Source organism: Malus sylvestris, chromosome 6, assembly GCF_916048215.2.
Source record: "Malus sylvestris chromosome 6, drMalSylv7.2, whole genome shotgun sequence".
Taxonomy (NCBI): Eukaryota; Viridiplantae; Streptophyta; class Magnoliopsida; order Rosales; family Rosaceae; genus Malus; species Malus sylvestris.
Window position 1 is genome coordinate 2,620,853 of NC_062265.1, and position 71,309 is coordinate 2,692,161.

At 36.2% G+C, this 71,309-nt stretch overlaps 6 protein-coding genes, 4 long non-coding RNA genes and 1 pseudogene across 17 annotated transcripts in view; 2 read left to right on the plus strand and 9 right to left on the minus strand.

Annotated features, from left to right (window-relative positions):
* Positions 1-466: 466 nt before the first annotated feature.
* LOC126625257 (SH3 domain-containing protein 2) lies at positions 467-8,718 on the minus strand. The gene is made up of 10 exons (XM_050294346.1): positions 8,513-8,718; positions 6,761-6,874; positions 6,571-6,640; positions 6,346-6,494; positions 5,755-5,856; positions 5,478-5,672; positions 1,811-1,873; positions 1,577-1,702; positions 1,163-1,237; positions 467-802 (listed from the first exon to the last, which is right to left on the minus strand). Exons 1-10 carry the CDS (start codon positions 8,570-8,572, stop codon positions 695-697), a joined length of 1,062 nt encoding a protein of 353 aa, XP_050150303.1. The 5' UTR covers positions 8,573-8,718; the 3' UTR covers positions 467-694.
* Positions 8,719-15,137: 6,419 nt separating this feature from the next.
* LOC126625256 (aspartic proteinase CDR1-like) lies at positions 15,138-16,541 on the minus strand. Its single transcript, XM_050294345.1, has one exon. It carries the CDS (start codon positions 16,539-16,541, stop codon positions 15,147-15,149), a length of 1,395 nt encoding a protein of 464 aa, XP_050150302.1. The 3' UTR covers positions 15,138-15,146.
* A 1,560-nt stretch (positions 16,542-18,101) lies between these two features.
* On the minus strand, positions 18,102-20,578 carry LOC126625259 (uncharacterized; annotated as a pseudogene).
* A 6,707-nt stretch (positions 20,579-27,285) lies between these two features.
* On the minus strand, positions 27,286-29,719 carry LOC126627125 (uncharacterized). Its single transcript, XR_007624912.1, has 2 exons — positions 29,649-29,719; positions 27,286-27,384 (listed from the first exon to the last, which is right to left on the minus strand). It is a non-coding gene; the product is annotated as an uncharacterized LOC126627125 (long non-coding RNA).
* A 7,054-nt stretch (positions 29,720-36,773) lies between these two features.
* On the plus strand, positions 36,774-39,905 carry LOC126625333 (probable serine/threonine-protein kinase PBL15). The gene is made up of 5 exons (XM_050294429.1): positions 36,774-37,339; positions 38,181-38,316; positions 38,410-38,546; positions 38,757-38,880; positions 39,308-39,905. Exons 1-5 carry the CDS (start codon positions 36,908-36,910, stop codon positions 39,757-39,759), a joined length of 1,281 nt encoding a protein of 426 aa, XP_050150386.1. The 5' UTR covers positions 36,774-36,907; the 3' UTR covers positions 39,760-39,905.
* LOC126625334 (uncharacterized) lies at positions 39,646-41,423 on the minus strand. Its single transcript, XR_007624389.1, has 3 exons — positions 40,988-41,423; positions 40,163-40,270; positions 39,646-39,742 (listed from the first exon to the last, which is right to left on the minus strand). It is a non-coding gene; the product is annotated as an uncharacterized LOC126625334 (long non-coding RNA).
* A 4,482-nt stretch (positions 41,424-45,905) lies between these two features.
* Positions 45,906-47,621, minus strand: LOC126625254 (uncharacterized). Its single transcript, XM_050294343.1, has one exon. The coding sequence runs from the start codon at positions 47,475-47,477 to the stop codon at positions 46,002-46,004; it is 1,476 nt and encodes a 491-aa protein (XP_050150300.1). The 5' UTR covers positions 47,478-47,621; the 3' UTR covers positions 45,906-46,001.
* Positions 47,622-48,763: 1,142 nt separating this feature from the next.
* LOC126625025 (uncharacterized) lies at positions 48,764-51,440 on the plus strand. 2 transcript variants are annotated; one of them, XR_007624305.1, is made up of 4 exons: positions 48,764-49,354; positions 49,531-49,668; positions 50,254-50,345; positions 51,228-51,440. It is a non-coding gene; the product is annotated as an uncharacterized LOC126625025 (long non-coding RNA). The 2 variants fall into 2 exon arrangements; XR_007624304.1 differs by having other exon boundaries at positions 48,770-49,354; positions 50,287-50,345; positions 51,228-51,438.
* A 2,013-nt stretch (positions 51,441-53,453) lies between these two features.
* Positions 53,454-59,044, minus strand: LOC126626723 (protein NUCLEAR FUSION DEFECTIVE 4-like). The gene is made up of 3 exons (XM_050296119.1): positions 58,531-59,044; positions 54,407-55,356; positions 53,454-54,162 (listed from the first exon to the last, which is right to left on the minus strand). Exons 1-3 carry the CDS (start codon positions 59,008-59,010, stop codon positions 53,694-53,696), a joined length of 1,899 nt encoding a protein of 632 aa, XP_050152076.1. The 5' UTR covers positions 59,011-59,044; the 3' UTR covers positions 53,454-53,693.
* Positions 59,045-67,744: 8,700 nt separating this feature from the next.
* Positions 67,745-70,295, minus strand: LOC126627086 (uncharacterized). Its single transcript, XR_007624884.1, has 4 exons — positions 69,450-70,295; positions 69,262-69,348; positions 68,930-68,996; positions 67,745-68,098 (listed from the first exon to the last, which is right to left on the minus strand). It is a non-coding gene; the product is annotated as an uncharacterized LOC126627086 (long non-coding RNA).
* A 116-nt stretch (positions 70,296-70,411) lies between these two features.
* LOC126627336 (pentatricopeptide repeat-containing protein At4g19440, chloroplastic-like) overlaps positions 70,412-71,309 on the minus strand; it is a 6,636-nt gene continuing 5,738 nt past the window's right edge. For 2 of the 7 annotated variants that reach the window (XM_050296800.1, XM_050296794.1), the window contains exons 5-7: positions 71,164-71,309; positions 70,969-71,059; positions 70,412-70,720 (exon numbers count right to left, since the gene is read on the minus strand). The exon at positions 71,164-71,309 is cut by the window's right edge. The gene's annotated coding sequence lies outside the window, so the exon portion shown is untranslated. Of the gene's footprint in view, positions 70,721-70,968; positions 71,060-71,158 lie in introns of all 7 variants that reach the window. The other 5 variants (XM_050296798.1, XM_050296797.1, XM_050296796.1 and 2 more) reach the window with 5 other exon arrangements.

Genomic DNA, 71,309 nt, shown 5'->3' on the forward strand with positions numbered 1-71,309 from the left:
AAAGTGAGGAGTTATACATTTCTTTGAGCGAATGACAGTTATGGTTTTACCATCAATAATTCTTTGACGACCCTTTCTCGCCTGGCGGCACCGCCATGTCACAAAACCATACATTCTTTCCCCCTCTCCAAACGTTGCAGCTGATTTTTTATGTATAGTTCAACGTGTTGATATTTAATCTCCCAATTGTGCACGAATTTGGAAATAAGATTATGATTGGATTAGAAATTTGGAAAAATATTATATTTAATATTTATATATACTATTGAAAACTTTGATAAAGATCTCGTGGTTTTGTACGATTGGAAATTTTGTAGTCAATTTTTTGCCTAATCTACCCAACCTTCTTAAGATATATTTAGGAGAAATTCCTCTAGAAATTAACCATGTTTTGTAACATATATTTTGTACTTCTTTTCCAAAACCAAAGGATATAATTCTGAAGTGATCATACAAAAACCAAACATATCCAAGGCCAAACTTGATTGACAAAAGTATGATACATCCAGAATTAGAGCAATATTGCACCAAAATTACTTGAACTACAAATATAATATTTTTCTTCACACCGTGTGTAGATGAAATGGTCGAGCAACCCGTCCAAACGTACGAACTATTATACAGAACGAAAAATTGGTATATACAGTTTATACCAAGTTTATATAGGTGTGGGGAACATGTGAATGAACTTCGCTTACATTAACTTGCCGGATGGCGCTTTCTCCTGCCTCTCTATATATGCAGATGGAAACCATCCGGCCTTGCCGTTGCTTTCTCCTTCAGACCATCCATTAGAGCCGACCTATAACACATTCATATGACGTAAAATTAAAATCGCCACCAAATGATAAACGGAGAAGGATTACGCTTTAATTTCTTTTGTTTGAATGTGTAAGATGCAAACGAAAAAAGAAATGTTTTATACAAGGGCTGTACTATAAGAGAACAAAATAGTTCATTCATTCCTCCTACTAAACATTCAAACAACGTTAGGAAAATGATCCCGCCTAGTTATCCAAAATTTCCTTCCTTTCCTAACTGTTATAGAAAATATAATAACTCAGAGAGAGCAGCAGTGCACACTTTGGTTGTCTGAAAAAATAAAAAGTCTACATTTATGCAGAAGCCATAGCAGAAATCAAATTCGGGGTGGTTCACCTACCTGACGAACTACAACATAATCATCAACGGACAGATTCAACTCTCCATCCGCTTGAGCCTCAAACGGGTGAATAGCCTGGAAAATGATGTGAAAAAGGATTAACACCGAGAAAAGCTCAGAATTTCAGGGTATTTTAGATTGGTTTCAGTGAGCTATAAGGCTATTGTAAATTTGTAATTGGAGTCAATATGACAACAGTCGACGGCCTTTTCTATACAGATGAAAACTCATATACCGTCATTTTTGCTGCTTCCCATAAAAGCACTAGTTTTAGAATCCATGTTGTTTTCAGAAGTGAAGAATATGGGAACCAACTAGGAAAAAATAAATTCAGAAACTGTGATATAAATGAACGAGCGCAGCACTTTCTTTTGGTTGTTGGGAATAGAATTTCAAGGATTTCAAAGGCCTTACTCTTGCAATGAAGAAAGTGCCATCTTGGTTAAGTTGTCCATGATCATCAGATATATTTGAAATAGTATCATGATGCACTTCCACCGATTGCGATGAGAATTCATTTGGTGGCTTCTCCAGAATCATCTGACCATTTAAAATAATACGGTATTCACAAACTTTTATGTATATAAAAAAGATAAGAAACCATCCATAATGATAAAAATATACAGAGCCAGGCTATGTAGAGCAAACCTCAGAATGTAGCTTGTCTAAAATAGCAAGAGCATGTTGATGAAATGATCTCTCCGCATCAACCTGCAAAACATACTTTCATTAGAGTCAAATGCAGAAATGTAAGCTCGGAAGAAAAATACAACATGCTACCAGTTCCTAGCCAAATTTAGTATGATAAACTATTACAGTAATGACAAACCCACCAAGTACTACAGACACCATAACTTTACAGTTATATATTTAGATACACAATAGCAAGAATTTCTGACCCTTGAGCTTTGAAAATTATTATTTACCCTGGAAGTGATGAGCCCTTCTCTCATTTAATCTACTCACCCTCTCCAGCTAAAGCAAAGCATTTAAACTTCAGTTAGAAGCACTTACACTCAAATGCGCATTTGTTGTAAGCACTTTCAATAGAAGCAGATTGAGATTTCTATTAAATGCTTCCTAGAAATGCAACATGGAAGTGCTTCTTGAGAAGCACCTCTCATGACAGCAGAAAAATGTGCATCTATGACTCATAAAGCACCTTTAACAATCTCAGTCAAACAACACCAAAAATGCATTTCAATACCCAAACGTTTTTAACGCTCCCCTACAAGCATTTCCAAAAGGTCCTCTGTTGACAGATGAGCCACTATTATTTCCTTGGTGCTCAATATAAAGGAATCATATATATACCAGTTCTTCAGAATTCTACATATAAAATGATGCTATGGTAGAGAAACTACATACAACATTTCATAATATCAGCAGTACAGAATGATCGAAACTTAAAATTTTGTGGGGTTGAATTAGCAAAAGTGGTAAAAACTAGGAAATATTAAATGAAAAGACATTAAGATGCAAACATGACTTTCATTAGTTACTCAAGTGCTCAAACATTTATAAACCAAAATTCGCCAAATGAAAGTTCTTGGTTCAGGAGGAGTCAAGGGGAATAAAATTAGGGTTTAGGGTTTAGGGTTTAATGCTTTAGGATTTCATTATTACTACTGTTTGTTTGTTCGACAAGGTTATTAGCCTATATAAGTTGACCCTATTTTCACATCTCTTTTGTAGCACTAATTTCATCCCGCACAAAAACATGACACTAGATGGAAAAAGGAAAAAAAAAACAACTTATGATCCAATCTGCTAAACCTTAATGCATTTATTTTAATAATTGTAAGGGGCTGCGGTAACAGATGCTAAATAAGAATACCATTTGATTAAAGGAACTTTGGGTTTAAGAACAATATCACCCATAGGTCACCACCAAGAAAAGAGTAAGCATCCCACTCAAATGCATCACCAGTCCTCTTCTTCTTGTGAGGTCCTATGGTACATAAAAAGAAGGATGTCATATGATTGAAAAAATTAGGTGATCAAAACATGGAATAGGCAATAGAAAGTTTGGATAATGAAGAAAGGCAAGTATTGCGACATAGATGGAAGGAATAACTGGTCTAGTGATCATATGAGAAATTTATTGAAAAGAATTTGAAGTGAAAGAAGAAAGACTAATCAAATGTGGATTCACTTATTTACCAAAAAACAAAGAACGTGGCTTCACTCATAATATACTATGAGAAAAAATCAATCATGTAGGGTTGCTATGAAACGGAAAAACAAGCAGCATCACCTCCACAAGAAACTGCAGGAAACACTTATAAGTTCTAACCAGTTACTACGTCCTTCGATCATGAGAGAAACTGATAACGAGTCACTCAAAAGGATAAATAAGAAGGGTTGCCCATAACTTACAACATATGCTAAACCTTTCGGGATCGTTAAAGATATATGCCTATCCCAAAATTTGTGAAACATTGACTCCACTTATGCAGTTTGGATGACCCTCCGACAGCTTGTATGAAATTAAATCCGGTGTACATCCAAAATACCAGTATACCCCTCCATCCTACAGACTAACCAATTATAAACAAAGTACACATTTCCAACAGATGATATAGACAAGCGAGAATCATTGAGACGATCAGAAAAGATAGATGAAATCATCACTGCCTGCTATGTCGAACCTTTGCTATAAGACAGGTATACAACTTCAAATTTTACAAAATAATGCAAAAAAGTATATGCGCTAAACCAGTAGTTACACAGCCCTGTCACCGGATAATCCTTTAAACAAACCTTCACATTCCCAAAAGCCTTCAGGAAAATCCTGAATTTATCCGCCCCTATTTGTACATTAGTATCCAATGTTAGAAATCTGTACATATTTATAATTCCTATGAGTATGGTCTAAAACTCTCTACCATTGGCCCAGACTGTTTTTAAGGTTTGGACATCCCACCAAACAACTGGCTAAGAGAGCATAACAACCCAGGGAAAAATTTCCATCATTTTGACAACTCGTTGACGACTTCAAGTTATCACATTGAGAAGTAGACTACATAAATCATACAAACATGTGTTGTGTTGAGATATGTACATATAAACTTAATATACGTGCATATATTCCTTGGTTAATTAACCGAACAATTGGACGCGTTACACTCTAGATGCCAACATTGTTCAAACACCCATTAACACCGTTCAAATGCGTGACCAATTTTTACCAAAACAAGCTGTTTAGGACTTGGAATTTAAATTTTAAGTCTTGAGTTTCTGTGGCTTCAAACCAATTTGTTAAAGAAAACTAAAATGCATAACTAATATCTAGTGGGCAATGATTCTGCTGTAATGCAATGATGTTGAGAGAGAGAGAGAGAGAGAGAGAGAGAGAGAGAGAGAGATTCTTTTAATTAAACATTGTTGTTTCTAACACCAAACAAACTTTTATTGACCTGAAAACAGAAGTACATCTTTGTCGCCCTAAATTGCAAGTACATAAAGCTCATAAATGAGACTATAATAACAAAAGCAACACAAGACCAAAGACAAAAGAAGGAACCTATTATCAACAAAACATTGACAGCACCAACAAAATGCAATTAATGAAGATACTGTTCCTCTTTTTGTGTCATTTCCTACTCTAGTGGTGTAACACTACTCTTGACTGAGTGATGTAATGCTAAACTATACAATATGGAAACACAAGGAAGGTTCTTTACAATAAAGCACTAGGTTTAAGTAATTCTCCTATGCATACCCTAGAAGATCATGGCTTGCACATCCTTATTTATGTACATTTCCACATATAACACTTGTATCTTCAATCTTCCATGCATCCACAACATCCTAAAATATGAGAAGATCATGGCTTGCACATCTTCAATTATGTATTGCATTTCCCTTAGGTAAATAAGTTGCAGCTGTTTCCTGGGTGTCCCTGTTCTTTGCGTTCTGGATATTGCAATTTTTCATGAGGTTTTCACAAAAATACGAAGCATAGCTAGTTATGCATCGATTCTTATGGTTGTAAAGATTTTTTTTCCCTTCTATTATAGGGAAACGAAAAATTATACACCTATAATGACATGAACTAATTACTTATGGATTAAACAGGGAAAAACAAACTTCCCATAGGGGTTCGCACAAGAAGCACGAATTCAGTCAATGCATATTAGACTAATCAAACTGAAGGAGCATTGATCACATAAAATCTTCAGGGAACAAACAGAACAGTAACTACTTTAATAAGCCTTTCATATAGACAACAATCAACTTTATATCCATAAATGGCAACCAAGATGTAATAGAATAGCCATGTGCAGTCCTCACAAACAATTAGTAACAATACCATAGTACGAAGCTTATGAAAAGTCATCTGTTGTTGCTGATCCTCAACTGACAACATTGCGGCAGTTGCTTCTTTCCCAAGTGCCACTGTAGAAGATTTAAGCTCTGTCAATCTTGCTTCTGCATTTTGAAGCTTCACAGAACTCTCTACAGATACTGAAGAGAATTTCAATCGACGCCTCAATACATCAGCCACCTAATCAGAAGATAAATATTTACTTCCTATGAGAATGCATGTTCCTGAACCATTAGATACACCAATTGACATTAAGATATACCTGGGCTTCCACCTCCTGTCGCAATTTATCATAACGATGAGTCAAGTGACGAGCATCCTCCAAAGGAGCCCCTGCTATTTGTGCCCGTAAAGGTTCAGCAACCTACAAATTTTAATCCTGTGACATGATTATAAACCAAAAAGAACGGAAAAAAAATGAAAGAAACTCAAAAATTTATTATAGATTTTGGTAAAGTATAGCATTATAAAAGCTCTTTTATGATTCAATTAGCAAAGGCTCTTGTCATTGTGCAAAGGGCCTTGGGATACTACCACCTTCACTAAAGTTAAGTGGGTTAGTGAGATGTGACAGTGCTACCTCCTGACCTGTATCCCATATGCTTAACGCCTCTCAAACAGTAAAACAAACTCATTGCTTATATAGCTAACTGAATTCACCACATTAAAAGAAGTCACAGATCATATTTCCCAACAAAATGGCTTATTGTTTTCAAAAACACACACATGCACACACAAGTTACATGTGTACGTTGCTTTTGGTTCAAAATGTTGATTTCAATCAATGGCCATATCTTGAGATTTCTCCAATGTTTATAAACATTTAAGAAAAAAATTACATTGAAGAAATTACCTGCTCACCAAGGACCTTAAGAAAAGCCTCTCTCTCATCTTCAATTGAATTATATGAAGTGCCAAAGTATTCAGAACCCCTTGCTAGATGAGTGCTAGTGCTTTGATTTTCAGCTCCATATTTGCAGCAATTTTCAGCTAACTTTCTCACTAAATTATCAAGATAAAATTTATCTACTAGACTTGTATAAGGAATCAAATGCAGCAAATTAGAGGGAGCAGTGACCTATTTCCATTTGTTTTGAGCTAGTAGAAATAAAAGCCTCAACCCCCCGAACAACACTCCGCTGAAAATGCTGGGTAACATAATTTATTGTTAGAATTAGAACTTGGTAAGAGTAATTCAATAGTGATGTCTAATAGAATGAACCAGTAGTTAAATGATAGCCAACTTGATGATGGCATGATAAATGTACCTTTGTAGCCCTCGTAGAATTATACAAATCCTGAAGTTTTTGGTGACACATAAGTTCCTCTTCATCAATCATAACAGCTTCATTACCTAAATTTCCCAACCGTTTCAACACAGCCTGCAATGTATTCAAAACAGCAAGTTTAAAACAATGAATTTATTCACAATTCTACATTGTCGATATAATTGAATCAATCACGTCTTCTTTCGTCTTCCACTAAGTCATCACAAGACTAAGAAACTAGTACATAATTTTTTACTACTGAAATGGTAACTAAAGTCCTCCTGAACTAAGCAGGAACCTTAGGTTCTAGCGATAAGTTCACAAGTCCTATTTTATGTAAACTTGAGATCACTTTCCTGGGGGTTTAAATTGTGATTAATTTTTAACACAAACCAGCAAGATACGCACTATGAACGGTTCAATGGACATTGTGAATGAAGTTGGAATTGAATTCAATAACTGTCTTTGTCCATCTTACATTAAATCATCAAAGGAGTAAGAGAAAACAGTACAAATTCATTTTTCATACTGAAAGAGCAACAGTAACTAAAATCCTGAACTCAGCAGGAACTTAGGTTCTAAATTCTAATGAACTTCTATATATCCTAAAGGTCGTACCCAGTGCACAAGGCTCCCGCTTTACGCAGGGTCTGGGAGAGGTGAATGTCGGCTAGCCTTACCCCCATTTTATGGAGAGGCTGCTCCCAAGTCTTGAACCCGAGACCTACCGCTCATGGGCGAAGGCATTTGCCATCGCACCAAGTGCGACCTCTTTGAACTTCTATATATCCTAACTTGTTTTAAAAAGAAAAATGTGTTTTAATATTAGAACTTTAGAAGGCATGATACACACGACATAAGGATCAATCTACAAAATCCAGCATGATATACACAACACAAGGATCAATCTACAACGTGGCCCTCCCAGAGTCCTTAAGCATCATGATGAGTTTCACTGAGGAATTAATCTAAAGACAAACAAACTTTCAAATAGCTCCTGCAGAGCAAATGACTCCTCTATCTTTTTCTGTTCAAATTTCTTCTAAATCTTAAATCCCAATTCCCCAAAACAAAAGGCGTAAGAACAAACCCTGCTACGACCAATTTATGAAATCTGGATAGTCTATCAAGCCACAGAAAAATTGACGCTAAAGGTTAATCTCCAAACTACAGATCCTCCCAACATCTGATCCTTTCCCCATTACACAGTAGCAGGGAAGTACCATACCATTGATCACCTATAAATATATCAGGTGACACATTTCCAAATTCTTAACAAAATTTTTTTATGGACATGGAAACAATTTGAATTTCCTGTAGATTAAGATTGTATCTTTTCTTCAACTTATATCCATTATGATTTACACAAAACAAAAGTATTGTATCTTATCGAAAAGATTAGCACTTTTTTGTTTGCTGAACAAAATGGGTTTTCTTTATGTAATCGAAATGATTAGGACTTTTCGTTAACATTGGTGATATTGTAGTTATATGTAGATATATATACATATATATATATATATATATATATTATATGTAATGAATTCTGAACAAAATTATACAAAGGAGTCCAAAAAATTTCCTAAAAATAACCGGTAAAGCGCAAACACAAACTTCCAAGTAAGAGCAAGATTGGAAAAACTTTGTATGTATGAATAAACAAAAAAAAATCCAAACTTGGAATAACTTAAATCCAATCAACCATTAATAAAAAACAAAGAGAAGCACTTAATCTGGAAGGAGAAAGCAAACCTGCTGTTGCTTTGCGACTTGCTCCCTGAGCTTACTGGCTTGCTTCCGTATGGACTCCATACAGTAAAACCCTAGCTCTAGCGCTAGATATCGATTGATCTTGGCGGTCAGAGACAAAGCTGTTAGTCTTTTACTGGCGAGTGGCGACACAGACAAGAAAGAAAGCGAATCTATAAAGAAGTATGATGGGTGTCACTTTCTGGTTTCGGGAGTCAATAAGTCACTGAATTGAACAATTTCACTTTTATTTAACGCGTATTAAATGAAGGTGTGAACGGTCAATTTAGCCACTAAATTATTATTTGATTAAATTATTTTTTTCAGAAAAAGCAATCGTTGAATTATAAAAATCTACTAATTACATCCCTGTTCAATTTAAGTCATGTTAATTGCATATGATACATATTAGAGGGCAAATTGGTATTTTTCATGGAGAATAATGTATGGAGTTAACTTTGAAAAGTAAATTAAACGTTAAATTCGTAACCTATATGAAATGTCAAAGGGTTTATAGGTAAGAAAATGACGGTATTTTACTCTCAAATGTGACAAGTGACTTAAATTGACGAAAAATTAGATAAAATAGTTTTGAATATAATAATACGATGAAATTAGCAGTTTTTAATAAATTTAGGGACTTATTTTTCTAAAAGAAATCATTCAATGACCTAATTTTCACTAAGGTGATAAGTTAAGGACTAAATTGACAATTCACCCAAAATGAAATACCCTCGAAACTGTCATTTTGTCTCAATTTACTTCTTGAAACTAGTTTTGTCTCACTTTACCTCTTGAAACTAACATTTTCAACTCTTTTGCTCTCATTTCACCACACTCACTTAAAAAACTGTTAAATTCAAGGGTATTTTAGATATTTTATTTTTTACACCCTGCCTACGCACTAAATCAATCTCAATTTCAATTTTAACAACTCTAATTCAAAGACATGATTTTTAGGGCTTTTTAAAAGTAAATTATTCAATCAACAGAAAAATTTCAAGTAACAATGTGAAACTTTGGTTTGCAATGCACATTTGCTTTAAATGATTTTTTTTTGGTTTGGAAAGAATTTTGGACATGATAGCTTAATGGATTTTTTGAGATTATATTTTCTGCAACTGATACGAGATCATGTTTTTTATGGGTGAAACTTACGGTTAGGTCAATTTCGATTAGAAAGATATTTTGAAATAGGTTGATCATGTTTCCTTTTTGTTGTAATAGTATTTTTTAAGTGCAAAGTTTCTAGCCAATACATGGATGCCTTGCAAGTGAAATTACTAAGAACAAAAATGTAACCCTTATTTTGATTGATATAATGTTTTGATGCTTTGAATTTTCTATTGATTGAATAATTTTTTTTTAAATGGCCAAAACTAATGAGCTTGAATTAGAATTGTCAAAAATAGAATTCAGATTGGTCTAGTGCATAGGCTAGAGGTAAATAGATGTGTACAAAATAAAATGTCTAAAATACCCTTGAATTTAATAGTTCTTTAACGAAATGAGGTGAAGTGAGACTAAAAGAGTTGAAAATGATAGTTTCAGTCTTTCAGAGAGCAAAATGAGGCAAAACTAATTTTATGAGGTAAATTGAGACTAAATGGTTGTTCATTGTTTCATGAGGCATTTCAATTAATAAACCTTTATTTAATATAAGACCAATTTTTCCTTAATAAATAGTGCGAAAAATGATTTTTACACCTGTTTTTTTTTTTACATTGTAAGCTGAAAATTTTGAGTCCAATAATTGAATGTAACACATGAGTCTTATGAGTTTGGCTATGAACAAAAGAGTATTAATACACTTACTATTTATTTGTACCATTTCAAGGTTCCACCAACACATGAGAGATGAACAAATAGATGGTAAAGATAACATTTTTGTGAAAAGAATATTGGGTCACAACTATTAAACTCAAACTAAAATAACAATAATGTTGTACGAATCAGACTGAATCAACCTAATTTCTATATATCAGATTCAAACTCTACACAATTACGTTGAAAATGGTCTTTTAATTTTCTTTTGCTTTATTCGATTCATATGCAATATCAAAAATGGATTCGACAGCATCTCCAAAGCTGTAGTGGCAAATGCTAAATATACAGAGCTAAAATTCAGCATCTCAGCTATATATGGAACAAGCAAACAAAGGTGAGGCCCGACATGGAAATTGCATGCTGCTTCGGCCCGATCAATCGGCCCCGCAACATTTAGCGACTCAAAAAACCGTTCGCAAATTTAACACCGTGTAGACGAGCAATTGAATTTTTTGCAATAGAAGGGCTTGGGTTGGGAGAGGATTAAGTTGCCAATTTCTAAAATTTAGATTTTCGCATCTGCCATTGGAGATGGTATGAGTGCGAGAAAAAGGATTTGTGAAAATCATTTCCCACTTTAACTTCGTTCAGGTCGGCCTTTTCATACCAAGTCGGATCTAGGGTCAAGTTACCAAAACGTAGGTGAGCCACCTGAAAATTAGCAACCAAGATCAAGTAGACTTATGAACTCCATGTGGATACAGTTGAGAATAAGTCACACATTAATGAAAGGAGGGATCTTGCATGGGTAAGTTGAGTTACTCCACATATAGCCAATTGGTTTTATGATGGAACCTCAAGTTTCTTCATGGTATCAAGGCGCACGTGTGAAGCCAAACAGCCACACGCACTCCACGTCACCTCGTTGTGTTTTCCACATGTTAGACTTGAAAATTAGCCACACGTGAGGGGGCATGTTGATAATAAATCTCACATTAATGAAAGAAATGATCTTGCATGAGCTTACGAGTAAGTTGAACTACTCCTCATTTAGCCAATTAATTTTATGGTGAAACCTCAACTTTCTTCGGACACATCCAACCTCAACTCGATCCATATTCGATACTACCTATAAGGTAGGTAAGAGTTGAGGTAAACATGAAGTAAGGATCAATAGATGTCATCTCCAAATATTTCTGTTAAATTAATTAGATCATATAATACGACTATATTACAACATCACGACCTCTCCTCTAAGGTACGAGAGCATTTTTTTTTATCAACTTCGCTCTCAAATACTTGACTGATTTAAGAGCAACTCCACCGTTGCAAATGCCCCCTAGGGCAAGTTACTATTGAACAACCTCCAATAAGCTGTAACTACCTTAATGAACAGTAATTACCCTTTGCATCTCCACCCCTACACTAAATAGCAATGTCAGTAAGCAATAAAATATTAGTATTTTTTATTTTATAAAATAATACAAAATCATTTTATTTGTAATTTCGAATAAAGCACTGAGAGCATCACAATAATTCCCAACCATTTCTTCACATCGTGAACTTGGAACTTGTATATTTGGACTCCTGGCAACTTTAGGAGCATAACTGGGTCCTTGCATGCACCATCAGTGCACTGGGAAGTGCAGTGATCCTAGACCTGAGAGCTTCAAGCTTTAGCTTGTAGTTTCAGGTGAGATTTCCTTGTTCCTTTGAATATTTGGGATTTTCTTGTTGGTGTTGTGATTCGGAGTGAAGACTTAATGGCTAAATTTTGTTCTTTTCGCTGTGCATGCTTTTTGTTTCGTTTTTCTAGAATCCAGCAAGAAAATCCGACGAGCTCTGTGACCAAACCCGGCCAATCTCGACCAAGGTTGTTACTCACAGTGGTAAAATCTGTTCCTTTTCATTTTAGCATCATTTTTGTGCTGAAATTACAATTTTTAATGGAGTTTTAAGTTGAGATCGGAATTGGGATGAATTCCTGCCAAATATTCCAATGTTCTCCCTCTAGGGGTCTGGTTACCCATGTTTTAAATTGTGGTTGACGTCACCTTGATGTTAGCCTTGCATCACCTCTACCTCGAGCTCTTGGGCCACCGATTCGAGCTTGGCCTCTCGCTCGGGCCCCCTACTGCGCAATCGCCGCATGGGCTGGAGAGGATTGCTGGGGCTATTGGGTCATCAAAGTCGCTGGTCCATCAGGCTCTAGCTCCCGTTGGAGTTGCTCTAAGCATTGGAGGCCCTTATATCTCTTCCATAATTATGTGCTGTAGAGGACGACCTACCCGGTCACGAAAAGCTGGTTTGGAGGAATTGCATGACTTAATCTCAAGCAATTATAGGCTTACAACCATCACCGAGAGAAAAACATTGTTAACCAAAATAGTCAATATTTTTCAGAGAAACTTTGAACTAGTAAATTTTCAGTAGGCTCCTTAACTGAGCTTTTAGCTAAAAATTTATGTAGAAGTTTCTACAACATGGTAGCAACAATTTTTTTGAACAAACGATATTATCTACATTAAAGGATGAGAGAGTGGGCTAAGCCTCACAATAGGCTAGCAATAATAAGGTTCAAATTTGTCTATCACGAGAATCGAACCTAAAAACTTTTATTTATCAGTGAAGAGGAATATACCACTAGATCATAATAAGTGGCAACATGGTAGCAACAATTTTTTTTTTTGGGGTCAAATGATAGATTTTTTTTAAAGAGTAAATTGTCGATTTACTCCCTGAACTTATCTTCCAATAGAAAAGTTCAAGGAGCAAATTGAAAGGTAGGTGAAAGTTCAGAAGGTAAATCAACAGTTTACTCAACAATAAAATAGGCCCTATACAATAAAATCAACAGTCCAATTGAAAAGGTTTAGATCTGCTGCTAGAATATTAAAAATAAAAGGGTAAATCGCCAAAATGGTCCATGAGATTTGCATAACTCATCACTTTGGTCCCTGAGATTCCAAATCGATAAAAGTAGTCCCTGAGATTGTCCACCATCCATCATTTTTGTCATTCCGTTAAAAACTTCGTTAAGTGTTCTAGAGCTCTTGGCCGGAAGTTTTGGCAATTTTCAAAGCTTCGTAACTCGATCGTTTCTTAATCAAATTTGATCCATAATATATAAAAAAATAAAGATAGGAAAGTGTAGAATAAGATCATTCCTATTTCGAGCCGTTTTCCGGTTAAAATAATGGATGGTGGACAATCTCAGGACTACTTTTATTGATTTGAAATCTCAAAGACCAAAGTGATGAGTTATGCAAATCTCAAGGACCATTTTGGCGATTTTACCAAAATAAAATAGGCCCTATACAATACCATTCCATAGAGTATCCATGATTTTGAAAATAGGCAGCTACAGCTTCCGCAACACGATTCCCACCCCTAGGCACAAATAGGAACTTCATCGAATCCAACTTCCGCGCCAAGCACCAAATATCATGAACAATGCATTCAACAACAACCGCATCACAACATGTTTTAAGATTAATCATATCAATAATAACCTTAGCATCTGATTCAATCTTGATTTTCTACAACCCCTTCTCCACACCACTTCCAGAGCATCCCGTATAGCAGTAGCTTCTGCCACCGCAGCCGACTGAAACCTCCCACCGTGTCCTCCAGCTACTAGAAGCAGCCGAGAAAAATCCTGTGGTGGGCCTTCTACCACTTGGTTTCCATAGTGGACACGTTCTCCTTGGTCATTCCAGCGCCCCTTGGTCATGACCGTCACGAATCCATATGGATGTCGCAATGTTGCAGACTCACGACGAACCCATGGCCTGATCTGTGGCTTGGTGCCTTCCATGGCTAAATTAGTGAGGATTCTCTTTGCTTGGGTCATGATTGTTGCTGATCTATATGCCGATGTTGGAGATGTCATGACTTTCATGACCTTTTTCCTACGATGCATGGACACAGGGAAAAGCCAACGTATCCCGTATCTGACACACAGGGATACGGATACGGACCCGATACATATCGGAATGAATGGATACGTTGTTTATTGATGAGATACGCGTATCATACTTTTTAGATACGTTTCAAACTAAATCAGAGGATAATCAGAGAATAAAAAAATCCAATAAATTGGCACATAATCGTGATTGATTCAAATTAGCTAAACTGAAATGATTGTTTGACTAAAAACCAAAACGATTTCGAACCTCAGAAATCAGACTTGTCACCTGCAACTGTGTTTGTGTGCCTCACTTTTTAAACGATTTGGATTTGTGTGTTCCTTGGTTTCAGATTTGTCACCATTGATTTATCGTGGCAGATACACACCTGTACGTGTTGTGTTCTTGTGTCTTGTTGTGGTGGCCATGTAGGGATTTATTATTGTTCTGTTGTTGTGCTTTATCTCACCAAATCAAGTATTTAGTCACTGGAGAAGATGCACCGAATTGGCACTCATCTTGAAACCGTGTTGTAATTGTGTTCTCGATCCATGAAATATGTCTATCGCTTCGATTAAAAAAAAAAATTATTGGGTAATTAATGTTAACTATGTCGTTAAATTTTAAGTCAAGTTGGAACAAAATTTGTTTCGCTACACTACATTTGGCAATATTGACAATGAAAAGAACATGCATGTAGTCCAATTTTAAGTACAAGGTTCAGTTACCCAGAATACATGGATAACTGAACCTTGTACTTAAAATTAACAATTTAAATTGGAATTCAATTAAATCTTAATTAAGTTGGTAATCATGCTTGTGCAGGGATAACAATTAACCAGAAATATCACTAACAACAAAACTTCCATTAAATCTCCAATTGTAAGCATAAAAAAGTTCATAACATATATTACTTTTTAGATGATGAGAAATTTAAAAGAACCAGACTAAAATTTTGTTCATCAATGCTCGGTGCAATCAGCCGGCTTAAACGACACAGTTCTTTCTTCAAGGTCATATCCCACCAGGAAGTTGATTTGAGCCAAGTTACCAAATATCGCCACGTCACTCGACGGTATCATTGTCAAGCAAACCAAATCGTCCTCGATTCTGGCAAATGTGTTCACTGCCTGCAACTTTACATCCGCACCCTTGAAATGTGCAGTTATGACCGGAACACCAATGTCATCGCTTTCGCTTCGGAAGCAAAGGCTCAGAATCCCCTTCGGATCACTAACCCTCTCTGCGTTAATGGCAACCTCCAACGCCGATTCCAAATCCTCGTAAAATCCAGGTGGAAGGAGGGTCAAAGTAGTCCCCGAGTCGATGATAATGTTGCCCTCATTGGCAGCAACAGCGACGTCATCCTCAAAGTTCGGTGATGATTTGGTTTTGTAGGCCAACCGCTTCTCTCCAACGCTAATGGCCTCGAGCGTGAGGTAATAGAAAGTGTCGGGCTGTTTAGCAACTATAGGTGTTGAAACAGCACCGGCACCTGAAACAATGCCAGCACTGCCAAAACTTATCTTGCTCGCCAAGTTATTGTTTGAATTCTTACTATTCGATGCCAGGGGCACCAGACAGTAGGAAAATTTCCCTCCGTTGGTCGATTTAGTCAGCTGAGAAACGAGGGAAAGAGGGCCTCCACCGAGGCCAATCAAGCCAGAACCGGACTCATCAAATGTGCCACCATTTTGATGTCCACAACCGAAGAGAATTTTCGGGAGTGAAACTGGACGGCCAGAAGTTGATCCAATGGTGAAGGTCTCAACAGCTAGAGTCCCTCTAGTGAAAGAGCGGTCTCCGTAATGATAGCTATAGTCACACGTTTCATGACCTTCGTTGTCTTCGGTGCTGCAGGAGGCTTCTTCGAGATAAGTACATGAATTGGACTGACACGGGATGGAGCGGTAGGTTGACGATTTCTTGGGATCGAAGAGAGGAGGGTTTTGGTTGAAGCATTGCTTGCATGGCTTGCATTGAGTCCAGATGAGATCACTGCCTGTGTCAGCTATTCCGAGAACTTCAACTGGTGGGGTCCCAATTGATACGTTCATTAGGTATTCTCCAGCACTTGATATTATTCTGGACTGGATATTTGCTGATGACGACGACGATAATGAGGTGATTATTGGCTTGACGAAGTGATTGGCACGAGTGACAGAACGGCGAAAGGCATTATGCAAGCGATCGTAACGAGAGACGGATGAATTGTACCAGGGAGAGAGCGGAGAATCACGGTGTATGAGATCGGCAGTGAAACCGTGGCTATTGGCTAGCGTGAGCAAAGTGAAATATGCTAGTACGGCAAGTGGAAAATGAATCATATTGCAAGCAGAAAGGGCGAAGGTCGCCATATCAGTTTGTCTTGGTTTGGTTCGGTGATTCATGAAGGATCGATTGAAGTTGGAATAACGAAAGCGTTGGTGTTGCAACAAGTATTTATAGACATTGTGATGGTTAAAATTCAATTATGGCATTATAATTGGAAGATCAACATGCAGAGCGGTTTTAGAAATGTAAAAAGGCTGAAGGTCGATGAAAAGGTTGTGAAAAAATAAGATTCCAATTATTATATAGTATTGAATGATGTTATTAGTTGACGATACATTTTCTTGATCGGCATGTAACAAAATCAAATAAGGCTAAATCATGTGAGTATTTATTACATAACTGATTTGTTCATTTCGTAGAACCTCGATAATTTAATACTCAATAAATTAATAATTAATCTCGGTTAAATAATATATATTTTTAACTGATGCCGGTGTCGACTCTGAAATAATGTACTAAATTAATAATTTGCTAAATTATAAGATAATATGTTTTGAAAAATTCAGATAAATCCCACATAATATATAAATCAATATATATTAAAAATCCATATAGATCCCACATAATATATAAATTAATAATTTCCTTTTACTATGGTTTTTGTTTTGTTTTGTTAAAAAAAAAAGAGTTTTTCTTGGTTACATATTCATAAAATTAAATAATGTAGTACATTAAATTGAACAAGTATAATTAATTTTGAAAAACGTAAGTAAATTTATGATTTTTACCTTGTTAAATAAATAAATAGAATTGTTAGTTTGTAAAACAAAAAACTAAACACAATATACAATATCGAAGAAAATACGAAATACTTGATAAATTAATAAGTTACTAGCCTCTCTGCACGCACTAACGTGCGTGCGAGAGGCATTTTTGCATCACGGGCGCTACGCGCCCCACAAATGTGTTATTTTAAATATTCTTATATTTCTTAAGTGGTTATTTTATAAATTGTGGGTGTGTGTCCATCACAACAATTTCTCATTATTTTCAATCATCTCCAAAGAATTGCGTAAAAATTATTTAAAAATTAATTGAATGCAAATATGTGATTAAAACTGAAAATGGAGAGAGAATGCAAATTGAAAACATGAATTACTAACCCAATAAAAATTTCGATTTTAGGAAAAGAATTTTTTCTGAAAATAATTTTCACCCTAAAATTCATCACCATCTATTTGTATAAACAATGAAGAAGCAAAACTGAAGAGAACTGGTTGGATTAATTGGGAACACTGCCAATTTCATTGATCCTTCTTCCCATGCGAATAAGAAATCAAATTGAGTATCTAATTATAGCTTTAAATGTAAACAAACAAATTAAAAGGCTAACTAACACTATTAAAGCAAAAAAACAACATTAATTTAAATTTTGAACAACCTGATTTCTGTATTTTTCTTCTTTGGTTCTGCAAAGATATGAAAAGATGAAAATCAACTTATTCCTTTTATCTGTTGCGTAACTTGCATTACCAACATTCACAAATAAAGATTCATGTAGGAAAACTACAATTTTGAAGTTAAATTGGGTTTTAATGAATAAATTTAGACAACGTCTGTCCACAAACACATTGATCTCTAAGACATCAAATGATATGAATTACAAAGAACAGGAATAAAATGGGTTCTATCACAGAAATGAACAACATATAAGGCAATAATTGTGCAAATGGTTCTCTGCAAGTGCAGGCTGTGCAGGCCATGAGATTTAGTTGTGTACAGCAACACCAATGGTTCTTCCATGCTTGAAAATATAGACGGATTACTTCCAAACAGAAATACATTGGCATCAGATACGTGTGAAATCAAAGCCATGCTTGCCACCCATTTGCTTGCACTTGATGCTTTAGATTTTCATGGTTAATCTGCAAGTAATGATGATAAAATAAGAAGTCTAACTATAATGCACAATCCCAAATATAAAGGTTGTAAGCAATTTAACCTAAATACCTTTAACTTTGACAATTTTCTGATGGCAATACTTTTACTCCAGATACTTTTAGAATACTGAAAGATAAATAATTTGTCAAATTTGAGGTAACAAATTGTAATCATGTTTACAAAATTAAATAGTAAGAAATGTTACCTTAATCTTGTACTTCAACCTTTGTACTTTGCGACGGGTGCGATGCTTGTAAAACTGACAAAAAAATGCAATTTTATTTCTATTTGAAAATTGAATGCAATTTGAATTTCCAGTATACTTCCGTATGAAAATAAGAGAATACTTACCGTATTTAGAAAAGTTGTTTGGTCACTATTAATCTTTTTCCTGCACCCATAATTTATTTTTTATAATTCGAGATAATTAATTTGTAGATTTTTTTTAATTTTATAATTTGAGATAATTAATTTGTAGAATGATATAGACAATGCCATTAAAAATAAATAGGTAAGAAATGGTGTTGTACCTAATTTGTTGGACTTTATTCCAAATTCGTATGATGCGAGGAGTTGTTGAAGGTTTTAATTCTTCTACAACATTTTTCATGCGCCACCTATATATTGAAGGTACATATAATGTTAGAATTTTTTGTAACAAATTTAATAAAGAATTTAGAATACATACTGCTCATGCTTCTTTTTTTTTTCCACTCTTTGAGAATAAGTTGGCTTAGATCAGTAGTTTTTACTCCGACAGATATCTCCCACCCAAGTGTAAAAATAGAGACACGTCTGTTTGAGATCTTATCAATAGGTAGTTCCTTCTCCATTTTTTTGTGGGTATTCTTGTAAATATCCTGAGAATGAAAACAAATAATTTTTTTAATTTCCATAGCACATGTATAGGACATCAAGATAATCAAAATTGAAACTCATAATCTGACCAAAATTTAAAAATCGCACAATGAAAATTTCAAAGGAAGAAGTTTAAAAAACTAAAATTGACTTAGAAATACTAAATACAAACTCATATATACATCCTGAAAGCTGCAGTAGACCGCATCAAATTCATCACCTAAAAGATAAACCGTAAAAAAACCTAAAAACTGAAAAGGTAAATTTAGATTGAGATTTACCCAAAATTACTCAGACCTTTGAACTTTGGAGCCTAAAAGAATTGTCTTGACCCTATAACAAAAAGGAGAGAGAAAGAATAAGAAAATTGAAATAAAAAGCACCAAGATTTTAACCACAAAAGCTATAGCACATACGTTTCAAAGGCCCGTGAAGAAAAATAAAAAAAAATGAAAGCCTAACCTATCAATTGATTTATTTGATAAGATAAGGGAAGAAAAACCTGCAGAGAACAAAAACCACAATCAAACCACTACAATTAACGTGCAGAATTTTCAATAATCCTGTGAAAATGCATGAGAAGAATAAGGAATAAGAAGCATTTTGATAGAGAACAAAACACACAAATTTAATAATTGAGAACTACAGAACTACCAGTTCTTATTGGTTTTTCGCCAATTTGATCTTCTCCTTCAGGCTCTAGCATAACATTTTGAATTTGTTATCTTGAGGTTATTTTATTTCGTGTTTTATTTACATGTCCCGCAAAACCGGTTCCTCTCCCACGTTTGCTTTATTTTCATGCACGTTCGCGTTTATCGTTCTTCAAAACTGTTTCCTTCACACACTTCAAGCCTGCAACTGCTGAATAGCAGTTCTATTCTAAACGTATTAGGTCTCTTTTTATTTTCTTTTTTGTTTTATTCCATTAGCAATAACATGAGAGCCTTTAAACTGAAAGCAGTTTGGAAAAAGCAGTCTCTCTCCCACGTTTCTTTCCTCAGTTTCCACTATTTTTTAATTTTATTTTGTTTTTTATTGGTGTTTTTACTGCATCTGTCTCTTTGTGTTTTCAACTTTTTCTTTTAAATCAAGACCAGTTACCAACGTTGCATTAGTCAATTATCAATTACGTGGACTTGTTTTACCAGTATTCGGTTTAATTTCCTTTTTTTTTTTTTTTTTTTTTTTTGTATTTCTTGCTCTCAATTTTTAGTAAAAATTTAGTTTTTTCCTTCGATACAGTTTTATGTTCGGTTATAAGTTTTTTACCAGTTTGTCCTCCTTTTTTGGATTTTTTGGTTTTTGATTGTGAAGGAAACATAGGGATATTCTTGGTATTTTGGAATGTTTCACCAAACTGGGGCTCTCCCTTTATATATATAGATTAATTAGCTGATAAGATAGTAGTTTATTAATTCATTAATATTCCGCAAAATTAATACATATTCTTAGTACAAAACTATTAATTTACAGAGATTTAACTTTATTTTGTTCTGTCTATCCAGATTTCCTTGGCTTTCGTTTGTTACGGCTCTTTCTCTATTTTGTTGTGCCGTTGAGGTTTTCTTCAACGGATGAAATTTAATATTTATAAGAAATTTAAAATTGTAAACCATGGTGTCCTGTGAATTTATTTGGAAAGTTAATGCAAAGTTTCTTGTCGAAATAAAATTTAAATTAAAATGCCGAAATTCCTTTCGAATTTATACTTAACTTCAAATTTGAAAAGTGATAAATTGCCCTAGTGATTCGGGCTTTTTTTTATTTTTTATTTTTTTAATCCATACCTTTGCTTTGTTGAGAATTAGTCACACACATTGATGGAATGAGAGATTTTGCATGGGCTTATAAGTAAGTTGAGTTACTCTCCATATTAGTAATTGGTTTTATGATGGAACATCAACTTTCTTCATGATACCAAAGCAAGTTGTCTCGCTTGTGAAGCCTAACCGCCACATGCGCTCCACGTCACCCCATTGTGTTGTTCACATGTTAGGCTTGAAAATTCGTCACACGTGAGGGGGTGTGTTGAGAATTAGTCCCACATTAATGGAGGAGAAATCTTACATGGGCTTATAAATAGTAAGTTGAGTTACTCTCCATATTGCCAATTGATTTTATGGTAGAATGTGAACTTTCTTCACGCTTCTCCTCTTAGCATAAATTAATGTAAAATATCATTTGTATTTATAAAAAATCCTCTCTCTCCTATGATTTTTCAACCTTTAACCAATTTATCCCTTACCATCCGTCTTCCGGAAATGTAAGTTATACATGAAATCACCATATTAAATCAAAATAAAAAAGCAAGATGAACAACAAGCCAATACAACTTTTTCATTAAGGAAAAGAAAAACAATGTAACGACAAATTAGATTACGAAAATTAAACATGTGTTGTAGTTGTTGTACCTGAAGACACCAACTAAACCATCGAGACAACGAAAAAACAATGGACAACCAGGCGACAGCATCACAAGCCACAATGGGAAGATAAATGAGATGACATGAATAAGAATTTGATACACATTATCAAACATGACTTCGAAGTATTCAATTTAGATTTAATTGAAGCTCTGATCTTCTTAAAACATATTAGAGGAATTAGTATGCATAAAATTAAAAGCTACAACCACTTTCCACTAATTGCCTCTAAGCCATGCTAGCATTAAAAAATCTGCATGGACAAGCAACTTAATTAGTACTACGGTTTAGTGGTATTCATCTTCATTTGTAAGTGAGAGGTCTTAGGTTAACAATATATATATATATATATATATATGCTTTCAGAATATACTAACTGCATTCCTAATTATTAGAATGGTACATTTTTCAACGGCTTCTCATGTTTACTATTTTACACCCCATGATTTTGAGAAAAAAAAAAACATTTTTTTTTTCATTTACCAAACAAAATTTTAATCCCAACATTTTATAAAAAGTTGCTTTTAAAACATTTAAGCAACCTCAAACCAGCACTTGACATATAAATTTGACCGGATAATGGATCCCTTGGTTAAATTTGGGGAGCTAACAAGTTTTTTGGAGTGAGTTACCTTATATATATATATATATATATAAGTCTCATATAAGTATATTAGCTTTTCAAAAAAAATAATTTAGCCAAAAATCAATAAAAACTTAACTATTAAGCCATATAGCAATGACATATTTTTGTTTTGGACTTAATCAATGATATATTTTTACTAAATAGGCATGGGTCAATGATGAATGTCACATAGGCTTTATGTCATTATAAATAGTTAGAATTTGAATATTTTATCATTCTCTCTCTTTCTCTCTCTATGAATGTCATATGGGCTTAAACTATTATAAATAAGGATTTAGATCATCTACGGACCAATTTTGTGGGGACCTTCTAGACTGATGGATCTTATCCATGATACAAATGGAATGGCCAAAAATCTCTTCACCTTTCTCTCTTCTCCTCAACTCTTCTCTTTCTCCATCACTTTGAAGCTCTCAACCTCAAACCACCAGCCCCCCAAATTGAAGATCAAATTTCAACCTTACCTCAAAATTAACACTAACACTGCCACAACCCACCCAGCCCACAACCCCCAATTGCATGTGTCTCACCTTACCCTTTCCAAAATCAGCCTTAGCAGCACCACATCCCTCAATTGTAGGTCCCTCAACCCTAAAATCTCAGTCCATGTTAACGAAAAGAGAGGGGTCGTGCAACCCGATGTCTTCTGGTTGCAGATATCTTTTTCATAACTATGGAAAAATTATAGAAAGAAACAAAGTTACAAGAGAGAGATAAATCTAAAAGATGAAGAAGAAGAAAATAGGACAAATAAAATCTAAAACAGTAAGAGAGAGCCAAAAAATAAATCAGACTTAGAAAACAAATGACTTGCAATTCAATTTGGGGTTTGTTAATAGCTATGAGGTGTAGCAGTGCAAGGGAGAAAAAGAAGCTGAGGGGAAAGAGAGGAATGTGAAGAGGTTTTGGCCATTAGATTTCTATCCCTATGGAATTGATCCGGATATGATTTGAACCCTATAAATAGTTGGAACATGTATATTTATCACTTTCTCTATATCGCCCTTGTTTATATGGAGGGGTTTGCTCAACTAAAAAAAAGGGAACCAGGAAACGAACACTACATTACAGTGTCTGAAGCCAATTGTAAAAAATAGAACCAGGAATAGACACTGTATTACAGTGTCTAAATCCAAATGTAAAAAACAAAGTCAAGAAATCGACACTGCATTACAATGTCTAAATCCAAATGTAAAAAACAGAGCCAAGAAACGGACACTGCACTACAGTGTCTGAATCTAAATGTAAAAAATAAAGCCAAGAAACGGACACTGTATTACAGTGTCTGAACCTATATGTAAAAATTAGGAGTCGCGCGTGGTGTGAAGCGTAAGCGACGTGTGACTGATGGAAAAACCAGAATCAGGAAACGGACTATGCAACATAATGTCTAAATTCAAAAGTAAAAAACAAAATCAGAAAACGGACACTGTATTCCAGTGTCTGAATCCAAATGTAAAAAGAAACATGTAAGAGGCGTGTGAGTGATGGAAAAAACAAAACCAGTAAATGGACACTATAATGTAGTGTGAATTCAAATGTAAAACACAGAATCAGGAAACAGACATTGCGTTGCAGTGCCTGATACGCATTGACTTATTTCAAAATATAAAACTACGAGAAAATGAGTGTTAGTTGAAGTGAGTGCCATTTGTAGTGGCAGATTCTGTAATTTTTATTTATTTTAAATGCATTTAAGTATCACAATACATGATTAACCTATTTATAATTGGGTCAACCACAGTTTCATACCCTATCTTTAAAACATTTCAATGTCATACCTTATCTTACGAATTTATTACAATGTCATACTTTCCGTCAGTTTCTCTGTCAATTCCTCCGTTAAATGATAACCTGACTTGAGGAGGGTTCCACTCTCTATTAAAAAATTAATTAAATATTTAAAAATAAAAAAATAAAAATATTTAATAATTTTTTTAAATGGGGGACCCACCACTACAACCTCTTCTTCGGTTCTTCCCCATCCACCCGTTTCTCCCCCCCAACCTTCCTTCACCACCCCACCGTCGCCCTCTCTTCCTCCATCTCCACCTCCCTCCCAAGGTTCTGCTAAACAAAAACCCTTGGATCAGCTTAGCCTCCTGGCCGTCGTATCGGTGGCAAAACCCTTCGATCAGCTTGGCCTTGTAGAGCAAGTTGGCGACGATCTCCATCTGGCACATCAACGCTATGTCATGGAAGAACGTTATATGCTCATTAGGAGTGGTCTCGAGCATGGGTGATGGCGACTCATAGTTGTCGGAGGTGAAGGGGATGGACGTCTTGATTGTGAGGGTGGTGGAGTCATCGGTGACAGATGAGATGGTACGATAGATAGATGGGGTGAGGCATAAGGTGGAGCTGAAGGGCCTCAGGAGATTGGAGCTGGAGGAGAAGGAGGAGGAGGATGAGGAAGATAGGCGGGATAGAGCCATATCTGACCATTGGATTGTTCCAGCTGTATGGGTCGATGGGAGCTGGGAGACTGGTGAAGAAAAAGAAAAAAGGGTTTGTGGAACGCTAGGGGGAGTTTGGCCGCGAAATGTCCGATTCAGCTTCGCTAATTTGCAAATCTCCAACGGGACCAAATACCCCAGAATGATTGTCACGCAGCTCTCCGGCAAATCGCCAAGACCGGGTTTTGATGGCAAAGATCCGACTGCAATTGGGTTTTCTTATTTGAAGACAGATCCTCAAGGATGAGATTGCCCAATTCAAAATCCCAGAAATTTCATAGTTCGTTTTTAGTTTTTGTTTAGCAGAACCTTGGGAGAGAGGTGGAGATGGAGGAAGAGAGGGCAGCGGTGGGGTGGTGAAGAAAGGTTGGGGGGGGGACCTGGGTGGATGGGGAAGAACTGAAGAAGGGATTGTAGGGGTGGGTCCCCCATTTAAAAAATATTAAAATTTTTTATTTTTTAGTTTTTAATATTTAATTAATTTTTTGATAGAGAGTGGATCTCGTCTCAAGCCACGTCAACATTTAACGGAGGAATTGACAGACAAACTGACATAAGGTATGATATTGCAACAAATTCGTAAGATAAGGTATGATATTGAAATGTTTTAAAGATGGGTATGAAACCGTGGTTGACCCAATAGTTAAGGTAGTTTTGTGTAATTTACCCTTATAATTAACATGAATATTGTTGATATTTTGTTAATATTGTATGTTTTAATTGATCTTACACAAAATCACCCTTTCAAAAATATGATTATGCCAGTGGAGGCTAAACTTCATGAATCGTGTTAGTTTGGACGGTTAAAAACGCCCGCCACTAAGTGCTTCTTGGAGAAGAGCCATAAAATGTGTATTAGCTTCTTGTCACGCGATTACGTGTGTGACAAGGCTTTTGTACATTAAATTAAATTTTTTTTTTATGGTTTTTTACACATAAAAATTAGGAAATTTAAGTAATTTTTGAAATTCTTGATTGCTGAACCGTTACATAATTTTCAGTTTGTCACTACTGAAATCATGAAGTTCTGCTCCCTGGTTAGCTCATTAAAGCTATTAGAATTTTAACAATATTTAATTGTATTTTAATAAGATAAAATGTATGATTTTAATTTTCAAGTTCAAGCATAATGCTGAGGACATGCTCCGCCGGGGAAGTTGCAACATGCAATCTGAATCCATGAGCACTACAAGCTTCCCCCTATACAGACCTGCTGCGCGTTGAATAATTAATTGAGGGTTAGAACTTAGGTTGATAAGAGAGAAGGTGAGATCGACGGAGTAAGGGACTGGGTGATTAAACTGTTGGGGCTTAAAAAGATTTCGCTACTTTGGAGATGTTTATCTCACAAAAAAGAATGCAATGCAGCGGAATTGATAGGCAAGAGAAAGGAAGAACACTCAATGTATTACACAAGATTTTTATTCACTCACAAACTTAGTACAAGAGGAAACACTCAAACACTCTTAGAAGCTTTGTTGCTTCTTCTCACTTCTCACTATTTGCTCTCTTGGTTGTTTCAAATGGTATGGATGCCTTCTCCTTTTATAGGCATGGATGGAACCTTGGAGAAGCATGGAAGCATCATGCTAGAGATATTTAGATAATTCCACTACCTTCCTAAGCTAGAATTATCTACATTAATCTTGTATGTTGGTGGAATCCTCACAATTCTTCTAGACTCTTCCACCAACTTGAACTTTGCTAGAATTCTCTAGCATGTGCATGGATCTTTCTTTATGCATGGGTTAGATCCATTATCTTTGGGCCAAGACACGATTACAATTCAACATAAACTTCCTTCCAAACATCCGTTTGCATGCATGATTAAACTTCCTTCGAAACATTCCTTTTGCATGATTAAACTTCTTTTAATTCGCTCGCTTTCTCTCCATTCCCACTGCACTTTGCTAAACTCTTCACTCCCATTATACTCCAAACTCGTTGCTTCAATTCGCTTCGCTTTCTCAATTATTCCAGAACTTTCTTCTGCTCGATCGATTTTCTTTTACCATCACAAGAAATCAACAACTGCAAGTACGTAGTGCATTTTAACTTGCATTTGGCGTTGGATTTTTCTATTTCAGCTTGTTCTTGCTAATTTATTGTTTCTTTCTTTTCATGATGACCTGTTTACCAAGTTTTTGGGCATTTTCTGGAGAAAATTCCATAATCTCCTAAGAAAATTGCTACGTACTGCATTTTGACTGGCGTCAATTTCAGTTTTTTCTTGCTAATTAATTTTTGTTGAAAGTTTCTCTGCTACGTACTTAGTTTTGACTTGCATGCGTTCGATTTCAGTTTGTTCCTGCTAATTTCTTCTGTTAAGTTCTTTCTTGGATATATTCATTAATTCGTTACGCGTGTGCGTAATTGAGCTTCTCCAATCTATTACGTTATTAATTTATATTCTAATTTGTTGTGCAGAAGCGTCAAATATAAAACCAATAAACTACAACGGCAAAATATGATAAGACCAATAATCCAAATGACACAAGGATTTATACTGGTTCAGCGTAAGCCTACGTCCAGTTCCGAGACGGCGAGGAAATTCCACTAATATCAAAAGGAGATTACAAATAGAGTTCAACACTCAAACCTAAATCCCACATACACCCAATAGCTTTCACTCATACAAAGAACAAATGGAGAAGAAGAAACACATACCAAATCCTTCTCTCCCAAAAGCCACAAAATGTAGCAATATATCCTTGAATGAATGATTGCACAAATGGAGAACAGTAAAACAGCAGCACTCAATTTTCTTCTCTATCGGCTGCTCTCTGTTTTCTGCTATCTGCTGCCTCTGAGTTTCTGCTCTCTTACTGACCAAAAGGCATGAATTGCCTTATATAAGGTTGGTGCCTTTTAATCAAACCATCATCATAAGCACCCAAAATACGAACTAGAGACAACGGAAGCTAAATCAAATTCCACAAGCTCTCGGTACTCATAATGATCTCCACCTCGACTCAAATTGTACCAAAGCCAACAAAAGTAGACCATTTCTCTACCGTCTTCTCCAAATTTGCAAACCATAAGTGCCTTGATCAAAACAAAAGGTGATTCAAACGAAGAACTGAAATTCTTCAATATCACCAACAAAAGATCAAGCACACCATACCAAAGTTGGACACACAACGAACTCCACCTGCTCACGAACACCATGGTCTTAAACTGCACCAATAAACTCATTCACATAGCATGGCACATTCTCCAAATCAAAACTGATTACAAATTTGGCAACAAGGTCTCACATACCACATACAAAAATATGCCCTTCACTTAAGTTTACCATCATCACATGAGCACCAACAGGACAACCAAAATTTCAAATTCAAATAATCAGCAGGAGATCCAAAACCATACCTCAACTAGAGTCTTCAAGAAAACTAATTGCAGATGATGGAGACCAACAGACCAAATAGCAGTGGCAAACAAATCCAACCAAATGTCCATAGACCAAACAAAGTTAGAAAGCATATAACTTGCCTTCTACAAGAGGGTTCCACACAAATGTTCTGCAGTGCATGTGGTGTCTCACTATCCAAACTTGCAGAACTTAACAAATTGGACCTCACTGAATTCAACTTTACCAAAAAAAGCAAAACCATACCAATATCCAAAACAATAAAAACACCGATGAAGAGCAACTGACATAACACAAACATACATAGAGGCTACTAAGCAACTTTCTCAAATCATAACAAAGAATCCTTACAAACTCTTAAATCTCCATATGTAGCAGAGAGATTTAAGAGTACCCACAACACCAGATTCCTCTTTTTTTTTTTAATTTCAAATCTGGTGTAGCCAACTGTCATCATAGAACAAAGTTGAAGTCGTCATCGACGACATTCGCACTCGCACCAGCATTATCTTTCAGTTTTGGGCAATCAACTTTCCAATGCCTTTCCTTGCGACAATAGTTGCATGTGTTGTTTCTGGTCTTAGACTTCGATCTCAAATTTCCTTTATTACTACCTGAACCATATTCCCTATCTCTGCCTCTTGCTATCAAAGCCTCAGAATGAGAATCATTCAAATTTCCAAATACTTTGTTCTTTGACTCTCTTGAATTCAAAGCGGCTTTTACATTCTCCATACAAATAGAATCTCTCCCATATAACAAAGTTTCAACAAAATTCGCATACGAAGGAGGTAAAGAACACAACAAAATCAAAGATTGATCCTCATCATCAATTTTATTATCCATACTTTTCAAATCCATAATAACCTTATTAAACTCATCAAGATGGTTTTGAATAGGTGTACTTTCGGTCATACGGAAAGTGTACAAACGTTGCTTCAAATACAAACGATTGGTGAGGGATTTGGTCATGTATATACTCTCCAACTTAAGCCACAAACCAGCTGCAGTAGTTTCATTTTCCATCTCACGAAGAACTTCATCAGATAGTGATAACATAATTGCACTATGTGCTCTATACAAAGCGTCTTCTTTTTCTTCAGCAGACTAATCTTGTGGCAAGGCTTCCACACCCTGTAGCGCCTTAAGCAACCCTTGTTGAACTAGCACCGCTCGCATCTTAACCCGCCACAGGCTAAAATCAATCCTCCCATTGAATTTTTCAATATCATATTTCACCAACATATTCGAAGGTTTCATAGACATACTAGTACAAAGCCCTAAGTCGAAACCCAGAGCTCTGATACCACTTGTTGTGCGGAAGCGTCAAATATGAAACCAATAAACTACAACGGCAAAATATGATAAGACAAATAATCCAAATGACACAAGGATTTATACTGGTTCGGCGTAAGCCTACGTCCAGTTCCGAGACGGCGAGGAAATTCCACTAATATCAAAAGGAGATTACAAATAGAGTTCAACACTCAAACCCAAATCCCACATACACCCAATAGCTTTCACTCATACAAAGAACAAATGGAGAAGAAGAAACACATACCAAATCCTTCTCTCCCAAAAGCCACAAAATGTAGCAATATATCCTTGGATGAATGATTGCACAAATGGAGAACAGTAAAACAGCAGCACTCAATTTTCTTCTTTATCGGCTGCTCTCTGTTTTCTGCTATCTGCTGCCGCTGAGTTTCTGCTCTCTTACTGACCAAAAGGCATGAATTGCCTTATATAAGGTTGGTGCCTTTTAATCAAACCCTAGCTGCCATGTGGCTTTCAAATGGGTAACAAAAGGCGAAACCTATTTGGGCTTGAGACAAAAAACTAAAGGCCCAAGAAGTATTGAGCCACAAAATCCAACATAATTCTCGTTCATTTCATTCATGATCGTGTGTTTACCAAGTGTTTGTGCATTTTCCTAAGAAAATTGCAGTAGTTTTTTTCTCCATTTCTATAGTTAACTAATTAGAAAATGCATGTCTCTCCGCTGATTTTTCAGTGAAGGCGATCCTTGTGCTGATATTTTTTCACTGCGCAAACGCCATCGCTCACAGCTTCCAGCTGGGATCTCAGCTCCGACATCCAAGCATGGGCTGATCGCACTACTTTTCGTGTGGGCGACTCTCTTGGTATGTAATCTTAATTATGTTAGTCGTGAGTCAATATTAGGGAAAAAAGGGAATGTAAATACTAGGAGTCTTTTATTAGGTAGGTTTGTTTATAAGCTTTATTATTTGTTTCCTTGTTGAACAATGATTGTACATGTATATATTTCAAAAGGAGTAATACCAGAAATTATCTCGTAAAAGTTCTATTTGGTATCAAGAGCCTTGTGTTGTCGTAACCCTAGTTTTTTTTTTCTTCTTCTTCCGCGACACTTGGTTGACTGGTTCTGCAGTTTTTCATGCAGATTTCAGTTGGGCTGGGTGTGTGCAGTATTGCCGTGTGTAGCAGTGTGCAGTGTGTGCAGTATTGCCGTGTGTGTAGCAGTGTGCCAGTACCGTGTCACGTGCAGATTTGTGGAAGGGAGTATGGCATCTACGGAAGGCAATGGTATTTTGAAATTGGAGGACAGTGCTCGTACCTCAAATACAGTAGTGAATCCTGTTGTTATTCAGAATGATGCATCTGATGTACCAAACACCGTGAAACTAAATGGATCGAATTAGATGCACATTGCTGGACACGGTAGGAAGGGCTTTGTGACTGAGAGTACCAAGGAGCCTGCTGAGGGTAGTGCTAAGTATGAGATATGGGAGACAGGGAATGCAATAGTAAAAGGGTGGTTGATCAATTCCATGGAACCTGCTATCAAGGGATTTTTTATTCTCATGCGTACTGCTAAAGAAGTTTGGGAAGAGGTGGCTCAGACCTATTATGATGGTTCGGATATTTCTCAGATTTATGAATTGAAGGTTGAAGGTTAAATCTTTCAGACTCTGTCAAGAGAGTTGGCCAGTTGGTGTGTATTATGCTGATCTGAAGTCCGTTTGGCAGGAGTTAGATCAATGGAGACCAATCAAGATGGAATGTGTTGTGGATCTCAAGACACTTTGAGAAGAAATTCAAATTGATTGTGTGTATGATTTTTTGGCGGGTTTGGATGATGTCTTTGATAAAGTGCGTAGTGATATTTTACATACTCAACCCTTACCATCGGTTGAGGAGGTGTTTTCTGTTGTTCGGCGTGAAGCTCAACGCCATGCTTCTATGATGGGTGGAAGTAACAATCAAGAAGGGCTGCCGTCCATGGCCATGATCTCTCGGCCAGCTGGTGCTCCTCGTCCTAGTAATTTTTTCTAATCAATCTTTAAATTCTCGTCCCTTCAACCGAGAAAATAAAGATGATTTGAAGTGTACTTTCTATGGGCAAACCCATCATACTGAGGATACATGTTTTGCTAAGCATGGGGTGCCTGATTGGTTCCCAGAATTGAAGAAAAAATTGCGTGCAAAGGAGCGTGGGGCAGTAGGGTCCAGTAGAGGCCGTGCCTCCCTTGCTGCGGCTACACCAACAGTACAGGAAACCGTGCCTAGCCCTAGTGACTTTAGTCAAAATTTGTTGACTCGTACTCAGGGTGACTCATCTTCCGACACAGGTGCCTTGGGACATGTTCTCTTAGCCTCCAAAACTCAAGATCATACAGGTTGGATTTTGGACTCTGGGGCAACGGATCATATGACATATGATAAAAATATGTTTCAATACATGACTACATCTCACAGGAAAAACATAACAACTGCCAATGATACTTTAGCACCCGTGTGTGGTGCAGGCACCGTGCATTTCACCCCGTCACTTCCCTTACATCATTGCTTGCTTGTTCCTTCTTTAACTCATCAGTTATTATCCATACCACAGGTTACTGAACAATTAGATTATGTTGTTCTAATGTATTCGTCCTTTTGTCTACTTCAGGATATTCAGACCAAGGAGATAATTGGGCGTGGCACTAAGAGAGATGGGTTGTACTATGTGGACGACGTCGTTCCTGGCAGAGCTAATGTTGTTTGAGTGTCTCGGTCTAGTAATTTATAAGAAGTGTGGTTGCTGCATCGTCGGTTAGGGCATGCATCTTTTGGGTATTTACGACATATGTTGCCTAGTCTATTTAGTGGAACAAATGAATCAGACTTACAGTGTGAAGTATGTATTCTTGCTAAAAGCTATCGTGCTTCGTTTCCTCCTAGTATGAATAAAAGAGCTTTACCATTTGAACTTGTGCACTCTGATGTTTGGGGACCTTCTTCTGTTGTTACTTCTTCTGGGATTAAGTGGTTTGTTACGTTTGTTGATGATTACACTCGTATGACGTGGCTATATGTGTTAAAAAATAAAAGTGATGTTGGTATGCTATTTTGATATTTTCTCAGATGATTGGAACACAATACTCGCGTGTGGTTAAAGTTCTTCGTTCTGATAATGGTGGTGAGTATCTTAATCTTGAGTTGTCGAAGTTTCTTGGTGATCACGACATTCTCCATGAAACAACTTGTCCCCATACTCCACAACAAAATGGGGTGGCTGAAAAGAAAAATCGTCATATCTTAGAAACGGCGCGTGCTCTACTTCTAGGAGCATCCGTTCCTAAGGTTTTTTTGGCCTGAAGCTGTCACTTATGCCGTCTACGTGATTAATCGTATGCCTTCTCGGGTGGCTGATTTTCGTACCCCTCTTCAAATCCTCACTCAACATGTACCAGTGGTGTCTACTAATACTCTCACCCCTCGGGTATTTGGGTGTGTGGCGTACGTGCATATTCAAAAGATTCATCATACTAAGTTGGATCCATGTGCTCTTCGCTGTGTGTTTGTTGGTTTCTCCCCTCACAAAAAGGGTATAAATTTTATCACCCTGAGACTCATCATATGTATGTTACCATGGATGTGACTTTTTTTTAGTCGGAGTTGTTTTATGCTCCCGTATCTTCATCTTCAGATCACCAGGGGGATAGTACTAGTGGTGATCTGGAATGGTTGGATCTAGAGAAAAACACTATAGCAGAGATCACACCGGCCGTGACTCAGGAGAATGATACTATAACTCAGGAGAATGATGCTATAACAGAGATTTCTAGTGTTGTAGTACCATCAGAACAACCATTGCCGTCATTTGCTGAGAACAGTATGAAGTCACCTCTTCCACCTGCCGAGAGCAGTATGGAGTCACGGCAATAGCTTGCTATACCCCCTCTCTCTCTAGTTATACAGTGCTGCCTAATGAATCTTCTCTGGATATACCTGAGGTAAGTATTGTGGATGATTATGTAACTAATGCAAGTAATGATGTAAATACATATAAGCTGCCACTGAGACAAAATCGAGGTGTGCCACCTGACAGGTTTTCTCCGGAAGGTAAAGTGAAGCATCCAATAGCTAACTATGTCTCATGCAATGGTCTTGCACCAGAGCGCAAACCCTTGGTGGACAATATGGAGTCTATTCGAGTACCAACCCGTGTGGATGAGGCTCTAAAGGATCCAAAGTGGGCGAAAGCAATGGATGAGGAAATGTTGGCATTACAAAAGAATAATACCTGGCAGGTGACGTCTTTACCAGAAGGAAAAAAAACAGTTGGATGTCGGTGGGTGTTTACTGTCAAATACCAAGCTGATGGATCAATAGACAGGTACAAAGCAAGGTTGGTAGCTAAAGGATACACCCAAACATATGGGGTAGATTATCAAGAAACGTTCTCTCCGGTTTACAAGATGAATACGGTACGTGTTTTGATATCTTTAGCTGCTAATATGGACTGGCCATTAAAACAGTTTGATGTGAAAAATGCTTTCCTCCATGGGAACTTGGAGGAAGAAGTATATATGGATTTTCCTCTTGGGTATAGTGCCGATAGGAATACCAGAGTTTGTCGGTTGCGTAAGTCTCTTTATGGACTTAAGCAATCACCTCGTGCATGGTTTGATAGGTTTACTCAAGTTATGAAAAAGATTGGGTATTATCAGAGTCATTCTGATCATACATTGTTTGTTAAACGAAGACAGGGAAAAGTGACAGCCTTAATCATCTATGTAGATGACATGATCATCACTGGAGATGATTTTAATGAGATTTCAAAGTTGCAGGGTAATCTTGCGGCTGAGTTTGAAATGAAGAACCTAGGGGATTTGAAGTATTTTCTTGGAGTTGAAGTTGCTCGATCTTCGAAAGGTATTTTCTTGTCACAATGTAAATATGTTTTGGATTTGTTAAAAGAAACTGGTATGCTGGGATGTAAACCAGTAGATACTCCTATTGTTGAAAAACATCATCTATGTTTGGATCCAAATCAGAAATCAATTGATAAAGTGAGATATCAGGGACTTGTAGCGAGATTAATTTATTTGGCTCATACACGACCAGATATTGCCTATGCAGTGAATGTAGTGAGTCAATTTATGCATTCACCGAGTGAAGATCATATGGCTGCTGTTATGCGTATCTTAGCATATTTGAAGTCTGCACATGGAAAATGAGTTTTATATTAGAAGCACGGACATTTGAGGGTTGAGGGGTTCACAGATGCTGATTGGGCAGGAAGTGTGAGTGACAGAAGGTCTACTTCGGGATATTTTACTTTTGTAGGAGGAAATTTGGTTACATGACGAAGTAAAAAACAAAAGGTGGTGTCTAGATCCTCAGCTGAGGCCAAGTATAGAGGGATGGCTCACGGCATTTGCGAGATTCTCTGGCTTCAAAAACTTCTTGGGGGGGCTTGGGTTCAAGCCTAAGGAAACCATGAGACTATATTGTGATAATAAGTCAGCGAGAGATATAGCTGATAATCCGGTACAGCATGATAGGACAAAACATGTGGAAGTTGATCGACACTTTATCAAAGAGAAACTTGAGAGGAAAATTGTGTCAATACCATTTGTGAATTCGAAGGAGCAACTTGCAGATGTTCTAACTCATGCGGTATGTAGTCGAAAGTTTGGTGACTCACTTGTCAAATTGGGCATGTGTGATATCTATGCATCAACTTGAGGGGGAGTGTTAGTCGTGAGTCAATATTAGGGAAAAAAGGGAATGTAAATACTAGGAGTCCTTTATTAGGTAGGTTTGTTTATAAGCTTTATTATTTGTTTCCTTGTTGAACAATGATTGTACATGTATTTATTTCGAAAGGAGTAATACCAGAAATTATCCCGTAAAAGTTCTATTAATTAACCCTTGTATTTAATTAGCTGCATTTCATCCATGGACGATTACTTCAATTTTGTATTCTTTATTTGGTAGCGATTTAGTTGAAATCCATGAATAAGGCTGCAGGGCTTAACGGTGGCTGTTTGTTCATAAATTTATTTTGTTAATTGGGTGTATTGATAGATATTGGGATTAATGAAGTTGTGACTTAATCTACTACTCTGGGTTTGTTCCGATCTTAAGTAATTCGCCTCCGTCTGAGACTTATGCTCCAAGGTTTTGGGTTAATGGTTTATTTTGCGTCTTATAATTTGTGTGGTCTTCAAACTCTTCTTAGTTCTCTTTTGATTTGTTCAATTAAGTGATTACACAAGTTTGGTGTTTTTGTGTCAAGGGCATCATCATTCATCATACAGAAATAGATAGTGCCTGTTGGCGCTTTCAACCAGCTCATTGCACAGCATTGCCCCTATTGCCATTTAATCTTAAGATCAAAGAAGGATGAGGATTCTAATTTCTAGAGAAGAAACGACAAAAATGTGAAGCAAATTTAGAGCTCATTAAGTTTGTTGGCAATGGCATAGTGGCATTGGCTACTATCCCAATCCCATTAAGCAAATGCAACTCTGCGCACGTGACTTACAAGTATCATCATAAATGACTTTACAAATACAATCATATTATCAACACATGGATAAGCCTAAGCCATGCCCATATGTGACTATGGGCAACCTTGTCATGTTTTAAAACTAAATACCTTATCGGGCTAGCCCTATCTATTGACTAGCAAGAGATATCCGCCCAATGCTGCGAAATTGAAAATTGTACAAAGATTTTGTATATAGTACCATTACGTACAAAAGATAACATTTACACTTTTTATTTGTTTACATAAATTTTCAATAAGTCGAACCAAACAAAAGCTCGAGTTTAGTTTACAAATGAGCCGAGCACGAGCTTGGATATATCATTAGAGCTGAGCTTGAGCTGTACTTGAGCAAGAACAATTTTAACTGAGTGGAGCTTGAGCATCTTGTACTTGACTTGGCTCAACTATATAATATGTACCTTGTAAGCGTCTATCTTCCGAAAACAAGTTAGTGACTTGTTGGGATTTTGTTTACAACTTCATTTAATTATTCCTAATGGGGTTTAATCATATAGTTAAATTCGAAATCTATTTATGTATTTGTTTTATATATATATATATATACATATATTATATCATCTCTATTGGATTGGTTCTAACGCGGATAAAATAAAAGTGGGTTTGATGCAAAATTTGGTCATACTGTGTGTCCCTGAAGAAAAAATAACAGATTAAGATTTACTCAATTGCAGAACATCTTCTAACTTCTACAAGAAGACATTACGTAAAAGACAAATGACAAGTACGGATAATGTTAAAGAAGCAGATTGCAAACAAAATACAATTCCCCCATTTAGTAGAGTGGTTAGAGCAGTTGAAGAAAGAAAGTACACCTCCTTCTCTGTTAAATTAGCTCACTTTTAGGACAAGAAACCATGGTTCAGGTGGTATTCTTTGCATCAAATTCATATCTCTTTCCACTAACTATTCTCTTCTCCTCCAATAATGACGAGGCGGCAGCAGCAGCACTCAAAGCCTTGGAGACCATTCACAGCAAACTGCTGTTCAGCTGAAGACCAAACAATCTTTCGCAACTTCAGCAGGTGCAGGCCATCAAGGTCTGATCTTTCCAAGGATGTTGCTCACCAACTGCCGTCCTTCCGGCGGTTGTCTTTTTCTGATCTCAGCCGTTCTTCGTCCATACGGATTAACGAGGATCTTGCACAGTCTTTTGGGTCGGACTTGTATGATTTTCAACTGAGTGAGCTGCGTGCTGTGACTCAGAATTTTTATGTCAATTTTTTGCTGGGAGAAGGTGGGTTTGGAACCGTGCATAAGGGTTATGTTGATGAGAATTTGAGGCAGGGTTTGAAGGCTCAGGCCGTTGCAGTTAAGCTCCTCGACATTGAAGGCCTACAAGGACACCGCGAATGGCTCGTAAGGATTTTTAATTTTACTATATATTTTCTGCCATGATAAAGACATGTGAAGGAAAACAGAGTATGCTACACTTACCATCTAATTTTATTATCTCTCTAATAGAGGTGAGACTTTTAACATGTGGATCCATCTATATTAGAAAGATGTTATAAATAATGATACAAATAGTTTCTCATAATAGCAATTTTGAGAAAAATAATATTACTACGTACCACATAAGACCGAGTAGAAAAAATGGGGTTAATTTAATAAATAACGATAACGGTTACTATTTTTAATAATGATCATTTTTGAATTGATCGAATAATCGTGTTTTCAGAAATAATCTTTATAAAGAGTTTCAACTTTTATAATATAAGAAGGATTGTCTGACAACTTAGGTTAACCCAACGATTAATTTCTTATTAGTCATTAGCCCTTTCGGTTGTGTTTTTTCTTCGTTCAAGGTTCCTGTAATTATTTTAATCATGTTTGTTATTTTTGATAATTTAATTCAGTTTGAATACCATAAATAAAGAGAGATGTATGAAAAGTTAAAATTAATGTGTAAAAATCACCTCAATTATTTTATAGAGGCCTTGATCAAAAGCAAAAGAGAAGGGACAGAAGCTAACTAGGCCGAAAGCAAGCAAACAAGATCAACTTTTAGAAGATATTGACTAATAAAGCGTCCTCATATAAATAAACAAAGAGTTGTATGTGGACTAATCGCCAAATCTTAATAGGATGCACATCTCTAATAAAATGATTTGATTTGAAAAAAAAGAAAGAGAGACTTTTCCAGTTAAGTTTTGGTAAGTTTTGACAAATTTATTCATAACTCATTAATTTGTTGCAGGCAGAAGTGATATTTCTTGGGCAGCTGAGGCACCAGAATTTGGTGAAATTGATTGGCTACTGTTGCGAGAACGAAGAAAGACTCCTTGTTTATGAGTTTATGCCTCGAGGCAGCTTAGAGAATCACTTATTCAAAAGTGCGTTTGCATACTATCTCCAAGTCCAACAATTATAATTATTTTTAATTACAATTTTAGGGTTTATATAATTATTATCTGCTGTGAGTGCAGGGCTTTCAGTATCATTGCCTTGGGCCACAAGATTAAAGATTGCAATAGGAGCAGCCAAAGGCCTTGCTTTCTTGCATGGGGCTGAGACACCTGTTATATATCGGGATTTCAAAACTTCAAATGTCTTGCTAGATTCTGTAAGTTTAGCACTCGAGAGATAGAGGGAGTTATTATTGACAATCTCAGAAAGTCATTTTACGAAATGAATATTTGACGACAAGTGCAATATTTCTTTCTATTTTTATAGTTTTTATATACAGCTATAGTAAAATGACAAAAACAAAACCTACTTTTAATTCCAGGGTATCTAAGTATTATATAAGCTGCATTTTCTCTGTATTTGGTAGGATTTCACAGCAAAGCTGTCAGATTTTGGACTTGCAAAGATGGGGCCTGAAGGATCAGAAACGCATGTCACAACAAGAGTAATGGGTACCTATGGATACGCTGCCCCTGAATATGTCTCAACAGGTAGAACTTGAAAATGCTATATATATATATTCTTCCCAACTTTTTTCCTCAGTACATATAGGCTATATGATATAGCCCCGTTTAGAATTGCTTTTTTAGTGCAATGAAGTATGCATATCAGGAGTTTCGTATGCAGAGAAAGAAATTGCGTTAGGTTATATTAAGAATTTCTATCCAGGGTTACTGTTTAACTTTACGAATTAACTAGTTGATGATTTAATATTGATAGAAAAGTAGATTTCAATCCAGTTCCATTAGAATATTTTAGAAAAATGGAAACTTCCTTTGACTATTGTCTTATATTAAAGACTTATCATAAGGAGATGATAACGTCAATTAATAACTAGATGGGTCGACTGAGTCCAATTCAAAGGACCCATTTCGTTAATCAAATGCATTGACATTTGGATGAATTTCAAATTTTCAGGACAATTGACAACAAAATGTGACATCTACAGCTTTGGAGTGGTGCTGCTAGAATTGCTAACAGGAAAAAGAGCAATGGATAAATCGAGACCAAAGAGCGAGCAAAATCTGATTGATTGGGCAAAACCTTACCTGACTAGCAGTAGTCGGAGGTTGCGCTATATTATGGACCCGAGACTTGCTGGCCAGTATTCTGTCAAGGGAGCGAAGGAGATTGCCCATCTGGCATTACAATGCATAAGTATGAACCCTAAAGACAGGCCTAAAATGCCAACCATTATCGAGACTCTTGAAAGCCTTCAAAACTTGAAGGACATGGCCGTCGCTTGTGGACATTGGCCGGCATCACCAAAATCTGCTAGAAATGGGGTTTTTGGTAATGCTAGAATGGATGGTCACAGAGTTCGGAATATCAGGAAATCGTCTCCAACTGCAACTGCAAATCAGAAATAATCTCAAGGCTGAGAAGTCTCGATGACTCAGGGCTATATATCAAGTGTAATATAGAAAGTTTGTAATATTGTAAGTTAAAAAGACGCATTTGAAACCCGAGGAATGTTTAGTTGCGTATGTAAATATATAAAGGCACATTTGGGATCCTTTTTTGTACAACTCAATCTGTAGTTAATCATGCATCATAACAAGGCACGAACGACATACACAACTTATAGCAGAAATACCAGTATATGAAGAACAATTCAATATTAACACAATAGGTTTTCTGACCGAAAAAATCCTATGTGGGTTAAAAAACGGGTGTCCCCAGGGACTTCGATCAACTAGTGAAAATAAGGTGCATACAAAGAATAGCACACAAGCTCAAATTGCTAAAACTAATTTAAAGAGCAGCTTGTACCTTTGTGCAATCTTCAATCATGCCTAAGAGCATTAAGCTCGGTCTTCATAAACATGGTAGCTCCATCTTCTGAGCTCATCTCATGTCGCACTGGTGGGAGACACGAAACTGTGAACATGATATGGAAATATGATATGCAAATTTAGATTCGAAACTACAAAGTTAGCTTCTTCAAACAAAACATTTAGAATGAAGAAATCAACTGAGAATCCCATATAGAGATCTATCAGAAGATTTAGAAATATGCTTGAGACAACACTACTTTAACCAAACATTCTCATGGAAGATTTTGGTGAGTTAGCACCCAATTTTAAGCAAGAGAAAATCATTTGCAACTAGGGTTTTCAAATAAGAACGAAGAAAGGAGAATAGCTAGAAAACAAAGAACAATCTCAAAGATGATCCTTTTCTACAAAAAATAAATAATCTTGAAAAGAAAGATTTAAGCAAGAATTTTCAAGGATAATTTTAAGATTTTCAATGAAGAACTTTATCCATGAAAATGCTCTATGATTCTAGAGTTTCTAAGCAAAAACAAAACGCCCTCACTATGAAGATGAATTTCGAACCACCCAAAAAAAAACAACCACCACCCCAAGGTTTTATCAAGATGCTTTTTTTCTGGTTTAGCAGAAAAAACAACACACAAGGACTTAATCTGAAGAAATCAAGGGTGAGAAACTCACTATCGAGTGTAGGGAGTCAGACAAGCCCACATGGATTTTCTTATAAAGTGTGCTAGATTCACTTGCGAATCAGATGACTAGACAACTTCACTAGTCAAAATGCTTCAGAAACTCATGAAATGCATATGCATGAACAAACCTTCCAATGAAGCCACAACTTGAGATCTTCACACGATCAACTTGAACTTCTTGGATTGCAAGATCCCTAAGAACTAAATCATCCAACATAATTGAGGTTTGAACTTTTGTGTGATTTAGAAATACAAAGGAAAGACTTAATCATTGACAAGGAAGGCTAAAAACAACTAAACCTAGACTTAAAAAAGCTATATTCAGATCTTATCGTGTCAGTTAGCATTCAACTAGGGAAAAAAAAGGTTAGTTTCCTATTTAGATTCTAATAGGAAAATCGGGGGAACTATTTCATAGTATAATTAATAGACCTCTACTCTCATAAAAAGCACACCAGATCTTGAACTAAGATCTATTGTTAGTGCATGCATTAAGCTTTTGACAAAAAAGGAGAGATTCTACTCTATATATATTGGGACTTTTTACGGCATCATCTTCATCGATCTCTACATGTTAGTTTTGTTCTTTCATGTTCTTGATTCAGTCAAGATTTTGGCTTTTGGTTAACATAATCTTGATCTATTTGAGGCTTTTATTATTCTTACAAAGTTAATCTAGAATCTTTTATAAACCTATTTAACCATTATTATGTTCAAATTTCAGTCGATATACGATATGGGAAGGTTTGGTCTTTCTCAACTTTAGATTCGAGAACAACAAAGACACATGACAGTAACAAGAAAGATCGCTTGTAGCCATATTGTCGACAATAGTCTCATAATACCTAAATTGAGACGAGTAATATAAGTTTTACAAAAATTAAAAAAAAAAATTAATGGCGCACCAATAGATGCTGTCATCACAAAATGAGCATAATACATGACTAAGGGTAAAAAATATATATATATAAAATTAATCTATTTCTTGTGATGCTTCACGAACTTTTCAGAAGAGGCACGACAGTTGTTATAATATTTTGCTTTAATATTGTTCACTCCACAAACATAAAATAAATATTTTACAAGTCAAAGCAACAAATTAAAGTAGTATTGAGGCATAGAAGCAAATATATCGTACTCTAACTCATTGAAAAGATCTCACATTTAGTTTTCTGCCTAAGAAGGAGAAGAAGCAGGTGGGGCGGAAGTTGCAATGAAAAATAATGATTAAAAACTCGGTCAGTTCTTTCTAAAATTTCATCTTTGTTGCTATAGTGTTCATGTGCAAAAGTGTTATTCACAAGAATAAAATGGCATAGTCTTCCCAACGCTACAAGAGCCCTACAACTTTTGTTAGTAATCACCCGTCCTAAGAAAATATAGGTATACACATCTCATGCATACTTTATACTGAAATATTTTTTGCACACAACCACAACCAAAGATCTGTTGAAAATGCACTACTTGTGACGACCCGTCCCTAATTTTATGTTTTTACAAATTTGAAAAGCGTGACTTTACGAAAATGCCCTTAGAGGTGAGGATCTTGACTTTCGTTGACCAACGTTTAGTGAGACATACGACTTATTCTTTTAGCGTATTTGCATAGTAACTGGTGATACGAACGCATAGGCTCAAGAGGAAGTGAATTTGGAGTTACGGTTAAAGTTTTACGGAACTACAATTCTGAAAAGTACGTTTCTAAGGTTTTCCATTTATTATTTTATATATTTCATAAGTATTATTAGATTTGTTTAAGGTTATTTAGAGAAAAAGAGACTGGGCAGAACTACCCAATTGGAGATAGAGGGAGAGATAGAAGGAACGAATCAGAAGAAAAGAGGAAGATGGAATAACCAACCAGAAAGGAGAGGAAAGAGGGAGGGGATCCGAACCCCTTCAACCCGGAGAGTCCTTAGACCAGCGCGTCGGCCCGGTTTATAGGCAGAGAAATCCGACGAGTTTTCAATGAAATTCCAGCGAATTAAGTCGAGTTTCCACCTGGAAACCTCTCACCATCGTTCCACCTTCCTTTATCATACAAAAATGGGGTTGTTTGGGCTCGGTTTTGGAAGAATCGAAGTCGTGGGCTTAAAGGACACTCGGCAACAATTCGCCATTTTCTGCAACCATTCCTGTCGATCTCCACCATCAAAGCACTTCTCTGGAGGCCAGGAACAAAGCTCAAACAGTTTTAAGGGCGGTAGTGTTGCGGATTGATCGAATTGAAGAACACCCAAATTCTAGGGTTCCAGCGGTTCGTGGGCGATTTCAGATGTTTCCCCGCCAAATTAGAATTGGCCACAGGTATAAAGTTTACTCTACTCGTTGAGACCTACAATTCTGTAAAATTTGGTAATTTTTAGAAATAGTTGATTTTTTCTGCGAGTTGGGGTGGCGCATGCGGCGGCGCGTGGCCAGGGGACTATCGATGCTAATTTTAAGCCAAATTAGATGTTTGGAATTCAATTATGATATTCGTATAACGTAGGTTGATCGTTTGAACCTAAATTCATTACGTTACTTGGTAAAAATGTGAATCGACGATCCAACCGTTGGATCGTCACCAAACTTTAATATGTTATAGTATGTAATATTTGAGCACCATAGGAACTTACGGATCTGGAATCTGATATACGGATCTTCCCGAATTGGATTTGTAAGTTCATAAAATAAAATGTTAACCGCCACTTGGTTTTGGCAATTGGCGGAGATCCGACCGTTGGATCGTAATGGAACTTTAGGATGTTGTTCTAGATGTATAATGTGGATCTTTGGAAGTAAGGATCAGAAATCCGTGATGTGGATCTTCCGAATCTAACTTCGTAGGGATGTGTGTTATGTAAGTTACATATTTTATTGATAAGAATTCTGAGTTGTGATTTGATAATTGTTCGTGACGCCTCTATGGTTGTGCTAGGGAGTTGTAGCATGAACTCCAGGTGAGTGGACTTTTGTTTTCAGTATATATATATATATATATATATATATGCTTGGTATTTTTCCCAGAAAATGTGTTTAAATGGAATTATGTTTTGAAAGGCCATGCCTCATGATTTATACTCAGATTACGAGTTAGTATAGTATGCATATTGTGATTTGACGCTGTGGACGCTCAGGTAAGTACCAAGTGAGTTATAGATTGTTAATATGAGTTGATGAGTATGTTGAGATGAATTGAGAGCTCATAAACCTGCATGCCGGTGTTAGTGCTCCCGCCCGTGGTCAGGGCACAGGCCTTCACGTGATGTTCACCTCCCGCACCATACGCTCACCTTGGATCCAAGTTAGGTGCACATGCTTGTCGTACAGACCACGATAGGTGGTTCTGACTCGTATGCGACCCACGATTATTCACACAGTCTTCACGTGATCGTAGCACTTGAGTGTATTTATTTATACCCATTCTTGTCGTACAGACCACTATAGGTGGTTCCGACTCATGTGCAAGTATACTTGATGAGCTATGGGTTCAGGCATACATGCCACAATAGGTGGCTCTGGTTGACATATTACTTTCATTGATTTACTTCACTTGGTTTACTCATTATTGATACTGAGATATTTGACATGGCATATATGTGGATTTTGCTATTTCGAGTATGGTTTCGATATATGTATATATTCTATTTTCTGGAAAATTATACATGTTTTACGGTGAGGGGTTACTACATTTGATAATTGAAATGGTTTTTGAAAAGTTTTGTTTTTGCCCACTCACACTTTCTGTTTTGCGCCCTCCATGTTTAATTTGCTGAAAGTTCGTATCAACAAGGATTCTTGGCAAATCTCAGGATAGGTGGGTACTTCTGAGGGTATAATCCTTATTCACTCCACTGTACTTACTTATGTTCTAACGTCACGTGTGAAGTGGGTTCATTCCTGCTCACCAGCGCACTATGGTATTTAGGCACTCTTAGGTTAAATTTATTCACATTTTCCACATCATCACACTTTATGGCTTCGTCACCTTCCAGGTGTCGGCCAGCACATCTCGATTCGGAGTCCTAGTGGACATTCCAGATCGGGGTGTGTCATTACTCGCCAAAAGCAAAATTACCATAATTAAAAACATGTTTAATCCGACCATAATGCTTAAGAGAATGAGTAATTTTTTATTTCTCCAAGCATGATCTCTTGGATAGATTTGAAGTTAAGGTAAGAAGCTCTACACTTATAAAGGATGAGGTATAGGTTATTTGTGAAATAAAAAATGCATTTAAAAAAAAATGTTGCGTATTTAACTGATGTGAGGCATCAAAATGAGAATTCCTAAATATGGTATTTATTTGGGATGATAAAAACACTTACTAGTTGAAAAAAATTATTTCAATTTCAATAATCACATGTAATGTGCCACAATTATTAATTATTAATTATTTCTTATATATATAGCTTGAACAGAACTTACGACAAATCTATGTTTATAAAATCCTTTGAAGTACTCTCATCACACGCTTTGTTATACCATTGCCAAAACTACGATTATAAATTAGTAAAAGCATGCTATTTCTAATTCTTAATTTATTCATGATTTTTCTTTTCTGGCAAATAAAACGAAAGACTATAATATAATGATACATCCAAATTAAGCAAAACAACATTAATTACAACTCACGTTCAAATTCCACAAAGAAAAGCAATCTGACCCAACAACCACAAGAAAACAAGGGATGCCAGACACGACTAACACACACCGACGGGTGCACTAATTTGACTAGAACAAAAAAAAGTTGGACTCGTAATGCCACACCACAAGTCGGGCTCATATGATTAGTTTCTGAAATTGGAATCTAGATATGCAAAGAGACAATTTTAAAAGTCATTATATGTTAGGAACCCAACATTATATACTCTAAAAACGAAGAAATATAGAAGAGAAAATACACTTAAAAAGGTAAGTGGTTGATAGGATTTTTTTCTAGAAGTCGCTGTATTTTGGGTTCAAAATTTTCATCTCTATTTATTTAGAAAATAAGGACAAATTGACGATTTCAAAATGCCAGTGACCGCTATATATATGTATGTTAATAAATTGGGAACCAATTAAGAAGCCGATCAAATTTTCCATATATCGTGTAAAAACGATACCAAGTTCCTATGGAAAATTAATTTGTAATACGAAATCTACAGTCTAATTAATCACGGGTAAGTACAAAATGTTTCATTTTTTATACAAAGAAACAACCTCTCGTATGCTAATGCCATCTTTCTTGCCGTAAACATGGAATTTGCATATTCCCGGCAAGCTTTTCCTCTTTGAGCTGCCCTCCTTGGCCCTTCATTCACAGCCAACTCCAAAGCCTCCAACAATGATTCGACGTTCGGAGAGAACATGAAGCCGAACTCATCATCCACAACAATAGTACCTTTGATGCTCGGAAACCTTGACGCCATCACCGGCTTCCCACTCATCATTGCCTCCATTAAAGTAAGATCAAGACCTTGCGGTCGAAGCGTTGGATTCACAAAGATATCGATGCCATTATAGAATTCGTGTAATTTGGATGGACTCATAGACCCAAGAACAAGAACTTGAGGCCCCAGATCCTTGTACCTTTCTTCCCACGGTCCCGAACCAGCCACGATCAAATACACATTAGGATTCTTAGCTATGAGCTTTGAGAATGCTTCGTATAATATAGGATGGCCTTTGTCTTTCACTAATCTTCCGGCCACTCCGAATACCAAACTAGCGTTTTTAGGTACGCCGATTGCATACCTAAACTCTTGGCCTAGGTTATTATCTACGCCAAAGTCGGCTTCGTTAACACCGTTGACAATCACATGCACTCTTTTGTTTGGTATTTGGTAGACATCCCTTAGCATCTCCCCACAACTATCACTTATAGCAACATGATGGGCATAGTTATGGAAGAATCGTATCTCATTTAAAACTTTTGGGACAACCCCTTGAATGCTTTGGTTGAAAGATGGGGAGATAGGCTCACTAGGCTTGCGCGTCAAGTCTTGGAAGATGCCGGAGTGTAAGCTTTCGAGGGCAATCCCATGCCATGACACGGCGAGGTTTGGGAGATTTCGCGCTAGCCAATGAGGTAGCGCCACGCTTTCGGAGTGAACTACATCGAAATTTTCACGTTGGTTTTCTTCCAAAAACTGCTCCCATGCTTTGTTGTAACGCCAGCGACCGGGGTCTCCCTCGTGGAAGTGGATATAGGGTGACGATGGGCTCGGACTTCCATGTTGGTTGTCGAGTTTGATCAGCTCCTTGGAAGGGACTGGGGAGGTGAACACATGGACTTGATGGCCGAGGAGGGAGAGAGCTGTGTGGAGAGTGTGGGCGTGGCGCTCCATGCCACCCGGGACGGTGCCTATAGGCCATTTTCTTGAGAAGACGGCGATTCTGAGGGCGGTTGGTCGAGGACGGTCTTGAAGAAAGGGAAGGCGGTTCCAGGCGAACTGAGCCTCGCGGAGATCGCCGGACCAGGTGGGGCCAGGGTGGGTGGAAAAAGTGGTGGTGCAAAGAGAAGTTGTGGTGGTGGTGCGGAGGAGGAAAAGGGCGGGGATGGTGAAGAGGACAATGAAGAAGAGGGTGGTGCAAAGATTTGATTGGGAAGAGGAAACCATGAGTTTCTTCGGTTTGTTGTTGGAGGCCATATTGGTTGGGAATTGAATGGGAAAAAAGTCTGAAATATGATGTTTAGGTGTATTGTTGCTTTGAATTTTTATAAAATTGTATGGCTGGCTGTGTGGGAAAGTGGGGAGGTGCCCACTACTGAAGCAAGTGCGACTCGTTTGGAATTTCTTTGAGTGCGTTTCTAACGTCCTCTTTTTGAAAAAAAATAAAAAGAAAGAAGGAATTTTCATGTGCTATAAGCATGAATATTGTTGACTTGTTTAAGGGTTGATTGATATATTTTCAATGATATGTTACGGCCTTGATGACTCATGTGTGTTGTCATATAGTTCATTTATAATTATCATAATATACACAATGAAAATACTATATCAATTTAAAATTTGACACAAACAGATATTAGTAGGGGAGAATTAAATTTAGAATCTCGCAAGACCCCTCACTTATTTCTAAGTTGATGGACTTTGGTGCTATATGGGGTGGAGTTGAGTGAGAATATAGGAGCTTATTAAATTAGGCCATGGAAGTTACACAAGGTTATATACTTTGGTAAGTCTTCTAGTTGAGAGCAACTTATTATATGGAAATGGTTCACGACAACTGTAACCTTCCGATCTAATAATCAATGTCATCTAGAAAATGAGAAATTAGGTTCATATCCTTCTTTTTGCTACTCCATTGATTAAAATCCTATTCATTTTCAATTTTTGATCAAGATCTTTGGATATTAATAACATTATTAATTATTTGAATAATAAAATATTTTATTTTTAAATATATTCCTTTAGTGTTAAAAATGTTACAATTAGTATATTATATTTATGGCTAAATTTTTTATCATATATTTTATTTTTAGTTTGTACCTATTTTTAATTTGTACCAATTTTTTTTTCATTTTTAATTTGTACCCATATATTAGTTTCTTGGTGTGCCCATATTTTTTAAAGTTTTATTTCTGTTTGTACCCATGTGTATACCGTTACGTGACATTGTATATTTGATCAATGATATAAAAATTACATATGGTATATTTATGTTTTATGCCTAAACTTTGTATCATATATTTATATTTTTTGTTTGTACCCACTTTTAATTTGCAACATTTTTTAAATTTGTAGTATTTTCTTTTTAGTTTTATTTTGTACCCATGTATTAATTTCTTTTAGCGCCTATATTTTTTTAAAAATTCATTTGTACTTATAATTTTTTAATCTTTTATCTATACCCTAATTTATTTATAATGTACTCATTCTTCTTTATTAATGTACTACTTTGTTATATGTGAAATGTGTGACAGCCCGTCCCTAATTTTAAGAATTTTTAAAGTTTTAATAAAGGATTTTACAAAAATGCCCTTCGAGGCACGCACATCATTCGAGGTTAATCGTTGTGTCGTGCCATCTAAGATTTGTTTTCTTGACATATCCTCGTAGTACTCGTCGTTACGGACGTGTGGGCGCAGACGGTTCGTGATTTGGAGTTATATCGAAGAAGTTATTAACGTTTGAAATTTGGAATTTTAAGGAATTATAATTTTAGTAAAATATAGAAATTCTTTTATGAAATTGGACGGCCCAGATTTATTGATGAATGAAATGGATGGCTGGGATGAGGGAAAGGTTTTTGGTGTGTGTATGTGTATGAGAAGAAGAAACAGAAAACAGAAAAGAAGAAGAGACTGGGCAGAAATGCCCAATCGGAGAAGAAGAAGGTGAGAGCAAACCAGAAGAAGGGAGAGGAAGAAGCTGACCAATCAGGGGACGGAAAGGAGGGAAAGGAGGGAGAGTGGTGCGCGGGGGAACAGGAGGAATGGGTCACCCTTGACCCGCGCGACCCAAGCTTCCAAATCGGCGGGTTTTCGCCATTTCCGTCCAAATTTCCGACGAATTGAGTCAAGGTACCACTCCTAATCATCATCTAGGCCTTCCCTCTTTACGTTTCACCCCAAGAATCATTGAATTTCGTTGTGATTTCGCGAAGAACACCCCTACGGGTGCCGCGACCCTTTTGTTTAAATTCTCCAAATTTTGAAATGTTTTCTTTCAATTACTAACACCTTTAGCATTCCTTTAGGACCTAGAACAAAGCCCAAGAGGTAATTGAGGCGTTGGAACAAGTTTGAAGGTCGAATTGGAAACACCCAAATTCTAGGGTTCTTCACGGTTTTGGTGAAATTGAAGCACTTCCAGGCCAAATTGGCCTTGGTCTCAGGTATGAAAGTTGTTCTACTCATTGAGATCTTCAAATCTGCAAATTTTGGTAATTTTTGGAAATAGTTGAATTTTCCGGCGAGCCGGGGGCGGCCAACCGCCACCCGCGGCGGCCCGCGCGGCGGCGTGTGGCCAATGGCCGCCAATGTCATTATTAGCTTGTGATTAAGGTTCTAGGTTCTGTTTTGATAATTGATGGACGTAAATTGAATAATTGAACCTAAGTTGGTTACGATTCGGGGTTAGGTGAAAATGTGAATTGACGATCCGACCGTTGGATCGTCATCAAACTTTGATACGTTGTAATACGTAATATTTGAGGATTATAGGAACTTACGGATTGGGAATCCGATTTACGGATATTCCGGAATTAGAATTGTAAGTTCATAAAATAGAATGTTAACCGTCACTTAGTTTTGGAAATTGACGGAGATCCGACCGTTGGATGGTAACGAAATTTTAGGATGTTGTCCTAGAGGTATATTGTGGGCCTCTGGAAGTTTCGGATTTGAAATCTGAATTGCAGATCATCCGGATCGAACTACGTAGTGTTGTGTCTTATATAAGTTATGTATTCTATCGGCAGGATTTCTGAGGTTGGGTTTGATTATTGTTCTAGGCGCTAATCTTCATGACGCCTTGATGTGTGGTGCTAGGGAGTTGTTGAGCGAACTCCAGGTGAGTGGGCAGTTTTGTTTTCGTATTACCTTTATACTATAAATTTTTCCCAGAAGATGAATTTATACGAAATTATGTTTTGAAAATGCCATGCATAGAATTATTTGGAAAAGGTGAATTTCACATGAGTTATATGATTGATATATGATGCATACATGTTGCATGGTGCTGTGGAGGCACAGGTAAGTCAGGTGAGTTCATTATTCATTTAATTGATTGTTGATAAGATGTTTCAAGCTCATAACCTGCACCCTAGGTGTTAGTGCTTATTTTATTCACCACACCGCACGCTCGCCTTGGATCCAAGTAGGTGGATGTCGTACAGACCATGTGAGGGTTCCGACATGCTAGTCGTATAGATCACTAGGCGTGATTCCGACTAGTGGGTGATCTTAGTTATGCGCGCTGATGATTGATGAGAGAAGCACTAGAGCGTATTTTTACACCTTTCATCGTACAGACTACCTTACGTAGTTCCGAGTGATGTGCAGAGTAGGGCCGTATAGGTCACTGTGGTGACTCCGGCTTAGTGAGATATTGAGCTATTGAATTAATCGTATAGGACCAACTGCAGGGTCTCCGATTGATTCCTTATTTCACCTGATTTATATTTTGATTTATGGCATGGCATGTTTTTCTTGAAAAATGTTAAAGATTTGGGATTCAAGTTTTGAGATTTCATATGGTTATATATATATATTTTTCTGAAAAGTGTTAAAGGTTTGAGATTTGAGATTTTTGCTTATATATATGTTTATATATATGCTATTTTCTGGGAAAGTATACAGGTTTTACGGTGAGGGGTTAGAAATATTTTAAATGAAAAGTTTTCGAAAAACTTTGTTTTACTGACCCACTCAATTTTGTTTTGCGCCCCTCCAGGTTCAAGTTAGCAGAGCTTTGGTGGCCACGAGGAATCCAACGGTGTTCTGACAGAATTCACAAAAGTAGGACTCACCCTCGGGTGTGTCATCTTAGTAATTGGAAATTTTTTTTAAAGCTTCTGAACTATGTAAATGGTTACGTCACTCTTGCGTGACGGCCAGCACGCCCTCCTTCGGGACGGGGTGTGTCAAAATGTACCAATTTTTTTAACACTACGGATACATTCTTTTGCCATTTATTATTTCTTATTTTTACATAGTTTTTATCCATTTATTCAATCAAAATGTTTGAATTTTTTTATTGTAACCGTTTCTAATAGTATTATAATGAGGGATTTTAAATTTATAGGATTATAAATCTCATAAAATATCAAACAATTAATGTCAAAACTATAAAAATAAAAATATTAATTGTAATATAATGAGTTGTACAAAGTTAGTGGACTTTGATCAAACTTTGAATACCATTAAGGTTTGAGGTGTGATATCCACACACCCCTTTTTACTTCTCCCACACCTTTTAGGTTTTCAATTGAAGAAGATCAACGAACAGAAATTAACAAAAGGTGTGTGAGAAGTAAAAAGGGGTGTGTGGATAGCACACCCCTAAGATTTTAGTCAAAGAATGTTAAGGATTAGGGACCGCATCCAAAGTATCCCTCTAGAAAAATACTCACACATGGCATCATGTTATTGAGTCATAATGCTTTCTGGTGGTAAACTTATTCCGTCTGAATCCTTCTTAACTTCATGGCCAAATCTTAGGGTTCATATGTGTGTGGTTTCGTAGCGTTTGACTTCTAAGACTTTAAGTAGACGCATCTGCATGTGGATTTTGACTTCGACAGTAAGCCAGGTTTTTGGGTAATTTGCGAGGCACGTATTTGATTTGAAAAATCGATGCACGTTGGATTTTCTTTTCCAATTTGTTAAATAATCATGTTTGTCAACCACGCATGTAATTCGCAAGGCTCTTAAGCAATTGCTTGGTAGTTAATAAAGCAGTTTATTGGTACCTTTGCTTTCTCACTGTCAGCGCCACCACCCAATTCCCATTTGTAAATAAACAAACCTATACTGTTTGATTCATATCAATCACCATTAAAATGGACCAGACTTGAAGAAATATTATTGGACTGTTGATTCATATATATATAAAACTACGCTACCTTAGAGAGAAAATACATCTAAATATTGTAGGAAATAACACAAAAAATAAGTATATCACGTATAGCACTTCACTTGCTAGGGCAGAAAAGTGAGTGTAGAATTTAGAGTAATGGATGTATTGATATCACAAAGTCAATGACTTGAGACACAAATAAGGTTATTTGATTTACAAACATGGTGGCCTTGAGAAAAGTTTCGAGCTAAGAAGAAGGTTCACTCACGGTTTGATGAACTGAAGGGACAAAACTTGTCCTAGTGAGTGCAAAGCTTGACTCGCTCATGAATAAAATGATTATCAAGCTCAATATGGTTAGTTCGATCACGAAAGACATGATTAGCAGTCATTTTAATAGTACTAAGGCTGTCATAAAACAAAGTGAAATGTGTAGCCAAATGGGTCAGTTCCTCCTTATGCACGCATAATGTGCAATCCTTTATGCTATTATTGGTATTAATATTACTCTTTACTTCATCCAAATACAACCAAAATAGTTGTTTGTCAAAGACTATACCTAGAACCCTTATTTGACAATGACAATTGACAATCAGTGATGATAAGCCAGCCTAACCAAGGTAGATTATTTTTTAATAATATAGTTTTCAAAGCGGGCCGGATCAAGATTAACATTTGGGCCGATCAGGGATTTCAAACCCTTGGCCCAAGCCTTGCAAAACCCAACAGCAGGCCGGGCTCAGGCAACCAAGTACGGGCCTAACTAAGAATACAGACAAAACTTGACAAACCGGGGGACACACCCACGTGGGTGGGGTCCACCTTGGTTGAATGCAGGTTGAAGGCCTTGCGTGCTAGGCGTGGAGCAAGTGACAGAGGGCAATTGGGCTTCACAACCCATGTTTCAGTCACAGAAGCTGAAGTCCACTTCAATTTGTGGCCTAAACTTAGGTTAGTATTTGACCTCCATTTGAGTTTTAGGTTTTAGATTAATTTTAGGTCATGAGTTGGAGTGGATCTTTGGGGGGGGGGGGGTTTAGCCCATTGTTAGAGTTGGTCTAATGTACAAAAGAGAAACCTAGAACAAATGGAACATGAATCTAAACCATAATCAAAACTCTCTTATTAAAAATAAAAAATTATAAAATAAATAAATAAACCATAACCAATTTCTTGGTTAACCAACATGTATAAATACGTTGTTGAAGTATTCCCTCAATAGTGTCTTCATCATCAATCGACAATCAAACTTTTTGCCGGAAAGTACGCTCCTCCTCTACCTCCAAAAGTTAGCAATAACCTGAGAAACGTGTTATCTTTTGCCTCCAACAACATTCCATGTTAGAAGAGTTGTGTTGAACGATTATGTTCAAAATGATCATACGCATGTCGGGTTCTTAAGAATAACAGCACACTTGAACCTAAGCCAAGAACCGATATGCATGCCCACCAAACAAAGGTCAAGAAGTAGCAGTCCCTCCCCATGCACACAATCGAGTCAGTCCTTAAGATATTTAGGTTAGAGCTCACGTTGGAATCATAAACGATGGCTGCGAGAAAGCCATAGACGAGCGAACCAATTGGTATGTTGGTAATAAGAATGTTGTGGTTAACACCTACGCTGTTAGGCCCGAAGAGCTCCGATGTGATTGAAACAGCTGCTGCGAAAATGAATCCAGAGCTCAATCCGATTAGTGCAGTGCCTGTGTGCAAAGCCAAGCTGCTGCCTGATGACGCTAGCAACAAGAAGGCAACTGGGGTTGGTAAAAGTGCAATTGTCAACCATCCGGTCCTTGCAAAATAAAATTTCCTGCAAAATATTGGTAAAAACATTTTCTTAGTCTTGCTAATCAAATATGTAAAAATTGCAAAAGTTTGCAAAACAAAATACTGAAGTGATCGGACTTCGGATTATATTAGACCACACGATATGTCGTCACACACTAATTTCACAGGTACATTATAACCAACTTTTTTTTTTCACACATTATGTCATCAATTGATGTAATTTACAAAAATAAGGCAAAGAAGAAGTGTGCATTATCAATACTTACGCACGTATGTAGTCTGGTGCAGCTGATAGCAATCGGCCAAAGAAGGAAAATGATGAATAAAGTGTGACAAGGGTTGAAGTCTTGGAGCTCTGTCCTAACGATTGAGCTATCTGCCCTAGATTGTTGCTGTACACAAGACCAATAGTACCTCCACAAAAATACGCGAAGTAGTATAGCCAAAAATCGAGCCTTCGTACAAGCGCTCGTGCTGTGTGGTCTTCCCCAAGCATTACCAACTGATCTTTGCTCACAATTGCCCCACAACACCCTTCGGTGCTATGATATCCGCTCTTCTGTCTAAATGACAAAGTTGAAGGAGGTCTTTCGTTATTGTTCAAGAGGTGACCAACAGATCCATTCCCATAATTCATACTGTTCTCACGTGAAAGAAGCTCTTTATGAAGCTCAAGATCATCAACATCAACAAGAACCAAGCCCCAGCCTTCAAAGCGGATCCTAGAATGGATGACACGACGAACCCAACTTCTAGCGTAGACAATGCCAGGTATACACAGAGGGAAAATGAGTAGGAAAATGGCACCGGCTAAGAGGAGACGAGCTGTTGGTGCATCAAATGAGGTTGAACTAAAGAGAAGAAGGTAAACACCAGTTAGGACAGCTACGATATTCAAAATGAGAAATATGAGGGAGTCGCGGCGAACTCCATCAGGTGGGAGAGGGTCTAGAGTGGGTTGGCGGAGAATCGGGATCAATGCCGCTACAGAAGTGACAAGGGGAATGACAGCATTCAAAAAGAGAAATAAAGAAGTTGACGATGAGTCAATTGCATCGGCTACAAGGTTGTATAAGGCTGCACTTACACCATTGAAGCTTACTGTGAGTGATATTGCTAAGGGTTGATTAGCTGGGAAGTTCCGAATGCAAAGAACGAAACATACGGTGTTGAACCAACAGATGCTACACCCAGCCAACAAACACAGAAGAAATATCTGCCACCCACAAGTTCCATAATAAGACAAGTTAGAGCTATACCCATGAAAAACACTCAGGCAAAATTACAACAATACAATTATCTACTATAATAGGTCTATGTTGCAAATTTTCAGTTGGAAAATTGCAGCAAGACCTACAATTCCATTCTTCTGATAAGTTGCACGTGATTCATGCGCGACCATTGAAATGGTCATGTTAGAATCAAATGTAAATTTTTGAACGGCAAAATGAATGGTCAGATATGGCACATTACAAAAATATTTTAATAAGATGGCAATGGTAGTCAATTATTTACATTCAGTTAGAAAAATTGAAATAAATCTATAACCATAGCTCATATGATATTAGATATAGACAAAACAATTATATTAAACAAAAAAATGATTAAATTAAAAAAATCTAGTCATCTATCACATGAAATGCATATTAACAAGTACTCTTAGATTCATATGAGGTTGATTAACAATACAGCCATGAATCGATCACATGGAATGTTTGGAAAAGTGGTCGGAGGATTAATTAGTCGATAAAAAAATGGAGCAACAAACAGTTTTATTGGCACATCAAACTCTCGTACTCGATCAAAACGATGACACGCATGCATGCAAATGCAAGAAATTGTTGGTGTAGATTCTTGACGTCGACCTAACAGTGTAAAAGCTGAATGCAAACTCTCACCAATCACTATAAATAAGTTAATAACTATAACTAAGGAATAAACAGAATTCAATTAGGCTTGGCATTTCTTTATTGAGTAAGTTCGTAAGCATTGAACAAAAAACTTTATTGTGGTCCGGAGTATTTCCATAGTAAGAAATAATAAAGAGTTATATAGATTACTTGTTGAAACACATACACCCATATTATCCACCATGATTTGGAGTCACGTGCCAAATAAACTGAAATTATATCTTTCTACTTTTTTCTTTTTGGATTTTTCGTACAAAGCTATGAAACAATTTACTTTAGAAAAAACACTTAGAACTTAAATAGAGTTTTTATTTTTTCTTTCTAATTTACTATTTTCTTATTACCTTTTGAATAAAAAAGGGAAAACAGAAACTAATTTGTATGAAGATTTTGTTGTCTCAGACGGAAAGATGACGAAGATTTTATTGGTACACTAACACCAAAAAACAATGAGAGAAACAAAACTAGAGAAAGAAAAAGACAAGAAATGGTAAAGAAAGGTGAAAAAAAAGAAACGTGAACAAAAACCAAATATTGACAACTCCAGGAAGTTACCAAGCAGCAACGTTCCAACAAATCTGCTTATCATAGCCAATGCGGTACCCTTTTTCTGCAAATATTATGGCACAAAATTGAAGTTGATATTGAAAGGAAGCTTTTTAATTCCAACAGAATTTTGTTTCATCACTAAAAAAAAACTTAAAAGAAAAGTTCACTTTTGTTCATAAAATTTGATGATGCTCGATTGTGTAAGTTAGGCTTGGCGACCGGGTCGTGTTTGTCATGTTCGTGGCACATCCGATATTGTAACGGACATGTTATGTCAAACTCGTTAATATGAACGGTTAATATGACTTGACTCGAAATCGGCCCGTTAAAATTAACAGGTAATAGATCCGACCATTTTACTCATTAAAGAATATATATATTTTATTGTAATAAATAATCAAATAAAAAACGTTATACTAAATTACTAAACATGCAGTATCTATGTACCATATTATCACATGAAAATTACTTCAAAATATAAAAACACATCTGTCATTCAAGTATTCCATATCTAAAATCAGAGTCTAATGAAAAAACATGACTATATTACTATGAAATATCAAATGTACAATGAAATGAAAAATGCAAGGGAGTTTTTTTTTTTTTTTTAAGATTGTGGAGCATTTTTCAAAAGTCTCACTCACTGTTTAATGAAATTTTTAATTACATGTTTGTCTATTTGTAAAATAAATAAAGACCCTAATAGATATATAATAATAATGTTGTATTTTATGCAGGTGTTTTTAAATTTGATTGAGGTCTCGAAAAAGTATGTGATGTAAATTAAAATGGATCAAACCTACCCCCCCCCCCCCCCCCCCGGTACCAAACCTATGGATCACTGAAAAGGTTGAGGGGATGAGACCAGTAAAATGGATACTTCTAGAAGGCAAGCGACTGAGCTCTTGTGTTGTCCCGTCGAATCCAATTGAAATTTTTATTTTATTTTTAATACGGAACAGTCATGTATTTCTTATGTTAGATGTAGCAGATCAAATTATATCACGATCATGCCCTTAGTTTTAGTTTTACATATTATTTGTTTATAAATTTTTTTTTAAGATTTCATGTATATATTAGCGATTATTTTAAAAATAATATCGAATGAAAAAAATAACATTTAACTTTTATAGCGGATAAGATTTTAATGTGGATATGAAAATAAGACGCTGAGCAGCAACTCTCTTAAAACTTTACCATAAGTCTATTTTCAAACTATTCTGACGCAGACCCCACTCACCATAAATAAAGGAAGAAAAAGGCAAGGTGATATTTTCTACCCTTTTCTTCCTTGTATAATTTTACTATAAAACAAATAAAAAGGAGAGGAAGAACTTTCTTTCTTTAATTCTAAATTTGAGAAAATGAAACGAAGAACTTTCAAGTAAAAGGAAACAGAAAAAGCACTATTGTGGGGAGAGCAGCCATTTCCGGTGGTTGAACGGAGTCCATCCACCCTAAACAAGCAACACCCGTCTTTGAATGGTAACATAAAACTACTTCTTCCACCCATAAGAAATGGATCAAATAGCTAGATTTTGCATCAAACAAACAAAAACAGAGAAAATCCTAAACACATAATTAGGGATTGACGAAAGATTGGAACAAAACAAATCAACACCAAATTGCAATAACAACACAAACAGATGAACTCCGAACTATTCGTAACACTTTTGACTGCACAAAATAATATGAAATTTTCTGCATCCGAGTTCGAATCTCTGTTCCATATTTTAGATTAGATTAAATCAACACTCGGATCAAATAAACAAAATACAAATATAGGAACCCAAATACCCAATTAATTAAAAATCACATAAAACATGGCGAATGGTAAGAGAATTTTAATAAATTAGAGGTGGAAGGGGGAGAATGAAAAACAAACAATTAATAAAAAAGAGATAAGATTAAATTAAATTAAACGTACGTACCAGGATATATGGCAAGGAAATGATTTGGCGAATGACAAGCCACTGCATGCCGTAACCGATGAGTCCCATAAAGGCGGACATGAACAGCACAACCCAGAGAGGAAGATACATGAGAGCCAGCCCCGACGACCACCCCAACACCTTGCCCAGATCAGACGCCGTTGCCAGGTAATTCAACTGCACCTGCGAGATCCCCAGAACCGACTTCAACGACGACGAATACGACGAGAAGTCGAAGTTCGTCCCTGTAAATGCCTGAATCCATATTGTAGCCACCAGAATCATCCATTTTCTCGACTGCCCCGCCATCAGAATTGCCCTGAAAAATATTTGGTGTTTAGGAATGTCAAAGCCGCCAGCGCCAGCGCCAGCGCCTCCTCCCCGCCGCAAAGACCACCACGACGGTTGTTGTTGTTGTTGTGTGTTGCTGCTGGTTGCGTTGTTTGGTTTGCGTCTCTCCGTCTCCCTACGTGGCCTCATTTATAGACCAACGATCGCATATCCCTTTATGTGGGCCCCCACAGTTGGCTCTCTCTTGTCGCTTCATATAATTGTTTTTTTGTTTCTTGAATCAAATACTTATTGAAGATTTTACAATAGTTTAGGGTCAGGTCGGTTGAACATACGTACGTAGATTAACTTCGACTACTGATATAAATAGAGCTCAAATGCATCAACGCTTAAAATGAGTGCATGTCTATTGGTTTCACAAGAGTAGATAGATTGACTCAAACGGTTAACATGTGAGGCTTAAAATACATTTACGTTCAAGATAAGTGCTCACACGCAAGAAAATACGAATAAAGGAAACTTTTCTTTTACTAAATTTGCTTTTGGGTAAATATTTTTAACAAACAATGAGGCTCTATAGTCGTGATAACATGGCAACATGTAACATTTGACATGTGACAGAGGCATCCAAGGGCGGCCGGAAGACCACTTGGCTTGGATCACTTGGTTTGTACAATGAGTTGTGAAAACCCAAACAATCTCTCTCTCTCTCTCTCTCTCTCTCTCTCTCTCTCTCTCTCTCTCTCTCTCCCTCAATTTATTAATCTGAGGGAGATTCCCACCCGACCTCGTACATATGCCGTGTGGTGGTGATCATGTTGATTGTTCGAGGAGGGGAATCCACAAATAAAAAATATGTGTGTAGGTATATAATAAGTTATTCCCCTCGCTGAGGTTAACGTCTCTAATGCACATGCAAATCCTCAAATATATTCTCTTACTTTTGTTTGTGCCCTAATTATTTGAGAGATTAACGAATCTAATATATATATGATAATACTTCAAAGATTATTAGGTCATTTCTGACAAAATTCTTGTTTGAGTCACATTTTAACACATGGTATAGTTTATGTGGTTGACAATAATGTAGTTTTGAGTTAATTCCAATGAAACTTCCGACAAGGATCCTTTGTTCTTGAATATCTCTACCAGGTTAATGCCGGCCGGCCGGCCAACGGAGAGTTTCGCGGCCAAGATAATCACACAAGAAAATCTGTCCGATGGTCCAACGAAGAGTTTCAAGATCCCACCCGTCACCATTAGTCAAGGAAATGTTTCTAGCTACATAAGCTCCTTACAAGGGTCGTGCCCAATCAAGGACGGATGTATGGGACAAAAGATGATCTCAGGATCATTAGGAGTAGCTTGTGTCGAGAGCACTCGACAAATTTTCTCTATAGCACTCATTAGATTGTTTCGGCATATGTCGATATCTGTTACCATTGTCCAACATGGTTCAACTGGGGACAACATGCCAACCAAGTGTTTGAATAAATGTCTCAATGAATAAATTAAATAATTTTTGTGCCCTTTGTGCTTAGTCTCTCTAAAAAAAACTTAAACCTTTAATGCATCACTTTAATTTTATGTTTTTGTTTTTCATTCTTCATTGAATTGCTTATATGAACGAAAGGACCTAGACAAGTTTGTCTTTGTCAGTTTGCTTGTCGTTCAATCACTTGATTAGAAGTTTTATATTTAACACATTTAATTCTGATTTTTCATACATAATTATTTTGGAGTGCATGATGATGAATTTGAGTGGCATAACAACTCTCTTTTTGTATTGGAGTCTCTTTCTATTACAAGGATTTAAAGTCAAGCAGTCGCATACATTCCACCGCACAAAAGGAATTAAAAAAAAAAAAGGAAAAATATCCTCTCCGGATCTCTTCCACCAAGGTTACCGGATCAAGTGATCCGGGCCTTCTAAAATTCATCAAACAGCAAAAAATTATCACAGCTTTTAAGGGGTCAAAACAGGTTGACCGTTGGATGAAATTTGGAAAGTCCGGATCACTTGATCCGATGGTCTTGATGGAAGAGATCCGGAGAGAATCTCTTTCCAAAAAAAATTGTATACGACGTTTTAAAACCTAAAAGAAACAAAATTAAATAATTCAAAGGGCAAATCGAAGTAAAAACAATGCAAATAATTTTTAAAATAGTTCAAGTAGTTAAGAATTTTAATGTCTCCATCATTTTGACTTTTATTTGCCTTTTCTCCAATATCAGTTCTGATCTTGTTGAGAGTGTGATTTCTATATTAGTGAATTATAGCAAAGTTTTGGCTACTCTTGTTGTTGCCAATTAGTTTTTGGGTTAAACCTCAACTATATTCATGCGCTATCGTAGCAAGTTATTTGTTGCAAAATTTAAACTAACCAAAATTAGTCCAACTTAGTTCCAAATTTTATGCTCGCAAGCATACGAATCGTTCGATAGTATAGAAAGCAAGCACTTAATATCGTCCCTCAGAAAATGTTTTAATTCTTATCAACTAACTTAAATCCAATTGCATGAAGTAAAATTAGCAAAGATTGATGAAAGATGGATTCGAGAATTGAAATTAATAATAAAAACAAATGAAAATAAGAAAGTTTGATCACGATGCAAAAAGTGGCAACCAAGAAAAACAAGTTGTAATTCAATCGAGTAAAACACTAGAGCGTCCGACTCACCATAACCAATCCTACTTATTTCCTGCAACGAATTATTAACAAGTACTCAATCTCATTAATAGTCAAATTTCCCTAATTCATGTAATATCTATGGCATCTAGACTATTACGTATATCCCAATTTGCAACCATCCATGGCATCTGGAATAGTTTAACATCATGAAACTCATTACGATCAGTGGACATTTATATAAAGACAACAAAAATCCTAGAGTATGGCATCTACTACTAGGTAATTTATGGTATCTATTTGCAAGAAGCTATCACTCAAGTTGAAAACATAGCATCTGCACAACTTGCATCACATTTACTAAGTAAAAGTCAAGATGGTAGCTAATCACCAAGACTAAAACCAAGCATATAAACACAACAAACGATACTCAATGAAATTGAAAATTTGAAAATAATTCAATTCAGAATTTAAGCATTCATAGTCATGGCTACATCGTAGCCCTAGCTAAGGAAAATTAGTTCCGAAACATAGATGAAATTGTCATTGTATTCATAATAAAAACGAGAAGAAAATTGAGTTTAGAAAACCCTGGAAACTCCTCTGCTCTGTCGCAGCCTTTCTTCCTGCCAATCTCTGCCGTGTGTCTCTGCTGCTTCTATAGAAAAAAATTGATCAGTTCTTGTCCTTCTTTTCCCCTTTTACGTTTCCGTAACCGACAAAAGATTAACCCCAATTGATTTCTGACAGTAAAAGAGAGGAAACGGTAGAAATCTTCAATTATGTGATGGCCACTCTTTGGTACATTAAAGCACCCAAATGAATTCTGAATCTGTTAGCATCAAACTTGTGCCTTTGATCTCCCTGCTGTTATTTACCCCTTGATTTCGATAACTCAGTTAATCCATTTAAAACATCAACAGCCAAATCTCTCTTTAATGCCTTCACGCCAAAACCCATAATATAAGAGAACACACCACAAGAAAATCAAACAAATTAGGAGCAAGGAAATATGGGAATAACATTCCTCTGCTTTCTTTTTCCGTTCTCCCCCAAATGTGCAACTCGAATTTCACCTTCCAGGTCGTCTTTGCCACTTTTCGAAAATTGCCTAGATTCCAAAAGTTAAGATAATCAACCCAATGCTTTAGATTCATCTTCTCGCAGAGATCCACCGATTGAAAATTTGGTGGATGAAGTACTATCTCTGGTGGTGTGTGGAATTGAACACTATCATTTTCTTTTCTTTTTCTTGAAATGGAATTGGTCGGCTACCCTTGTAGAATGCCAAGAGGTGAATGCAGCCTTCCCTTCTTTTGGAATAGAAAACAATAAAAACTATTTCCCATGGAATTGGTAAGAAGTCACGCGCAAGTGAATGGTCTAGTTGACAAGTCAACGCTCCTTTTAGACTTGTAAAACAATATGATCCCTACAGAAAAGTTCAACCAAATAAGCTGTTGTCTAATTTCTAAAGGAAAGATTTGCATAAGATTTGGATGAGCCAAAAATGTAATTAAAAATTTCCCAACTTGTGAATATCACTTAAGACCAATTTTGACTTTAAAAAAATAAAATATGACAAACACACTTCAACTCAATCCACTTACTAAACAAAACCAAATTCCAGCCACTTTATTTGAATTGAACTTAAAAGGATTGAATTCATATTTTTCTCAAAACCAAAAACCATGTAATTTCATTCATTTAGAACAAACATGACACAAGAAAATGTAGCTTTCGGAGTAAAATAAGTTGTAAAATATGCACTCATCAATATTCACGTAATATGTGTTGCCTACATGTCAAGATTAAGTAACACTGTTAAACAAAAAGGAAAGAGCGTATTATTATTATTATGGAAGGAGTGGAAATTTGAAACTATCACAATAATTTATGGGAGAGAGTTTCGAACTTGAAACGCATGATTAAAAATCCAACATCTATTTACTAAGATATTAGACTACATGCAAGAAGCGTACTGAGAATGCCAATCTCTCATTAAAATTTAAGAGCTTTGCAGCCTTATGAGGAGTCTTAGTCAATTTCTCCGTTACGAATTTAGTTTGGGGTCCAACTCTTTTACTCCTATTCAGATAATGGATGTCTTCAATTTGGCATCTTCATTTAAGTTGGTCTGGTATGGTGTGGAAAATAAAGCATGGAAATGCAAAATTACTTCCTTCCCCATGTTTGGTGGATCAGACATGGGAAAAATGGAATAGCTGCTGGGAAATGAGGTAGGAAAACCAAACTCATGAGGGATGGAGGGTTTGCATTTCCTCCCTCTTTTTCCATCATTTATTACAATTTTTTAACATTGATAACAAAATTTGGAACAATATTATCCTCATCAAATATTGAAAAATCATTATAACCATAATAACTCTTCATACTTTACTTTTCTTTTCCAATTTTATCCCTATTAAGAAATAAAAATACTAACTTACTAATAGGAAAAAGTATTTCCCATTTTCCTCCAGAAGTCATGAAAAATATTACCAATGAATTTCTTTCCGCATGCCGCATCCTTACACTATGTTTGAATGAGGGAAATAAACTTGAAATTTTGACAAAAATTAGAATTTATAAATTGACATGCACCAATTCTCTTGTTTGGATTCATAAACATTAAAATTTATAATTTCTGTGTGGAAAAAAAAAACTTTAAATATGGGACCTCCAATTACCAAATTTAAATTTCATGTAAATATGTGACATTTCCAAATTTCTGAAAGTGAGAGTTTACAAATAAATAATAAAAAATCCGTATTCCAATTCTATTGTTCTTTTAAATTAACCAAACAAGAAACTTCACAAATTCTAAAAAATAAAATTCGTTATTTCTATTTCCGTTATTTTTCATATAAGCTAGAGATTTTCTTATTATCGAGAACCCAAAGAAGAATGTTTTTTTAAAAAAAAAATTATCAAGAAATAATACCTTATTTGCATTGACATAAAAATGATCCTTTATTTACGTAATTTTACTTATTTTGGTGCAGTACCAATTAATATTGTTGTGATGTATGTATTTTGAAGGTTTCGAGTCTAGTTGTATTCAATCAGAAACGAAGGGTTGCAAAACATTTCACGAAAGCAAGTTCTGAATTCCCAATCCTATTCCTATGGAAAGGGATTGCCTCACACAGCATCCACCAGTCCTTTTGATTTGATATTCCTGCCTTCGTCAACATCAAACATGCAACAACGTCCAAGTCACCACTTGCCACAATAATATAGTAGTGACTTTTTGGGAAGAGGATCCTCTCCTGAGCTCAGGATGGGAATCCTTCTGACGGGATTCAAATTTAATCTAACGGTTTCAAACAGGAGGCCCTCTAAAAGTTATAATAATTATAACCGTTGGATTAAATTTGAACGGCCCAAATGGCCCGGTCAGGAGGATCCCCATCCAGAGCTCAGGAGAGGATCCTCTTCCGACTTTTTGTACCAACCTCAGATTTTTTAAGCTAAAAACAAATAAAATATTTTTTGTTATTTTCGCTTTCAAAATTGTTGTTCCTCTGTTGTCTTAGTGATGAAGGAAAAATACAAATGAAATTTAACGCTCATAAAATGAAAATTAAAAACCAAAAATTATTTTGAATTTTTTACTTTCAAAATTTTGTTTTTAATTATTCTTTTTTGTTTCTTCTTATCTCACTCATCACATGTTTTCGTCCCTTCTTTCTCTCGTATAGTTCACATAGATCTTAAGAACAAAAAGTGAAAAAGAAAAAAAGAAAAAAAAGTGAAGGGACTATATGATTCTTAAGTATACCAAGTCATAGTAAAAATTGTCACAAATCAATCATGTTAGTCAAATGCTAATAAGTTTGTTTTCACGTATCCTTCGATGGCATTATACTTCAGTAAATCATTTAAACTCAATACTTTAAAAAACTATTTTGGTTGTTGTCAAAACTCGGAAAGAGTTCGAGCACCTGTGTTTTCGAGCACTTGTGTTCAACACGTATTTGCTTTTGGTCTTGGGACCACAAGATGACTCGAGAAAAAAAAAAAATAGGCATGCCACACTGTTGGAGGTTGCCAATAGCTAGTTTTTGTGTGTTCAAGTAGGTTCTTTTAGGTGCCTCGAGTGAACAATGACTTAAAATTCAGTGTGACTTTGTGTGTTATGCCAAAGACATAAATGAAAAAGAAATAGAAATTTATAGCAACAAACAATGTAATCAAACTTATAGCAAGAAACAATGCAATCATTTCATGATTGAGTCAACATTACAAACGTTCGTAAGTAAAAAACGAGATAATAGGTTGAGCTACATAACTTGAAATATAAATGGATGGGAATGTAAGAAAGTTGAAAAGAAAGCAATAGAAAAACTCTAGCAAGATTCAGGCCATGAAGTACAATACAATGTTAGATAAATTCATTGGGAATGTGATGCTTTAAAAAAAAAAAACTAATGAAAAGGGCTTCAAATATTTGCATTTTAATGAAAAGCCATACACTAACTTTATTTAATGATAAGGACAAAAAAATAAAAAAATAAAAACACATAAAAAATAAAAATCGCGATCTGTGATGTCTGTAAAGAAGCAGCTGTCATTCCCTGCTTCCCAGGCTGGGCCAAGAAAAATCGATCGGTTTGTGATTTTTGTGTCTGTTTCAGTTGTCGCCATGACTAATATCGACTTTTGTTTTCTTCTTCTCAATATCTTTTGTGTAGCATCCCCTACCCACCCACCCAAAACTCCATCAGACCCAAATTTCAAACCCAGATTTGATCCAAGATGCTAGAAGACATTACTAGCAATAGATTACAACAAAAGCAAGCTAATTTTACCTTCTCTTTTCAAAGGTTGTAGCTCAATTCCATTAGAGCAACTCTTACCGAGAACCCCTGCTTGGATTATCCTACTTCCCATTACAGAATTTAACATGCAATGATACCATAGGGATCCCCAGCTTGCGCAGGTCTTGTATTTGGTGGTTTAGGGTCTCAATTAAATTGGAATTTGTGGTGATGGTGCTTGGAGTTCTTTTTGGCTATGGTAGTTTAGAGAGAAGGCAGAGAGTTCGAAAAGAGAGAGAGAGTTCTGGAGTGTTCACGGGAGAAAAGGAAAAGAAGAAAGAAAAGGGGAAGAAAAGAGAGTGGGCCGGGTTACAAACATGACACAGTAGTGTAGTATTGTTAAGTTTCATAAACAGTGTAGTAAGTTTCATAAACAGTGTCGTAAGTTTTCATAAATAGTGCAGTAAGTTTTATAAACAGTGCAGTAAGTTTCATAAATAGTGTAGAAGTTTCATAAACAATGTGAGGACGCATGAGTCCGCGCATCATATTTTTTTTAAATTTTTTTAATATTAAAATTATGTCATTTTCGTTAAAATTTAAGTTATTTTGTCCTTTACATTAAAATTTAAGGGTTTTTCATTAAAATTTAAGTCTTTTTAATGAAATAAAGTTATAGCATGATTTTTTATTAAAATAACCTTAGTCCAAGCCCTTTTCATGAAAATTCCCTTAAGGCCTTCTCCAACCTTGGGTTAAAACTCAAATTTCCACTTCTATTTCCCTTCCAAAATTCCAGCCAACCCAAGGTTCAAATGTGGCCTAAAAGCCAAATTTAGCCCAAGATTTAGCTAAGGATTAGTGGGGTTGGCCCACCATGTATGTATATTTTATTTAGTTTTATATTTTTAAATTCATTGAATCCAACGGTTATGATCTAATTTGATGAAATTCAACAGTAAAAAAAATTTTAACAGTCCAAATTTAAATCTAACGGCTAAAGTAATTAAAAAAAATCTTTCATTTGTTACATATTTTTCCAAAGTGTTTAACGAGTTTCATGGTGTCGGTTAGTGATTTTTCAGTATTGTCAAAATGTAAATATTTTTAGGTTAAAATGTTCATAAAATTAAATTAGGATAGTCTACATAATTTTTTATTTTAAAAAAATTAGTCTAAATTCATTCTTTAATAATCTGGGGCTAAAATTTTAGGCCAGAAGGGTTGAAGCAGAAAAGCTGTTTCTGGGTTAAAACCTAATTTTTCTTGGCTAAACATTTTAGGTTTTAGGGCAAGAGTTGGAGATGGTCTTAAAAAAGCAACTTATTAAAAAATCTAGAACATTAAATGTGTTTGGTAAAACAAAAAAAAAGTGTTTTTTTTTTTTAAACAGCTGTCAATGAAAGCAGAAAAGCATAGAAAAATAGAAGCACGGCCTACTATGCTTCTAAAAAAAGTTTTTTTTTTTTAAAGCATAGTAATCAATGCTCATTTAATAAACTTTTCAAAAGGCAAGTATATCCACATACGTTTTACAAAATTACTATCTTTACCCCTACATTATTGTCTTTGACATTTATTGACACACCCCGACCCGAATCAGGGCATGCTGGCTGTCACGTGAGGGTGACATAGCCATATACACAATGCAGAAGCAAAATGATAATAGAGAATACGAATAAATGAAAACCAACTCATAAGAGTACTGGTTAAGACAAGTGCTAGAATATGTGTGAATACACAATCAGAGCATAAGTAGCCTAAGTTCAGTCCAGAAAACAAGTACTAATTAAATGACACCCAAAGATGCCCTACATTTATGATAGTCTGTCAGAACCTCCAATCAATCCCCGTGAGCCACCAACGAACAAGCTTATCTAAAACCTGGAGGGGCACAAAACAAAAAGTGTGAGTGGGCAAAAACAAAGCTTTACAAAACCATTTCATTTATCAAATGCTCTAACCCCTCGCCGTAAAACATATATAATTTTCCCAGAAATGGAATATAAACATATATATACATATATCAATTCATGCTTCACATAACTAGATTCATAAGTATGCCATACCAAAATATAAAAAAGAATAAGTAACTCAGGTGAGAATAAATTCATGGAAAATAACATATTAGCCAGAACCCCCGCAGAAATTTGTACGGCTGAATTCATAACACGTTAGTCAATCTAGCTGGAGTCACCACAAGTGACCTATACGGCATTACTCTGCACATAAGTCGGAACCACTATAATGGTTTGTACGACAAGACTAGGTGTAATATAGTTATGCTCAATGCTACGCTCTCATGATGGCTGTGCGATAATTCACTAGTCACCTACGAGTCGGAACCACCTATAGTGGTCTATACGACAAGACAGTGAACCTAAATTGGATCCAATGTGAGCATAGGGTGCGGGATGTGACATCATAAACAGGCCCATACCATATCTCTGGCTAAATCACAATCACCCGAGGTGCAAATTTATGAGCTTTCAATCACGTCTCACATTATCAATATCTCATATAACAAAACATAACTCACCTGGTACTTACCTGAGCATCCACATCACCAGTTCACATTTATGCATACGATTCTAATTCATGGTATAATCATAATTCAATAGGCATGGCATTTTCAAAGCATACTTTCATTTAAGCACATTTTCTGGGAAAATATCAAGTATATAAATATATACTGAAAATCAAAAGCCAACTCACTGGTATGTCAAAGGGTCGTAGCCCTCGAGTCATCCTTGACTACGCTCGTCCTCGATATAAGTCTCCCCTATATGCGAAACAACTATAAAAACGTTAATTTAAAGCACATAACCAATACTAGCTAATAACTTCTCAAATGAGATGTTTGAATATATCAATGTGATCTACACAACCACACGAACATCCCCATATTTTTAGAAAAATTTTCTGACGTCCCACGCGCCGGCAAGTGCACGTCAACACGCTCGGCCACGCGTAGGGAAGCCTAACGGAATCCCTAACCACCATTAGGAATATTCCGTTAAAAGAAAGAAATATTCCGTCCAAATTACCTGACGTTGTTACCCTCCGTTAAGAATATTCCATCAGGAATATTCTACTTTCTTCTTCGACGAATCACTGGTCGCCGTCGTCGGAAACTGGACAAAACTTCAAATCGTCATATCTTCTTCAATTCTCAACCAAAATTCATGAAATTTTCACCAAAATGAAGCTCTAAACATGAAGAACACAACTTTACCAATTTTAAGCTCCAAAAATCACGGAATCTCGTCGAAGAAACCTTGAAATTCTGGTCACCTCTGCAACTAGTTGAAACTGGGCTTCCCAACGTCCAATTCACCTTGTTTTTCTTCTCCGAGCTTCGTGGAGAAGCCCAAAAGCTTCCTAGAAGCTCAAAAACCACTGAAACCTTCACATTCACGTGTGCATGAACAATGCACCAAAACTGAGTATCTCGGGTTCTCAGGTTTCGAAGGTTTCACGGCCAGAAAAGGGTATAGATGGGTTCGTATGGACACAAGGAAGATGATGATGATGTCCACAAACTCGATCCGCGACTGGTTGGAGTTTAGAAAGAGTGACCGTACAAATTGTACCGATGAAGGAAGAAAAACCGAGGGAAGAGAAAGAGTGTACATAGGAGAGAGAGAGAGTGTGTGTGTGGTGTAGATTTGGTCCCCAATCAAAACCAAAAAAAATCTAAGTTCCAATTGGGTCCCAAAACTTAGGAAAATACATAATTTGTCGACAACCAAAGCTTAAACCACACTATCCCACATACGTTCAAGGGTATATAAGTAATTTCACGTTGTCGAAAATAATTACTTCGGGACGAACTGTCACAATTATTATATCACATTAAATACTATATTTTTTATAATCATTTAACATATTCAAAGTAATTTATATAAAAGTTTACCAAACACTTAGACACTGTTTTTTGTTTAATTTATTTATTTTTATATTAAAAGCACTTTTACAAAAAAAAAAAAAAGTTTACCAAATACTTAACGACTTTATTTTACCATTGTTTATTCTCACAACTCAGCAGAAGCAGTTTTTTTATATATTTATATATATATATATATATATATATATATATTTTTTTTTTTTTTAAGGCACATCTATACCAAATTAGCCTTAATTTTCCTTCTTTTTATTTTTTGTGAAAGCTAAAAGCTTAAGTAGAAGAAATGGTAATTCTAAAGACACTAAATTTGTATGCCAAATTTTATAAACTAAATAATATGAAAGTTAATGATTAAAATATTACTTGATTGTTGATTAATGTGCTATTTTTTTATTGATAACTCATCATTTAATTTGCAAATTTAGTCTACCTAGCATTACTCTCGTAAGTTGTGTTTCAATCCTCTCAAATTCAGACTCAGGAATAGAGAGTTTCAATCCGACCAAGCTGCTAGCTGCGTTGTCATATGAAGATGTCCGTTCTACAGACTCGGCCACATTGGAGAACATGGTTAATCACGCGCACGAGCACACTTTTCCCTTACAAACAAAGGAGAGAATTCAAACCATCAATCAAAAGGTGTTATTTCAAACCATTTCCAACAACAAAAAGAAGAAAGTTTACGTAGATGCTTAAAAAATAAAAAAAAAACCCTCATATTTTGGGCCTATTATAACGATAATAGCTCATATTCAAATTCCTCATCCACAAATAGTATCTTGTCACCATTGCATTAAGGCATCGGATTTAATGTTTCTTTTCAAGAAACAAAACTCGAAACCCATACCTAGCGGCTATAGAGGAAGACTTGTTTTTTTTCACCTTATTCTGTCCTAATTGCACCACCAGATGGTTGCGTTCTCCACCAGTACTCTCACCTAGGTTGGAAAGGCAAATAACGTTTATTAGCACAAGAAAAGAATAATGAATCAGAAATGAAACAGATAAATGAATTTCTCTCTCGCATTCTAACAGACTTTACTTGAATGGCTTTGGATTTGGAAAAAAGCAGGGAACTGGTTCTGCCCAAATAAACCCCGGTCAGTCAGTTGGGTGAAAATTCTCTTGAAAAGCCATCCTCTCCTTGAAAGATTGCGCACCAATAGAACACTGAGGCAAAGCACGCTG

What these genes read in the sequence shown, in the direction of transcription:
- LOC126625254 (XM_050294343.1), bottom strand. Translation starts at nt 47,477, where the DNA reads ATGGCCTCCAACAACAAACCGAAGAAACTCATGGTTTCCTCTTCCCAA.
- LOC126625333 (XM_050294429.1), top strand. Translation starts at nt 36,908, where the DNA reads ATGACGAGGCGGCAGCAGCAGCACTCAAAGCCTTGGAGACCATTCACA. An exon ending in AAGGACACCGCGAATGGCTC is followed by an intron (nt 37,340 to 38,180) that starts GTAAGGATTTTT and finishes AATTTGTTGCAG; the next exon opens with GCAGAAGTGATATTTCTTGG. An exon ending in CCCTGAATATGTCTCAACAG is followed by an intron (nt 38,881 to 39,307) that starts GTAGAACTTGAA and finishes TCAAATTTTCAG; the next exon opens with GACAATTGACAACAAAATGT.
- LOC126626723 (XM_050296119.1), bottom strand. Translation starts at nt 59,010, where the DNA reads ATGAGGCCACGTAGGGAGACGGAGAGACGCAAACCAAACAACGCAACC. An exon ending in TTTCCTTGCCATATATCCTG is followed by an intron (nt 55,357 to 58,530) that starts GTACGTACGTTT and finishes TGTGGGTGGCAG; the next exon opens with ATATTTCTTCTGTGTTTGTT. An exon ending in GCACCAGACTACATACGTGC is followed by an intron (nt 54,163 to 54,406) that starts GTAAGTATTGAT and finishes AATATTTTGCAG; the next exon opens with GAAATTTTATTTTGCAAGGA.
- LOC126625257 (XM_050294346.1), bottom strand. Translation starts at nt 8,572, where the DNA reads ATGGAGTCCATACGGAAGCAAGCCAGTAAGCTCAGGGAGCAAGTCGCA. An exon ending in GACAGGAGGTGGAAGCCCAG is followed by an intron (nt 5,673 to 5,754) that starts GTATATCTTAAT and finishes TCTTCTGATTAG; the next exon opens with GTGGCTGATGTATTGAGGCG. An exon ending in ATTATGTTGTAGTTCGTCAG is followed by an intron (nt 803 to 1,162) that starts GTAGGTGAACCA and finishes AATGTGTTATAG; the next exon opens with GTCGGCTCTAATGGATGGTC.
- LOC126625256 (XM_050294345.1), bottom strand. Translation starts at nt 16,541, where the DNA reads ATGGCGACCTTCGCCCTTTCTGCTTGCAATATGATTCATTTTCCACTT.